At 35.4% G+C, this 60,788-nt stretch overlaps 1 protein-coding gene across 2 annotated transcripts; it reads left to right on the forward strand.

Annotated features, from left to right (window-relative positions):
• The first annotated feature begins 10,729 nt into the window (after positions 1-10,729).
• LOC138320575 (contactin-like) lies at positions 10,730-27,369 on the forward strand. 2 transcript variants are annotated; one of them, XM_069263637.1, is made up of 23 exons: positions 10,730-10,884; positions 11,509-11,594; positions 11,804-11,958; positions 12,224-12,331; positions 12,484-12,819; positions 13,497-13,592; positions 13,990-14,223; positions 15,008-15,113; positions 15,471-15,655; positions 16,152-16,424; positions 16,864-17,157; positions 17,536-17,699; positions 17,822-17,948; positions 18,632-18,796; positions 21,148-21,288; positions 21,553-21,647; positions 23,110-23,208; positions 23,324-23,471; positions 23,720-23,841; positions 24,110-24,296; positions 24,590-24,705; positions 25,189-25,363; positions 25,768-27,369. In XM_069263637.1, exons 3-23 carry the CDS (start codon positions 11,838-11,840, stop codon positions 25,881-25,883), a joined length of 3,408 nt encoding a protein of 1,135 aa, XP_069119738.1. In that variant the 5' UTR covers positions 10,730-10,884; positions 11,509-11,594; positions 11,804-11,837; the 3' UTR covers positions 25,884-27,369. The 2 variants fall into 2 exon arrangements, with proteins under 2 accessions (XP_069119738.1, XP_069119739.1); XM_069263638.1 differs by lacking the exon at positions 12,224-12,331.
• Positions 27,370-60,788: the final 33,419 nt, after the last annotated feature.

Below are 60,788 nucleotides of genomic sequence, written 5' to 3' on the forward strand. Positions count from 1 at the left end.
AGGTACAGACGGTATAAAGCTAGTATATTAATAATCCGAAATAAACAGGCCAAAATAGATTCAAAGTAAAATAAAAAATCATTTCTATGGAATATATATTCAGCCACTATAGGGCCTTCTTCAGTCCAAAATAACACTAACGCAACGTGTTCGTCTATATGTTTGTTTGTTTACCTAAAATAACTCATTTAACATAGTGAGATAACTATATACAACCTTTCAATTACGTCTGACTGGGAAATGAACTTACTTTGAAATTGCTTGAAATAGTTGGTAAGGGTATGTTGAGTGCTTGCGTATGCTGAAAAGTACTGTTTGGATGTCTTGATATCAGCATCACTGCGAGAACATTATACAATTGTTTATTATCTACTGTAAAAAGCACATATTTTGGCGGTTATCTTTTCGCGCGCGAAATGCTGCGTTGAAACTATGGTTAGAAGAGGTACCCGGGTCAGGTGCCTATAGGTACAATCGGCTGTTCTCTGGTCTTCTGATATTGAGCAGGGATGACTTAGTACTGCATGTAGGTAAGGGACGATGAGACAGACGAGGCAAAGTTTGGTGTACATGGTATACATCTGCAAGTAGAAAGTAGATCATTTAATCTAAATGTCCAAATACATTTCGATGTTTGCTTCATTTACAAAGCATTCCAATGACTTTCTATCACATGTTCTAAACCTAGTGTCTGATTACGTTTTAACATTTTGAAATGGAACAAAACAACCATTACTTAATTTGCTAGTTCTATTCTATTTGCAAAATAACTGAAGTAAATATATTAAAAATGTAATCGGATTACATTAAAATGAAGAAAATCACGGAAAGCCAACCTGCTGTTTGAAGATGCAGACTTTTTGTGACGAATGTTCCTACACTTGTGGCCTTGTAATAATGTTGCGTTATCCGTACGAGCATGTTACAGTGTGTACCACCCTTTTATAGATAATATATATATTGGTACTTCCTGGTCTGTACCTCCAGTTATATATAACTACGCATAGCCGCACTGTGGAGCCTGTAATACAGCGTACCTCTATCTAAACTTACGCCTTATAACTTACTAAAGGGAACACCATGATACACGCAATGCCACTTATATTTTGCATAAGATTGGTACGAAAGTGAAAGTAGTCACGTTACGTGCATATCGTAATAATTTTGTACGCATATTATCACATATTTTGTATCATTACCACAATGCTTTGAATTGAGCTTAAACTTAATAAAACTAAATTAAGAAGCTGTCTATAATTTATTTTGTGTGACAAACGCTACAGTGTACGTGTAAGATAACAATGTGATAATATGCCACTGCAAGGTGCCAATCGTCTTGTATTAGAAAACAAAGAAATTCATTAGGTATATAAGGTAAATGTAAGCTATGCACACACCGATCAAAATATTCCGAATAATAAAGTACACTGAATACAAAAAAGATGTATCACTATACCAGTTGAGCTGCATTACAATGTTAATCAAGAAAAGGTTGTATAAAAATAAAGGGATTTACTTTCTGTCGAACGCTTGAACTTGGTATTTTGGTACATTTGCATAAAGGATATCTGCGATTCAAAATTAAATCATTGCATCTGCTTAAAATCTAACTAGAAATTCTTTTCTCTTGTATCTATGGGTGCAGTACTGGTTTATCATGTACAGTATACTAATTTCGGCTGAGACTACATTACAATAGACGGCGGGATATTAAAAGGTTTTATTTTTTTTTTTTTCTTAAATTGCAATAAAAGCACGTTCGGACATTTTGGAGGAAACATTTTATTTCATATGTGGATATAATATGAAAAAGATAGACATTATTCTTATCCTTGGTATCACAATCCCAATAATGTTGTGTACCAAAAAAAAACCTTTGACATAATCTTGGGTTTTTGGTTTACAACATTTTGTAATTCCTCGTTTAGAACCAATCATTTATCTTTTTATGTCTGATCGAGGTCACTAATTTCCTCACTACATTTGGAAGTATCTTTAAGACATGCGCAAAAATTACCAAAAAAAAATGGAAAAAAAAGGTTTTTTGGGGGGTATTTTAATGATTACGATGTCCCTAATGGTGTGTGTTGTGGATTGCGAATAATTTTTTTAACCGTGCAGGGCGTTTAAAGCGTCATCTTTAGCAGACTCACTATCGTTTACAAAACAAAATTTTACAAATGGAAAGTAATTCCAAAAAATTTTTTTTTTGCTTCTGGCATTCGATATAACTTTACACTAACGATATAGAAAATGCTTACTATGGAAACATTCGGGAACTGTTTTTATGTTTCTTGAGGATCAAATGACAATAGCAATAAAAGAAATCATATAACAATTCGGAACTGTTTTAACCAACTTACTTGAAATGAAAAATATCACTTACATAGCAAACTGAAGATCTCCTTTGACATTCGGAAAGATTAATATTAAGCTTCTTGAATACATTTTCACTAGCAATGAAGTCTCCTATGATCATAATCTGTTTATGCGGAACTGTTTTTAAGCTCTCTTGAATATTACTAACACTAGCATTGAAGTCACTCCTTTTTGATATTCGGAATGTTATAAAAGCTTCGTTTGAATACTTACACAACCAATAAAGACTCCTATGGACATACTTCGGAACTGTTTTAAACAGCGTTCTTGATATAACCTTCACCACTAACTACTACCAATAAGACTATTTCAACTATCGATCATTCCGAAGAAAACTGATAATTAAGCTTTCTTGAATACTATACTCCTGAGCAATGTAGGCTCATTTGACCTTCGGAACGATTATAAGCTTACATTGAATACCTACTTACACTACCCAATAAAAGATCCCTATGACATTCGCGGAAAGATTATAAGCTTCTTGATTGCTACTTACACTTTTACCAACTTTTAAAGACTCCTATAACATTCGGAACTGTTTATAAGTTTCGTGTATACTTACACTAACCAATAAAGACTCCTATATCATTCGGTAACTGTTATACACTTGTTTCTTAAAACCAAAAAAAAAACACAAACATATACTTACACTACCAATAAAAAAGACTCCTATTAACATTCGGAACGTGTTATATGAAGTTTCTTGCTCATTAGAGGCTCTGTACACGGTACCAATAAAGACTCCTATAACATTCGGAACTGTTATAAGTTTTCTTGTATACCTATACACTTCACTTACCAATAAAAAGACTTCCTATTAATCATTCGGGAACTGTTACACCGTTTTCTTGTATACTTACACTTACCAATAAAGACTCCTATAACATTCAGAACTGTTATAAGTTTCTACTACACTCAAATAAAAGACTCCTATAACCATTCGAACTGTTTATAACTTGTATACCCTACCAATAAAGACTCCTATAACATTCGGAACTGGTTATAAGTTTCTATTGTATACTTACACTACCAATAAAGACTCCTATAACATTCTGAACTGTTATAAGTTTCTTGTATACTTACACTACCAATAAAGAACATTCCTATAACATTTCGGAACTTGTTATAAGTTTCTTGTATACTTACACTACCAGTAAAGACTTCCTATCAACTATAACATTCGGAACTTGTTATAAAAGCAGGCTACCAATGAAAAACTACTAATCGTAGGAAAGGTTCAATTACATGTAATAAAAGACATCCATCATTTCACAAAACACTGTATTTTACCATGAATTGCGTAGGTTCGCGCGAAAGAAATCAATCTTAATTTAGAAACACTACACTTATTTAAAGATTAATACTGAAAAGTGAGGAATAATATACACAATCATCGCATGACTGTTACTAATGTGCCTGTATATCAAGCATATGAGAGGAACCGGATGTTGGCGTAGATATGACTGCGACAGTCTACACTGAATAAACATCGCTAATGTGTAGAAAACTACAGAAAAAATGTCATATATATGTTAAAGATCAGTGCCAAAAATAAACTATAATCTTCAAAGTTAGCTGTACAGTTTTTCACTAATAGACGTTGTAACAACAAGGCGTGTGAATAGTTTTCCAATTACACTTATTAGGTGATTCTTGCGCTAAGAGGCAAAAAAAGCAATGATTAAAGTAAATAATCTAGAAGCACTCACCAGCGTATGTCGCTAGACCTTAATAAATAAACCACTAAACTCCGTCAGCTATCCATGTGTTCTGCTTAAGGCGGGGATGTCATCAAGGGACGTTTTGTTAATATAAAACCACTGAAAATATATTTGTCATTAAAGGATATGTATTGGTCGTACCTAACATTGTAACAAGAGTTAAATCAATGTATATCATCACTCCACTCTTCCACATGATTTTTGAAAAAAAGTTATATTAAAGACATTTTCTTTAGTTATTTTTAAAACAGGAATAAGCTATATAGTTGAACTAATATAAATATCAAATGGATGTTGTTGTAGTTACCATGGATGATCCGTTATATATGGTTTTAAAACTAATATTATAATAATCTTTCCTACGTGGATTATGAAGGATAGGGATATTCTACCTGAGGGTCACAAAATGTTGTAAACCCCAAGGCTTGCCATATCAACGTATGAAAGAGTATTTTTCTCTCATACTCGACGTTTTATTTCAATTTTACCACCATTCTTTCCTGGCATTTTGAAATAAATTAGAAAAAAAATATCGCGACTATAAGTCCATACATGCAAAAATTTCGCGTGATATTTTTAACTAACAATTTCCATTGTTTTTACCTTTTAAAGTAACACACAGCCTAGTTTCTCGAAAAAAACTAAACTTGAACCAAAAAATAGTAAATTTTTGTAGACACTGATCTCGACGTCATAAGGCTTTGTTGAAAATGGTAGCCATGCAATACAGCCTCCAGGCGTCATGAGTTGTATTGCCCTGGACCAGCCAGTATTACACGTGTAGGTATGAGAGAAATATCTTTATTAAATGTCTTGTTAGATATCGACTTCATGTTATTGTCCGATTAAAAGACGTAAGACGGTGAAATTGAAAGATAAAACACATGCATTTTACATTTTAAAGCAAACGTTCGCCTTTTGTACGGAAACAATGTCCAGGTCACAGAAAAAGATGTTATTGTTTTGTGTATGTTTTTTTATTATCAAACCTGGCATATAGATGTTATTCTACTTCCTATTTGTAGGTTTTTTAAAACCCAAAAACAGTTTAGAAGAGACACTAAGGAAATAAAAACCACGTGGACAATAATATTTAATGAAAATACTGCAACAATTCCGGAACACACAATGCATATAAATATATTTTAAAAATACAACAGTAAAACAGTTTAGATTATAAACATATTATTGACAATCTAATGACTCACAGATAAAATGAGGACCTGTTGATTTGATAAATAAAGGAATGAATAATCTCCGTCATTACACAAAATGGCTGTACCGTTTAAAGGATCCCGATTGTGATTTACAACATTAAAGCAGAAGGCAGCCACTCTGTTATTTCTCGAGTACCCCATAAACATGGGAAATACTACAGAACGGCAGTTTATTGCACCATAAAACAATAAATGCTACACACACGTTTATTTCCGGCGTCTGGGGAAAACGATGTCCAATTTACCACTATTATCAAACGCTGAAATGATTTGAAACTGTTCGAGATTTGGTCTGTGAGGTAAGGTGTGTGTTCTAAATAATGCTAAATAGAATAATCATTACATTTCAATTACATTAAGATAATGCTAGTTATACGTACAGAAGTAATCTTGCAGATTTATAATACTACAATTAATTCAATGTAAGTAGTACAGTGAGTTCCACATACAGTACGTTTTCTTTTTCTCCGCTAAAAGTCGATACTTCCGGAAATTTGATAGATTACATGATAATATAATATTAATGTTTGCTGGGATTTTAATCTTTTCAGGTTATGGGGAAATATGTGGAATTCACAGTATTTTATCGATATTCAATATAACGTACACATACATATATATTTGTATCTTATAAGATATGATTCGTTTTATCAGATTTAATTGTTTTAACCCATGTTTTATATACCTGTATAGGTGTGAAGCATGTTGTCAGTCCTTATTGTACTGACTTGTCTTATCCAGCTGTCTACACAGGACTTATCGCTGTACGTATTAACCCTTACCAATCACTAAACGATGATTACAGTCAATTAGATAAAGGAAAAACATCGTCATATTAGTGTAAGGTCTGGTATGTATAGTTTGTATTGACGTCCTTTCTCCGTTTCTAATCGAATTATTTTGCCCAGTTACTAGAGCTGTTTTAACCGGTTGGGGTTATGACAAAGTGTTACATGTTTTTTCACCGTTTGGGGTTATGACAAAGTGTTACATGTTTTTTTTCACTATTTGGGGTTATGACAAAGTGTAACATATGTTTTCACTGGCAGTGTAATGGACATTAAACTAATTGATGACAAATATGGACTTATTGAAGAACTTCGTTGTTAAATGTAACACGTAGCTTTTATTCTTATCTGTCTTTGATAAAATAGACTTTATTTGTGACATTTTTGTGTGTGTGTAGCATCCATTGGCAGTTCTAGCATTTCCTATGGTATGGCCCTAAATGACCGTTGTCGATGGGCCGTAAAACTCAAACAAATTTATGGCATGCGTTTAGATATGAAAGCAAAGGAAAGGAGAACGAACTTGTAATATGAGTTTATTTGTATCTTGTCAACCTGACTGACAGTACAGCTGAATCAGGGATATACCTCTGGCTTCCTATTGCGGTAATTACGATATAGATGTTTGTGCACTCAAACTGACATCATATTTCCATATGTAAGCTCGGTTATTTGTAAATATTCGTGAGTCACTCCAGAGAAATAACATCCGCGTCTCTGTCCGACGGCTTCATAATTTACATGAATGCTACGACAATAAACACGAGTTGAGTAACCGGACGTATTCACTTTCTATCGGATCCATACACAAGGATTGGTGTAGGTTGATAATCTGAAATTACATGTATATATAAAACTCAAAAGTGTGCATACCGTTCGAGGGTCGTTTAGATATTTTTTCCTTTGTATTAAAAACTTTAAAAAATGCTAAAGCCCATCTATGAAAATGACAAAGATATGTAGTAATATATAGATCTATATTTGAAGTCTATTAATCGAATATTACTATCTTGTCGTGACCATAAATATATAAACCTCGTCATTTCCTTATATATTTTCACATTATAGCATGGGGCGAGATCTTACAAAATATATTGTGGTTCACTTGAGCTTGTGTAGCAACTATTAAGGGTTCATAAACAAGCTAAAATGGAATAAAAAAGGAAGTCTGTCTGCTGCCACATTTACTATAAAGTCCAGGACTAAATGGGAATATGCCATCAAAGGAAGTAAATGTAATGTCTAACAAAAGGCGCTTAACGGTCATCTGACTACCTCAGCAATAATCATAAAGGAATTTAGATATGGTGTAACAGTAGCCATCTTCGATTTGGGATCTATCATATGACATGTTACAACACTTTGTCAAGTTCATATCAAGAATGTTTTCAAGCAAGTGTCAGCAAAATCGCACCGGCAGAACTTGAGAAGTTCAAAATGTGTTTTTAAGATGGCGGCTGTGGCGGCCATATTGAATTTCGGATCCGGCCCGAAAAATAATAACACTTTGTTGGGACTAAGTCAGGATCATTTCTGGAATTTTCAGCAAAATCGCAATGATAGAACTTGACAAGAAATTCAAAGTATGTTTTCAAGCTGGCGGCAGTGGCGACCATTTTATATTTCGGATCGACCCAAAAATAACAATATTTTTAGGACCATGTAAATCGCACCGGTAGAACAAAAGTTCTCAAAATGTGTTTTCAAGATGTTGACTGTTGAGGCCATCTTAGATTTTGGTTTGATCCGAAAATGTGAAATGCTTATGCAAGGCGCACGGAAGACGACGGCGGCCGAAGCATGATGACTATAGGTCATCCTAACCCTTCGGGTCAGACGACCAAATAAAAATCCAATACACGGAAAGTCCACGAAAATTAATAATTTATCATACTAATTGTTTTTAATATGCTTTCGTTTGTAAAGTTTCGTTTCGTATTTTTAGACATTTTGAATGTAAAGATGCAATTGTTAATGTTCGTATTACCAAAATATTTGTTACATATGCTGTTTATTTGATTTATGAAACTTTGACAATACTGTTTGTTGTAATGAATTAGACAACCTTCCGGCTAAAACACGATGTATTATATCCAGTTGAAAAAAATACTTTTTCAAATCATTTTTCTCGATCTTGATCTTTTCATAAGTTATTCAATGGGGACAACCTACGATGGCCGACAAGAGCCTGACAAAAAGATATTAATAACTGTAACGCTTTTTATCATGGTACAGTTTTTTTCACATCTTTTTATACCACGATTATGGTACAAAAACATGTGAAAGTGCGGTACAGAAAGATTATAAACATCTCGAGAAAATTTAGATTACATTCATATGTATATGTACCAATAGCCGAAATGAGCCGGCAAAGAGGTGTGAAAGCTATTTTCTTTTCACATGTTTGTGTACCACTGATGGTACAAAAAGATGTGAAAGTATGGTACATAAACATGTGAAACGATTTACCTTTCATATCTTTCTGTACCATCGGTGGTACAAAAACATGTGAAAACGTGGTACAAAACATATGAAAGGGTCTGAGCTTTCACATCTTTATGGTCCCATCTGTGGTACAAAAACATGTGAAACTGTGGTACACAAAGATGTGAAAGGAGCATTGGTATGTTTTTATCAAATACCATAATGTTGTTATCAAACACCATGACCAAAGCTGACCCCGAATAGCAGCGGTTTTGATTAGGGCGTCCACAACAAGCGTAAAATGTTGTTAAGCACATCTGAGGACAAACAGAAACAAAACTATATTGCTATTTTTCGGGTGTAACTTAGGGCCTATGATTGTTAAATAAAACCTGTAAGATGTGGGCATTCCTATTGTATAGATAAATAAATGAAACATGGTTTCCAACATTAAAGTATTTGTTAAATTGTTTTATGGTATTTTCCCGTGAAGCTGTATACAATCTAACTGTTGACAACTTTATCGGGAAGTCATTTGTCAAACTCGGTAACCTTTGAGTCTCTCGCCTTTTACATGTTTTTGTACCATGGCTGTTTTTCGACCGCTATTTTGGTACAGAAAGATATAAAAGTGACCACTCACATAAATACTGCTTTTCACATCTTTGAGTACCATGCTTTCATATGTTTTTGTACCATTCATGGTATACAAACATGTGAAAAAACTGTACCATGATTAAAAAGCGTTACAGTTTTTTTTTCATATCTTTTTGCTAGGCTCTTGTCGGCCATCGTAAAAATAACGACAGCGAACAAGGAAAAGAAAGTTGTCGATGTGATGTTTACCCATACTATACACATCCATTCGGAACCAGACGACAGGATGATATAATAAAGAAATTTACCAAGCTGCGGTGTTATATTGTAATAAGTAATAAACATATATGGAGAACTTCGTCCCATGAACATTCAAAACAATGGAATTAGTGAAGCATGTACGCAGTTAGATTTACTACAAAGTGTTGGTTAGTAGTGTGATACATGAGAGAACGAATACTCGTTTACTGTTGTAGAGGTTGCTATTTAACCTCAAATGGTATACCGATGTTAGATTATACTTACCAGTATATGTATATTCAGGATGATCACTTGAGACGGTTCCAATTACTGTACTTTGACTTAATACAAATCTACCCTAGGGTTGTCTTAAACGTAGCTTGTATACTTTACATGGTGTAACTAAATGTCCGTGATATTTATTATAGCGCTAAAGACATACTTAAGTGTAACGGCGCACAAAATGTTAAATGTACTGAGGATATTACGTAACGGATACATTGTGATTCACAGCTTGCTCCAAGGTGAACTAAACAATATACAAATATACTGTAAGCACTGACAATATCGTTTATGTGTGATTGCCTGAAGAGGTTCAAGTGAGGATATGTGTGTAAGTCAGGATGTTTTAATGCATCCACCATCTTGCCAGAATTTAAAAAAAAATGTATGAAATGGCCATTGGATGGTGATATTTCCTATATACATGGAAGATATATTTGAAAAACAAATATAATGTCATACCAAATATGGTATAGTATACGTATCAAACAAAGAATATACTTATAGGATATTAAAGAAAGTGGGAATATATGAAGAGAGAAGGGATATATTGACACAATCAGACGACTTTTGTTTCGATTCAGCAGAACGATCACATCTTTAATGTAACTTGATATCCTGCATGTACATTAAAGGCTATTTTGGGAGGAGTCCTAGATAACAAATACAATCATATTATACCGGTAAATGTTACGTCGCATTTCCTGAATAATGTGCACCATATAGCGACATTTATAACTGTAGTAGGAGCGAATACAAGCAAGGGGTTCAGACCCGGGATCTTTCAAACACTAGCCAGATGCTATACCTACCTGGTGGCCGGCGATCAACACAATCTAGCCCCGATACGGTATTCCCTTTTTAATAATGCACTTGGATCTACACACAATCGTTTATAGAAGACAGTATAAACTGAAAATGGTGTGGGGTTTTTTTATCCGCGTTGTAAGGAAATTGTCAATTATAACGCGAGAGCTTAAGTTGATGTAATATTGTTCCATTCTGGTAAACCAATAAGATGTGCTATCTTTTTGTTTTTTCATATCTATATATATTTTCATGACTATATTTTAACTAAAATTGTATACCATCCTTTACCATTGTTAACGTCGAGGTGTCATGTGGTAACTTTATGTTCCAGATTGTCCTGAGCCTTGGGTAGCCTTTGAAACTCAATGTTACCTATTTGTATTTTATCCCTACCAGACGTACGATGGAGCGAAGCAGGCGTGTGGGGTAGGTATTGTTTTACATGATTTAGACATACATTTCTGTACATTGCAATGCAGGTATTTTATATGCAATGGGATTGATAACGAATTTTCCAACTTATATGATTCCTTCTCCCTATACGGGTTCTACTATAGCCAATTTCCTGGGTATCACTAAAGAAAATAAAATAATTAGCAGCGTCCAACAGGAATCTAATTCATAACCAAAAAACACAACTATAGGGAATGAGTTTTATTATCATGTAGAGAGCTATTATTTAATTTTTTAATTAAAAACTGCCTTTGCTTTTAAAAACCAACATTTTATTCCCCCAGACATGTAAACATGTGAAGACTGCCAATGTTTGGCTTTGGGGTCAGCCCTAGAGAGCTATTATGGTTTTGATAAGCAATATACTTTATATATCTTATGTATATACAAAATATTACATCTTGGTCAACAATAACAGAAGGAATAAATATATTTTAGGTTCAGATTTGGTATACATAGATAAGACTGATTTAACTAATGAATGAGGGGCGGGAAGGAGGTATTAAGAAGTAAACCTTAATAGATGATAACAAATCAAAGGGCATTATAAATTTTAAATGTCATCCTGTCTAAGAATAATATCTGACTTTTATAAAGGTCGACGGCGCCTCCCTACTCAGTGTTAACACAATCCAAGAGCACAACTTCATCAGCAATTGGCTAGACGTCAACGATGTCGGCGCGTAAGTACTCATAACACGTCACTGGGCAGTAAATAATTCCAAACATGCGAAAAAATATTGCAAAAAGTTCAAATTAGGATCTTAAACGCTTTCGAAATCCTAATACAATATTGGCCTGACTTGATAATTTCTTACACATATACCCTGAAAGCAGTCGTCAAATGAGTGTTCATTACAGCTGATTTAAATATTTTCTTGTGCATGCGCAGCTACCGTTGGTTTACAAGCGGGATTGTGTATGACATGGCCACAGGAGACTTACAATGGAAGGGGGACGGGACAAGGATACAACAGGCGGACCAGTACTGGCTTAATGTCCAGGAAATGTTCAAACCTGGTCTCCACATCGTATACACGTACGCGGGTAAGTACTGTGCTGAAATATGCAAGCAACATGGAAGAGGTTTTCTGGCTAATTGGTCATAAAGTAATTAACAAATATGTCAATATTATAGGTAGTGTGGAATAGTGATTTACAAGTAGTTACCAACATTCTAGCTTAACAGGCGCATACTCTTACTTTCGTAGAAGTTAATTTGTAGTAATTTTTCTTATCTACTTATTAAGCACCTTAAGAGAAATACCAATTGCTACTTTGCTTTATATAAATACTTTCCCCTTGACTACAGTAACTGGATACCTTTGGGGCCGCGAAGCGGAATCGTCACAAATTCCATACATTTGCGAAATCAGTATGAACGAAGCCTACCGGATAACACAGACTCATCGGGATTATGGTAATATACGACTCAAAGTCATTATATATATTGCGTTAACGTTATTATTCTCCACATCATTAACACATATTCATGCGTATTTGTATTACAATATGTTTTAGGTGCATCCCAACAGTTGACCATTTCACCATGAATTCATGTTTTAATTGCAGACTACGGAACAGCGTTCAGGGACCCTGCACTGGCTCCTCGAGGCCCAGACATGATTATCCAGCCAGTCAGTTTAGTAGCAGTTAGTACAGCTGCCAGTGCAAGTTTTGAGTGCGTTGCCACCGGGAATCCTGCACCTACATACACTATTGTTTTCATTGACAACGAAAACAACCGAACTGTAATATCACCGGAAGCTGACTCGAGGTACACAGTAACTAATGGAAAGGTAACCATACAGTATCCGGATGAGAGAAACGATTCTGGAACGTACCAATGCATCGCCGAGAATAGTTTCGGGGCTATTTTAGGAAACACAATGCATTTCACATTTGGGAGTAAGTGTAATTTTGAGCATGTTAAGATATTAGTTTTAACTTTATATCAACACAGAAATCACAACCACTTTTTTTAGATTATATAAAAAACATGTGAAATGGTCAACGTATAAGCAAACATAATTAAAATGAAACAAATCACAAAATGTAAATAATGAATCGTATCAAGCGAATGAAGCCAATAACGACAATTTGCGTTTTAACACATAGAGTGAAACTTCTGTCAAATACACATATAGTATACTTCTCTTCTGTATAGCTTTTACCTTGTTATCTATAATTACAAAGAGAAGTAAGTGGTGTCTTTGTACATATCTGAAACAGATTTTCTCTATCGTAAAGTTGGAGGAGGAATAATATTGTACATTATCTTTCTATTTCGTTAAATATGTTTAATTGTGACATATACTAATACAATGTTTGGTGAATTAGTATACCGTGGCTTTGCCTGGTTACTAACCGGTTTTGTATGACAATGTAGTAAAAAATCAAAATATAATTACCACAGATTGCTCAGTTTTTGTCAGTTCTCCATGCTTAAATCCACTAGTATATCTGCTATTTAAGACAGTGCATTGTTTAATTCACAGTTATATCAAAGTGAATGTTTGATAATTGTGCAGCAAAGATTTGTCTTTATATGAAATTAAGTATTTTGTCTACTTATTTGATTGAAGGTCTCGGAAGTTTCTCTAATGTTGACAGAGAGCCTGTTACCGCCTTTTCTCATGAGAGTGCCCAAATAAACTGTGTACCGCCAATCCACAAACCAGGTAACTTTAGCTGACACCACATGTTTTTCAGAATGTCATAGTTCACGTTTTTCACTACACTGTGTTTTGTCATATAAAATAGATCTAGCTCGTTGATATTTAAATGCTATATTCGTCAGAGGGTATTGGAAATAATTTGTAAGGCATTTCAAATACATAAACAGACAGTGATAAAGACAGGGTAGGAAGATACAGTAGACAAGTTGCTCTTTATTGTCCATACTATTACAAATTATAATATTAACACAACCTCCTTTTATACAGCCATTCTTAGGTTTGCACGTCAAGAATTTGGAGGATCTTCACTTACGACGGTCATTTATATTTAAAAACGAAACAATTAACACATAAACCAAACCACATATAATACACTGTCCTTTACGTTACCTCTGTACAGCTGTGACGTACCAGTGGCTGAGGTGGAGGACAGGGTCCTACGTCCGCCCAGATCTCACCCCTTACATCTTCATCTCACGGAACGGCAAGCTGTATTTCTCGGTCGTGTCTAAGGAGGACGAGGACGAATACTTCTGTATCGTAGAGCTGACTTCCAATAACGGAGCCGCCATCGGTACGAATCAGCCGCCGAGTAGAACAAGCCGTCCAATCCTGCTCAATGTCATACAACAAGGTAAGGATCTCACTGACAAATTCACAAAACGTTTGCTAGGAACTCAGACAATGGAAAGCTATGACTTTAACTAAGCTCAAATGGAATTTTATATATAGGAAAATGTTTTAGCAAATTATTTTTTTTAAATCCACACACACAATGGAGCAGAAAAAGGTTAACGTGACGCTACCCAAATTGAAACACTTTTGAAATATGTGATACAGGATTTTCAGTTTACATTTTTTATGATGTCTATACATTTTTTAATCAAACTTTATTTAGAAGGTGTTCAATTTTGGGTAACCGGGCATGCTTCAAGCTCTCTATTTCAAATTATATGCACTGCTGATAAGTAGATAACTCATGAAATTAAAACTGAAGGCATCTATTTGTGGAAAGTTAAAGAGAACAATCTGAATCCACGCACAAATAGAAAATTTTCACTATTATCTTCAAAAAGTGTTCCAATTTGGGTAGCGTCACGTTAAAGCATAGTGGCATACCAACCTGATATTCCATGACTTCCCTTTCATAACAAAAATGTGCCAATCTTTAGATCGATAAAAACATTAAAACGTAGTAGAATGTCAAAGTAGTGAAATCATTAATTATGTGATAGACCGATTAAGGAAGAAGTATTGATACTTATCATATGGCACAATGGTATAACAAAAATGATATAAAAGATGCGGTCCTTAACTTTCCGTGAATTATCAAACTATTACTAGAAATGATTATGAATCTAAAGAATTGTACTGTACTGTTAATTTATGGCCTTATACCATATTGTTATCTATAACAGTGGAGACACTTTGGGGTCCGGAGATTGGTAATGACTTTCCTGCTGTCTTTCCCGCTCGACCAGTGAGAGGACAGAACGTTTACCTGGAGTGTCTAGCCTACGGCAGGTGAGAACATTGAAAATAAACACATGTGAGTTCAATCTACTGAATCACTGCTGCTTCATGGAATGAGTAAAATCATTTTAATCTTAAGAATTAAATCTTATGATGATGCAATGTTATAATAATGTCATGATAATGCATTCATAGTCTACATATACATGTACATTTACACAATAACGAAAGCGAAAACATAAAATCGACTAAAAGAATAAATTGATACATGTAATAAGATTAAAGATGTTCGGTTGGGTAGTATTTTTTCTTTTTGCTTCATCAGGCCCACGCGCAAGAACAATAAGAAAATTGATGATACAGATTTCTAAAACGATATTATATATGTAAAATTTGGTGACATTCTAGCATGACGATCGAGTACTCCTGGACTCGGCAGTTACTTCCCCTACCAACTACAGTTAAGTCATTAGATCATAACCGAGTCTTGATGATAGAGGGCGCACAAATCGAGGACAGCGGCACCTACACGTGTCATGCATCTAGAGGCTCTAGTGTTAGGGTGTCCAAATCCCTAACTATCAATATTGAAGGTTAGTCACGCTGAAAATGATCTCAAACATAATTTCAAAGATATGTTTAAGCATACACAGAAGTCTAATGGTATATTTATATGGCTCTGTCGCCATTGGTATGAATATGGCCCTATCGCCATAGGTATGAATAGTTATTAAACATTTTTAAATAACAATCTGCTCTTAGTTTCTAGGGAGTTGATGGTTACAAGACGACTCAAAATAATGGATAGATATGTTTTATATCTTAATAAAGCGAATTAAAAAAATCATTAACGTTTTGCTATAAATAATCCAATTTTGCAATTATTAGATATTTATACCTGCTGTTCAACAAGCAAAATGAAAGGAATGAAATGGAAAATTGACAAACATACTGGGAAAGCGCAGTGTAGAATCATTGTTGATGAGTGTTATTTAGGTGACGTTCATAGCGAAAAATAAGGTAGATTCATATATAGTATAATATAATTTTAAGACATCTAAGTATATCGTCGAACTTTACTTTACACAGCGAAGCCATTCTTCAGCTTCCCCCTAGGTGACCAACACGTAGACATAGGGAGCCAACTGACGTGGCGATGTGAGGCCAAGGCACTACCAACACCGACGTACGCCTGGTACAAAAATGGTGTCAGGATCACGAGTGTCCCAGGAGAGATAACGATCGCCAAAAATGTCATGTTGATAAACAACCTGGACCCTGTGAAACATAACGGGATGTACCAGTGTTCAGCAACAAACGTGTACGGAGAGGTGTTCACTGAGGGACAGTTACGGGTGCTTGGTAAGGCGAAATAAAAAAGCATTGACAGCGTGAAATAGAATGAATGCCCCTCAGTTTATTATTGGTTTAAGAAAGTTTTAACAAATGAACTGATGGCATATATGAGCATATTCATATATGCGATAAACGATCGGATTTGTCCCAGGAAATTGTCACCACAAATGTTGAAGGGATCCAAATGAAATATAGTATATTCTAATTGCGACACTGACAGACGGGACATAACCTTGATTAAAAGTTCATATGTTTATTATTCATTATAAAAATTCGATATCTAGATCTAATATACTTTAAAGACCAGTCTTCAATTATGTTTTAATTAGATATTGAACTTTGAAGGCGTGACATAATTTATGGGACACCCTTTACAACTACTGTACTTAAGAATTAATCGGGAGAGGTATTATTAAACAAAAATTATTTGCCATGTTGAAATTAGCGTTCCCGCCATCATTCGTGAAAAAACCAGTGGAGGAGAGAATGTTTGCAGCAATAGGCGGAAATGCTACTATAATATGTGATCCGGAGGCTGCGCCGTTTCCGACATTTACATGGCGGAAAAATGGTGTCGACCTCGGCCTGAACCATGGCGACACGACGTCACGTGTCCGGATGTTACAGAACGGCAACCTGTTCATACAGAATGTGGGACAAGGTGACGCAGGGGCTTACATGTGTTCAGCAGAAAATACCTACGGGTCTGCTTCTAGCGCCGGAGTATTGGACGTTACATGTGAGTTACAGGCTAGTGTAATGTAAGGAAAATCAATTTTGCATTAAATTGGTGCTATCTAAAGCATGAAAATGAAATGAGTAACATTTATACAAAAATGATTACTTATTAGACAATGCAATCAGTTGAAATTGATGAATAGAATTTTATAATGTAAGAATGTTAAAATATTCATGTAGTTGTAATTGATTATTACAGAAGAAAGTTTATAGTAATTTCTATTGGTGTACTTTTCAGCATAAATTAAAAACCATACATATTGTTTCCAATTATTTTACTTGTAAAACAAAATCTCTTATTGTCAGTCTTTGCTTCATTTTAGGTAATTTAGGAACTACTTACTCCATTTTTAACATTTTTGTTGATTACATATTCCAGCAAGCACGGTGATCAATATTGCACCACAGCCAACATCAGTGCACGTGAACAACACGGCTTTCCTCACGTGTACAGCCTCTGCATCAACTGATATAGAATTCGTTCAGACATGGAACTATAATGGAAAGTCAATTGATCTTAAGGACAACCTACACTATTCATTGGTACCAGCTTTATAGCATACCTGCATATCAAATTCGCTAATCTGAAATTATAATCACACGTGGCATAAGATTTTGATATATGTTATATAACCAATAGTGTACACTACTTAATTTACTTGAAGGGAACATCACAAAATGTTCAGGGTCTATACGTACGGCTAGCTCAACTCAAGCATGCGGGGGACTATGAATGTGTCGTCATGACAACCATGGACATATCACGTGCTACCGCTCGGCTGACAGTTTTAGGTAAAGAAAATATTGTTAATGATTTTTGATTGTTCAAGAAAAAGTATACAGTGGCGTCATCAACATTTGAAACTAACTATATCCATTCACTGTTGACAAAGAAGTTATGGAGGATAAATAAGGTAAACGTTGTCAATAATTAATATTAGATAAAACTAGTAGACATCATAAAATCTGACGGAATATTGTACGTAATAAAACGCCTGATTCATCAATTTGAATCTTAAACAAACAAGAACAGTGTATCCAAATAACGAATCAGACTTACCTCAGATATAAAACGTGACATTGTACAAATGAGTATTGTTTCGATCTTTCTTTACACGTTTTATATCAATCCCATCCATGTTAAACGATTGATTAAGATGGTATTGTCATCAATGATTTTCAGATAATGTAAAAGGGTATGCCTGTGTTCCGTATCTTACCTGTCGTCTTGCAATTTAACTTAACATGATCTATGCAATTAAAATTTGAAATGAGCACAAGATGGTATATAAAAAATGCATGATTTCTGACAATGTTTCTTGTAAAGATGAACAAATGTAAATGAAATATCATATTTTGTGATGACTTACATTCGATACATATGCAAGACTTACAGAGGTCTCCGGCCTCTTCACTCCTTTCTTAATGAGACCTTCTCAGGATGTATATATGAAATGGAAGCTTATTGTTTCTAGGCCCTCCAGGACCACCCGCCGGCGTGTATGCTGACCCTACGACTATTACCACAACTTCCATGAGGATTAAATGGAGTGTAGGAGCTTTGAACGGCCTTCCTATTGACTTTTATATGATAGAAGGAAAAACAGAAAAGGAACACACTTGGACAGTTATAATACCATGTAGGTAAAATGTTATCTCGTAATGATACCATGTAGGTGAAATGCTATCTCGTAATAATACCATGTAGGTAAAGTGTTATCTCGTAATAATACCATGTAGGTAAAGTGTTATCTCGTTATAATACCACGTAGGTTAAGTGTTATCTCGTAATAATACCATATGGGTTAAATATTATCTCGTAATAATACCAAGTGGGTAAAATGCTATCTCGTAATAATACCATATAGGTAAAATGTTATCTCGTTATAATACCATGTAGGTAAAGTGTTATCTCGTAATAATACCACGTAGGTAAAATGCTATCTCGTAATAATACCATTTAGGTAAAATGTTGTCTCGTAATAATACCATGTAGGTAAAATGCTATCTCGTAATAATACCACGTAGGTAAAGTGTTAGCTCGTTATAATACCATGTAGGTAAAATGCTATCTCGAAATAAAACGATGTAGGTAAAGTGTTATCTCGTAATAATACCATGTAGGTAAAATGTTATCTCGTAATAATATCATATAGGTAAAGTGTTAGCTCGTTATAATACCACGTAGGTTAAGTGTTATCTCGCTATATTTACAGTTTGCACTGACATGAACTCAATAACCATGCTTTCTAGTATTATCATTATCATTGTATAATGATAGCACAACACGTGCGGCGATTCTATTGTTACGGGAATAGTCGATGGCGTAGCAACGTGGGGTCATGACTCCATTTTTGGTGGGACCATATGAATGATGGGATTCCAATCAGCTCTTCGCCGGGGTTGCGTAATTATCATTATACCATCATAACCTCAAAAAAAAATAAAAAAAATCTATTCCTTATATAATACTATGTAGGTAAAGTGTAATCTCATAAAAATATCAGGTAAGTAATTATAAAGTATTATCTGGTTATAAAACCTTTCGGATAAGTGTTATATCGTTATAATACCATGTAGGTAAAGTATTATTTTGTAATGATACCATGAAGGTAAAGTATCATCTCGTAATAATACCACGTAGGTAAAGTATTATTTTGTAATGATACCATGAAGGTAAAGTATCATCTCGTAATAATACCACGTAGGTAAAGTATTATTATGTAATGATACTATGAAGGTAAAATGTTATCTCGTAATAATACCATGTAGGTAAATTGTTATCTCGTTATAATAGCATATTAGTAAAATGTTGTCTCGTAATAATACCTTGTATGTAAAGTGTTATTTCGTTATGATATTATGTAGGTATAGTGTTGTCTCGTAATCATACTATGTAGGTAAAGTATTATCGCGTAAAAATACCATATAGGTAAGTGTTCTCGTTATAATACCTTTTAGGTAACGTATTATCTCGTAATGTTATCATGTAGGTAAAGTGTTATCTCGTAATAATTCCATATAGGTAAAGTGTTCTCGTTATAATACCATGTTGGTAAAATGTTATCTTATGATGATACCATGTAGATAAAGTGTTGTCTCGTAATAATACTATGTAGGTAAAATGTTGTCTCGTAATGATTTGTTTGTTTGTTTGATTAATTAACGTCCTATTAACAGCTTTGGTCATGTAAGGACGGCCTCCCATGTATACAGTGTGTTGCGTGTATGTTGTTCGAGGTGCGTGTTTTGGGAGACTGCGGAATATTCATGTTATGTCTTCTTGTATGGTGGAACTGTTGCGCTTTTTATAGTGCTATATCACTGAAGCATGCCGCCGAAGACACCAAGAAACACACCCCACACGAACACATTATACTGACAACGGGCGAACCAGTCGTCTCACTCCCGGCATGTTGAGCGCTAAGCAGGAGCAAAAACAAGGGACAGAACCAAGAGCCTTCCTAATAGGGGCGAACGCTCAACTTAAGGCCAAAAGTGAGGTTAGGAAGGATAAAGTTGGTTAGGAAGAAGAGAAAAGATAATATCCTGAATTTAGTCGCCTTTTATGATCATGCAATAGGGGCAACAGGTACAATTCTAACGCCCTACCTGCAGGGCCATGTAGGTAAAATGTTGTCTCGTAATAATACCATGTAGGTAAAGTGTTATCTCATAATGATACCATATAGGTAAAGTATAATCTCAAAATTAAAAAACTGGCCAGTGTTAAACAAAGATTTTACACAGCTATAGTGAGAAACATCATCCTGGGCACTGAAATATCATATGGCGCGAGTGCGCAGCTATATATATATATATAAGTGTCAAAATATATTCCAAAATGGAGCAAAATATATATAATTCATCACCAGAAGCATTTTTACTGAATAAACCTTCGACAAGTTGTTACGGTCTTTATGTAAAAAGTATAAGCTTTCCATGTCTTTCCTATGGCTGCTGATTTTTCTTATTCTTTATCACGTGACAGTTATTAGTGACGTCGATACCATCGTACCTACCAGTGACAAACACAACGTTGATGTCCCAGGTCTGAAGTCCGGCGTGGGATACATGTTTCGTGTGTCCGCAGCCAACTCGCTAGGGATCGGGCAGCCCAGCAAACCGTCAGGTTGGTACTCTAGCACTGAGGGTCATGGCCAATTAGCTAACTTAAAACTTAATCGATATATCATATTATTATACAGCACCATTTAAACGAAAGTGATATTTTAATGTATGCTATTACTATTTCTCGTCCGCTCAACACATATACATATATACAGGTGAGACGGTCACTAAGTACCAGAACTATTGATAGGATATAAACCAATCCAACTGAAACGACAGATAAATCTATCAGATAAATTGCATTGGATATATTTTTCCTCCTCAGATATATTCCAAACGCTACCGGCCGCTCCATCGGTCGCCCCAAAAGAAGTGGGAGGAGGAGGGGGAAGTGTAGGGGACCTCACGCTCACCTGGATGGTAAGCATTTCTGAACCGTGATGTTATTTACTGTTGTTGACCGATTGTTGTGTTCTTTCTCTGACTTATACAAATGCTTTCAATTCTGCCTTAGAACTTAAAAGCCTTTTGTTATAAAAACATCATTTATCGTTGTCAAACATGCGCTAATGCTTTACGCAATATTTATCAGTATTTGACAATGATGGATATATTCCATTAACCCATTAGTAATATTGATGAATTTAGAGAGATCTTGATGTGTCTGTGTATGATGTAGGTGATACTCTCTAATGCATTATAACTGATTTACAATTTTTAATCGCTAACATGTGCCTTTTAGACTCCCGTGTGTGGTTACTACGATGGCCCATATCAGCTGATATGGCAACTGTTTTACTAAACTGTAGATGTACATACATTTGTGGTGGTTGTTATGGCAACGGCTTATAGAATAAACAACAATTACCAACATGTTTTGTTATTTCACTCATTTGGCAACTGCTTTACTAAAGAACTGTCTTGTCATCCTTACGCATAGCCCATGTCAGCTGTATTGGCGAATGTCTGGCTTTTGAGACAATTAACATTCCTCACCGATATCAAGCCGAGTTTGACGCTGTACAGATTAAATAACCTTTGAAACAAAACGATATTTTACGACACTTTTCTTGGTAGAATCATTGGTAGGTGACGAAGATAAAGGGTTTATACACTGAAGCAATCTGTGTCTAATATTGACGATGGAATGAAGGTAGTCTTTTAGACTTGTGAAGTACATCAATAGAGGGTAAATTAAAGTTTAATACTCATGTTTATACATCTTTGATAATATGAGGTACTGTGTGGAAATTTTGGTTTTCCCTAGGTAGGGACAAATATTAAATGAGAGATTTAGGTGAGTTGAATACCTGCATTAAATACGGCTCCTAGACTGGCTACCAGTCCCTAGAATATTGAAAACAAATCACTGAAATGTGGCTCTATTGTTTTTGTCTTTACTACATGTCAAACTAGGGGGAGATAATCTAGTGAAGAGAAACTCTACTGAGAAAAACTTATCAGCAAATTAGAGTCTGGTGGCCAGTCTACTACCTTCCCTTCAAGCTATCGTTTCGGTGTCCCCCTAGGGCAGTAGCCCCTCCCCCATTCGGCTCTGATAATTATAAATGTACTTTAATTACCGAAATAATTGTTACCACTATGAGTATGTTATTTGTATATAAATGTAATCGCCTTTGTCTTGGTATGTGTCGTAAAATCTCGTTTTGTTTTCAAAGATCATTTAATCAGCAAACCTGTACAGCGTCAAATTCAGCTTGATATTGGTGAGAAATGTTAATTGTTTCAAAAACCAGACACTCGCCGATACAGCTGACATGAGACATATCAGCTGACAACACAGTTACTCTAGTAAAGCAGTTGCCAAGCGAGTAACATAAAACATGTTGGCTTCGTTAGTACTCTAATGTCCTCCTTGCAGCCCCTGACAGAGGAGGAGTGGGGTGGTTCTGTGGTGTCATACATCGTCTACTGGCGCCGCCTGGGGAGTGTAGGTGATTCGGCATGGGCGAGGCCAAAGGTAAGTTATTCCTACAGAAATTGTTTCTTACATTCGCTCATTCTTTTTTTTTGCAGATAATGTTAAATATAAACTAAAATGAATCATGTTTATTATATTCGTATTCCTTTTTCAGTATGATATTCCTGCTGATGTAGGGAAATATGTTCAAACCGTTGGACAGGAGCTCTATTATACACAGTATGAGGTTAAAGTTCAGGCAGTCAACAGTTTTGGAAAGGGGCCGAACTCTACCATCGCTATAGTATATTCAGCTGAGGATTGTAAGTAATTCTCACAGAAACATGAGGTTGTGTCTTATAACCAATACTGTTATCTACTGCATTAGTTTTAATTTTGAAAATGGAATTTTATCAATTTCAAATTCTTACCTTCATCAGAAATATATTGCAAAAGGAAATGTACATCGATAGCTGTCAATGAGACTCGCTATGTGTGATGTCCATGAAGCATATGATATTGATAGAAGAAAATACATTAAACCAAACCTTTAGAGCATGTTTCTATACAGTGCCTATTGCCGTGACGACAAACGTGAGAGCTTGGCGGGAAAACTGCACATCAATCCTAGTGATGTGGGACCCCATTCCGGATGAAAGGGAGATAATGCGAGGCAGATTGATGGGATACCAGGTACAGATGAACTGTTATTATTGTTATTATATAACTGTTGTTATTTTCTATTGTAAACGATTAGTTTCACTTCATAAAGATTTCTTCACTTTTGATATTCCTGTTGTTGTAAACTGCACTTTATTTTACAAAATGTACAATTGAATAAATGAATTAGTCTATAACGCATTCTGTGTACCTTCAATACAATTTATACGTTTTGTTTAGTAAAATTGTCTGCAATCCTATTTCGGTTGAATCTTGACCTGCTTACTGAACTGTATTGTAGGTGAATTATTTTGAGAGGAATGATTCAGAGCCAATCATTAATTCGATCAGCTGGCGGACGTCCGACCCCCAGGGGCTCGTGATAGGTCTTCTACCTTATACGTGGTACACCTTTGATGTCCAGGTCCTCAACACGGCGGGGATGGGGCAGATCAGTGAAAAGTTCCATCAACGGACCTACCAAAACGGTGAGTCATCAAACGATTAATCAGGAAGGTAACTAATGTATATGTTCTCTAGAATTGAATCCACTCATATGCATGGCATCAAATTATAAAATAAGGGTGGTATCTAAATTGAGAATGTTGAGAATAAAATGACTGCAAAATAACTAATACTATTAGGGGGCTAATAGCATAGCACATAGTACTGAAAATTATGTATATAAAGTTATATTCTTTGTTAATAAAAATATTAACTGTTTATCCATATAATGATTTTGATTGATGCCAGACTAACCAGATACTGATACCTTTTACAGCTCCTATACTTTACCCTACCGAGGTGTACGTACATTCACACGGAGTGAACAGTGTGCTGGTGAAATGGCGGGGGGTATCGACTGGAGTGTATGAGGAACCTCTCCAGGGATTTAAGGTACCATATCTCCAGATGCTTAATCTGAAGTGGGATAATTTATATGTACATGTAAATATAACTAAATTTTATTTAGCATAGTAAAGTTCTGTACTTTTTCCACTTTTAATCTTCTATATTATATGTTTTATGCTAATTAGAGTTGACAATGCAAGTTATAAAGTATTTATCTCAATTACATACTTTTGAATTTAGATTGTCAGCTTTAAGAAAAGAAAAGAATATTTTTTCTTTTTATTTTAGTTTTTAATGCAACAAACTTGATATCTCACTGTTGATATTGAGGAAGTTCTGAAAAAGTTGTATCATTGACCTTATGTCGGACAAATGCACGACGGTACTCTCCTGGCTTCGAAACTCATTTGAGGCTACAAATGTATATAAATGAATTCCTATGAATTGTGACGTTTTATAATATACCATAATGTTCGAAGACCATTTTCGGATTTAATTGTTTTAATGTGTTCGTCGTATTATACCCAGATAAGGTACTGGTTGAGTAATGATGACATACGGACCGCTAAAGATGTCGTCGTGGGGAAAGTAGACGAAGCCGTTATTTACGGGTTGGAGAAAAATAATCTCTACAAGTTAAGAGTACTTGGTTACAGTCAAGGAGGAGATGGTAATCTGGGTGACACCATTTATTTCACTCTTGGTAAGTTATATATTAATTACCGTGCAACATATAATCCTAAAATCCAATCTCGTTCCCCGCTAAAACCATTCGCAATTGAAACTCAAAACCGGAAAATTCGCGATATGGCGGTAGAAGACTATTTATAACTTATTGTTTGAATGATGACAACTTTTGAGAATACATCCCCGACTGTTTCGGTTATATGGTGTCATTTAAGCCTTGTTAAAATAGAGGGTAAGAATGTAAATGTAAAAAAAAAAACACACACACACAAATCCTAAGCATTTATCATGACTTTTGTCAGGAGACTATGTGAGGTGTCACTGCTGACTACCCCGGTCTGGTGAATATAATTTATGTTTCTGCTGTAGGTGGGATGGTGTACGTAGGCTTGGTCACTATTATCTATGTTTCTGTTGTAGGTGGGATGGTGTACGTAGATCCGTCAGTGTCTGAGATCAGAGCTTCTTCTCAACAAATAAAATCATTCTTCCTAGTTCTGGTACTAAACGTCGTATTGACGTTAGTGATGATATGATGTAATGTGTTTCCACGGTAAAAAACAAGTATCATTTCAACCAAAATCATATGTAATACAACATCTATGTGATGTATGTGGTAGTATGTTTTATACCTGTCAGCTTTTGTGATATTAACATGTTAGTGTTACGTCCGTGACGTGCGACATGGTTCTATTTATAATGTTAAATGATGTGTAAAACACGAGTAGATAAAATGAAAATTAACTGCTGTGTCAACTCTAGTGATATTTTAATTAAATTAGTTTAATGAAATAATGATATGTCGCATTGAAACTTAATCAAAGATTCCCGCGCGCCGAAGAATAGTTTGAAACATTTGTCGCGTTGCTATTGATATCATAATGGTATAGTTTGTGGAAAAGACGTATGACACGTTCTATTACAGCGCAGAAGGCAAAACAACAAACGGATGTTGTGTGATTTTACATGTATATGTTAGGAGTATAAACAAGAAGTGTCTATCGACTAAAGCACTTATATGATACGTTATTATGATACTACCAAACTTGTGTCATAAACTGTGACATTGTCCAATAATTGAGGAGATATAGATGACCGTAAGTGAATGCACAATATAAAGCTGATCAAGTAGTATTATGTCAGTGAATCATTCAAATAAAATCTGTGATAATTAATTATTTTTTGGTTCCATTTTCATCATATTAAACAATACAAGACAGCAAAAAACATTAACTTGCTCATATGTACACACACACATACATATAGATAGATATATATATATATCCCATAACTATGCATGTTTTACAATGGAAAACCAATTTGATAAATTCCATAGCAGTTGGTTATCGTTCATGTTTACACACTCCAATGTGTAAACACTTATGGCGCCTCTGATTGGTCAACTCCAAGACTTCGGGTTACTTTTCACAGCGCATTTTATTTTTAAATATCATCGTATTTAAAGTTTAATAGATGGCAGTTTATTCAAAGTATAAAATGTATTTGCTCTCTATTTAGGCACTATGTTTTATGGCGGAAAGATATCACTACATATTGTATCTTGATAAGTTTTCATGAATGAAGACGTGGAAATGGTCATCATGGTATAAATACAGAGTTAAAGTTATGGGATAAATAAACTGTCGTTAGTTAATTTTTTTAAAGGACCCCCGTTAAAGCTCGAGCTCGTGTCTTGTCAAAATTTTAAAATTAAGTAACTCGAGTTTGATAAGCACGAAAAACAACAGTCACTTGTTGGGAACCTCTTATATATATATGAGAAAAAAATCATATTGCAATTCCTCGCTCTCGAAGCTACCGCTGTTCTTCAGGGGATGTTTAATGATGATGGTGGTAAGGCAACAACATTCACTCTGTCGTAATGTTTAAATGAATCAGATAGAAGAAAGTCGCTAACACCTCATGAGAGTATTTTGGCTTAATTAAATGTATCAGATTTGGAAAGCAATGAATGCAGATCAAACCATAAAAATGATGTTGAAATAAAATATGGTGAAATGAGTTGTATGTTTCTTTTTCGTATAATTATTTTATGTTTACACGAATGTAATGTTTCAGGTAGTCGCGATACGAATGGAATCGCAATATTTGCTTGTCGATTCGATCTTTCGATACAGTCTTGCTGTTTCGGTTCGGTACGATGTAGTTTACTCTTACACTTGAATCAGTAAAATTCTCTCTGATTGGTTGGTTATGAGGATCCCGGCCAATCAGCGTACGTGTTACTAACCGTAACAGTGGTAGTTAAGCCTAATCAAGATGGAACCTAAACTTATGAATGTTCCTAAAAATACCGTTTTAAAGTATGGGAGCACTTTTGCTCCGCTGCCGATAAAGACAAAAAAGGGTACGTGTAAACTATGCTATACATATGTTTCATGTAAGGCCGAAACAACTTCTAATAAGAAGACGCATTCGACAAGAAGACACAATGTAGGTGAACTTGACGAGAAAATAACCAAGCAGACAAGACCGGTACCACCTATAAAATCTGGAACGCAAATACAAAGTCAGCCGGAATTAACAGAAAGCATTAATAACAAACTGGTATTTAGCAACAAAAGACACATTAGTATCACGAAAACTGTAGGGGAATTCATATGTAGTGACTTAAGGCCGTAGAGTACGGTTCCAGATGCAGGATTTCGGCATATGCTTAACATGATAGAACCACGGTATCAGATACCAAGCCCTACTTATTTCAGCAACACTATCATTCATGAACTTCAAAAATCGAGATTAAAGCAGGCATCTTCCATAGCTACCACTACAGACGCATTGACTTCTTTCCCAGAGGTCCCATCTGACAGTCGCCTGGTATCTGCAAAGAAATCCAGGTAAGTTAATATATGAGTATGAATATAAAATAATGTGTTAAAAAATAAAACAAATATGAATATTCTGCAGGAAACATTGAAAAATCAATATCAGCTATACACAAGTTATTAAGAATATACAGAGTAACATGATATGAACACAAATATCATAATATTGACATCCACAGAAAGCTACTCCATTGAGAATAAACAGATCCTTCAGACGAGTCTAATGCATCAAAGAGCTCCAGTCCCCAGGATGATGTGAAAACAGCACCCAGTCTACCTGCCCTAAGTTTGACCACTGAAAGCGAAAGGTATGAGGAACAACCTGCAAAGAAAATCAAAGTAGGGGATCAAAGACAATCTAGTATCCTTGGTGAATTGTTTGGGGATGTTGTTATCACTTAAGTTGTGCAGTCACCAAATGTAAATGGCCAAATTTAAACTGAACTTACTAATCATAAAGAATGTCCACCTCTATAGTCAAATCCCCTGAGTTGGTGGAAGGGTGTGACAGGGAAATATCCTTGTTTATCAGTACTAGCCAGGAAGATATTAGGGATACCTGCAACAAGTGGAGCCCGGGAAAGAGTGTTCAACACTGCTAGAAACTTTGTTAGTGCCCAGAGAGCACGTCTCACATGTAACCAAGTGGACATGCTCATTTTTACAAAAAAAAAGAACATCAAAATTCCAGAGGATTTAGTGTAAATTAAAATATGTTGTATTTTTCATATCCATGGATTATATATGTACTGGAACTGAGACTGCTACTATCTGCTAGAAAGATAGTCTCTGAAGTCTAAATTGATTTTATGTTGACTAGAAACTTTAGTAAGCTAAAGTAAGTAAGTAAGTGAAATTTTCTGTTACTGCTGCAACTGCCAATTAAGTTATGGTTTAGTTTAGTTTTGTTTTGTTTTACCTCTCTGATCTCTAGACATGGTCTTTTCAGTTTTTGATGTTTTATTGTTATTAAACATTACAGATGGTCACTTTTTCATTTGCCTTGTCTGTTTTTAGGTTTAAAGTTCCATTATCTGTTCTTGGTTAAATCCAAATATAAAAAATACTTAGAAATGCATGACAAAATTAGACCGAAAATATCATATCGCAAATAATCGAATCGAGAAGCATGTATCAAGATACGTATTTTATCGGAGAACTGGTGTATCGTTGCAGACCTAGTTTCAGAGAAACCATTACCTGCTTCTCTCTCAATATGACTCCTGATCTTTTCATATCCATATTTCAGGGAAACCATTACCTGCTTCTCTCTCAATATGACTCCTGATCTTTTCATATTCATATAAATACAATTATTAGATATAACTTCGAGTTACTCCCCTTTCATCAGTCTTCTACTGGATCTGTATCCACATCCAGCACGAAATATTAATGGTGACATCAATACTTTTGATTAATTTTATACTCTATTTGATATAATGAAGTATGTTTAAATGTACCATTATAATGGTTTTTCAAGGGATTTTTTTCCCCGAATCAATACACAACGTCAATGTCTCTATTGTGACGTCACGATAACGTCGGGGTTTCGCGCCATTCTCGGATTTTTTTTTCATAGTGGTATGCAAAAAAAATATTGGCCAATCAGAAAGCCAGATTTGGTATGAAAACAAAGAAAAATTAATTATATCCATATAGATACAATAATTAGATATAACTTCGAGTTACTCCCCTTTCATCAATCTTCTACTGGATCTGTATCAATGACAACTACTTTTTACGTTTTACATACACATCCAGAACAAAATATTAATTGGATCCCTATAATTTTGGCAATGAAGTTCCTTGTATCACATTATTTAATTCATGCACCCGCACTTTGGGATTCACTTGCAACTATTTTTATAATCCAAGAAATATAATAATGATAATATTAATCCTTCCGCATATTTTACACCATTGTATACATACGGTAGTGGAATAGTGCCACTTTGTAAAAAGTATTCCATTATTGTGCTGAAAAGCCTCTTATGATCTTTTCGGCAAATGAATATAAAATGACATCGCCCATGATTTCACCTACCTTTCGCAAAAGCAAACATGAGATGATCTATAAAGCTAAGCTTCATTTCAAACTTTTGTTCGATTGCACATACTAATGGACAGAGTAACAATATATGAACACAAAAAGGGACTGCGTTTATGTACAGTATATGACTGTCTTCAGCGCTTGACACGCCTCAGACAAGTTAAGCTTCAGACTGATATCCCTTACACAGATAATGAGGTTATTCGGCTCATAAGATCAGTTAATTGCACCATTAGAACTGTCATTCATATATAAACATGGATACTTTTGAATGTACAGGATGGAATGTGATTGCTATGGTTTATATAACGTGTATCCTCAAATCAACTATAACCTCATTGAATTATTTGTGCTTTCATTACAGATTAAGATATCGAACAAAATTTTCTCAAATTTTTAAACTTTAAAACACCAATAATTGTTTTTGCTTACGTTTAGAGTGTCATACACTAGCTTAGATAGTTTGCTATAAAATTTTGAAATACGAAGACTTTGTAAACGTTTTAAATGTGCATTGTATCATGTTTAATTAAATGTTCTCAAACCATTTATTACAGAAAAATAGTAATACCTGACCAGTTTATCTTACTTCTGCAAATAGCAATACGTAAATTGGTATTATAAAGTTCAATAAAAAACTCTTCCCTCCTGCACGATATCCCCGACCTAATCCATAATGTTATTTGCCAAAGTTTATGATATGCAAAAATATTGCTCAATGCAATCTAATACGTAACGTTTTATTATGGCACTAGATAAATCTTATTCTTACATAAGATACATTTTACCAAACTAGGTGACTGTAACCTATTTTTTGACACTTATGTGTTATATTTAATATAATGATTAATTTTTAACATAAAATACATTTTAATTCAGGACAAGAAGCCCGAGGGCCATAACGGTCACCTGAGTTTGATTACAGACTGAATAAAAATGTGTTTGTTTGTGTGATTGTTTTACATCATATTAACAGCCATGCCATTTAAGAACGGCCTCCCATGTATGCAGTGTGTAGCGTGTGTGAAGTGTGAGGTGCGTGTTTTTGGAGACTGTAGTATGTTAGTGTCTTCTTGTATAGAGAAACTGTTTCCCTTTTTATAGTGCTATATCACTGGAGCATGCCGCCGAAGACACCAAGCAACACGCACCACATGGTAACATTATACTGAAAACTGGCAAACCAGTCGTCCCACTCCCTGTTTGCTGAGCGCTACGCAGGAGTAGAAACTACCACTATTATAGACTTTGGGTGTGTCTCAGCCAGGGGACACAACCCAGGACCTTCCTCACAAGGGCGAACGCTCATCTCGAGGGCAAAAGTGAGGCGAGTTCCAAGGGAGGCATTTGGAAACATAAAGTCAGTTAGGAAGAAGAGAAAAGATAAGATCCTTATTTTAGACGCCTTTTACGATCATGCAATCGGGGCAGCAGGTACAATTCTAACACCCTAACTGCAGGGTCAAAAAGTATTATCCTGGGCGTCGGCCAGGACCATTATGGATATGATGTTAAAATGCTATCTCAGGCTAATAATTCTAACCTGGTTTGTCTCATTTCCTATGAAAACTAAGCAAAACATGTTCATAAATGTGTTTTTCCTACATAAATTATATCAGCTCCCCTTGGAAAAAAACTTGATCCTAGGGCAATGAAATTCACAATTTTTGTAAAGGGCGTTAAACCTTTCAATCTATGAAGAGTATCTGTTCCCATCATATCTGTGAATTCAGGAGACGATTTTTGAATTTTAGCCATTTCGACCAAGTTTTGCACCGCCCTTCTGGCACCTAGGGGTCGAGCAGGACAAATATGAATATGATGTTAAAATGCTCTCCCAGTGTGACTCATTTCCTATAAAAACTACACAAATAGTGTTCATAAATATGTTTTCCTATATAAACTATAGTAAACTTGACCCCTCCCTATCAGCCAACGTGTGACCCCAGGGTCATATAGTTCACAGTTTTTGTAAAGGACCATATGACCTTTCCATTAATGAAGAGTACCTTATTTTACCATATCCAGAATATCTCAAGAAGACTTACCCCCTTTGGCGCCCGCCCCTAAGGCGTTTGGGGTAAGTTATGGAAATTTTGTTAATATGATTCAATGGTCATCCTATAGGGATAATTCTGACAACATTTGAATGATTTCATATTGCAAATTACCTTTAAATAATGCTCAAAATGTGTTTTCTGTGACCCCAGGTTCATATAATTCAAAATTTGTAAAGAACCTTAAGACCTTTCTATCTATGAAGAGTATTTGATTCTATCATATTTGTGAGAAGAGAAAATTATTTTTGAAACTTTAGTCAATTTTACCCCTTTTGGCCACTACCACAGCCCCCTGGGGGCGAGGGTCATATAATTTACAATTTGTATTGGTCATATGCCTTGGAAGATTTGTGCAAAATTTCATTGACATTGCTTCAGCGGCTTTGGAGGAGTCGAAAATGTCAATTGACATAACAGGATTAGAATAGGGCACATGAGAAAATCATTCAAAATATCATTTGGTTCCAACTAAAGTAGCCAGAACAGAAAATTGACCGTCTTGTTGAGGGCCCAAATTGACACTTCGCCTTTAGTCGCATTTTAATATAAGAAATAGGGGCAGCAGGTACAATTTGAAAACCCTAACTGCAGAGCCCCCATTACCGCTTAATTCAATATATTCCACAGTATTAACCACAAGAAAAGACAGTATACAGGAAACGCTAAAGGGGTTGTGAAATGTTCGACCATATTTGTTTGGGTTATCTCTCCTTCGCCATTCAGTTAAATAAGCAAATATTGGCTTCACAGAATGATGTATTGTAAAAATTGACTATATAATGATATGCACTTAAAAGAAATTATTAGATGAAGGACAATGAATTCAAACTTTTTTTCCATTTATATAGAAATGACTGATGATGAAAATGATGGATAAAGGAAATGTGTTCAACATAAACACTAATAGAAAATGAGAGAAAATTAGATGGTTTAGTGATCTTTTTTTGTGATTGTTTTCGAGCGGTTTTATACATTGTTATAGGGCTTTTTCACAATACATACGCCAAACTTAGTCAAAGTGTTGTTTTCCTGATAGATATAACAGAACTGACAACACCAAAGTCTTCTTTACAATAACACCAGTTACCATTAATATACTAGAATCCTCGATAGATATGTTTCTTACAAAACGTTCCGATATAGAACTGATTCCTTTTTATTATTTATCAATCAAAAGGACTAATAGGATCTTCCCCTACCTTGAGGGTAGAACAGGACAACCTCTGCCCGAGGAGGAGATTCACGACGGTCTAGGCCGAGGGTTATAGTGCTGTGAATCTCCCCTGGGGGTAGATATTTCCCTGTCTACTTTTCTAGGTAATGATTATTTTTCTGCACCTGAAATTTCTCTAAAAATGCTAAAAACTACAAATACGCGATTAAAAAGAAAAACAAGAATAATCAATTAAACTTGTGGCAAACAAGAATCTAATTCATTTAGAAATATTCAATCATAGAATTACATGTATTATACATAATGTATAAAAACCATTAAAATAAGTCGTCTTACCGGGTATACATTAACAAAGTATGCGAAGATAGATGGAATTCAGATTTCGATGAAAATTAGGCCAAAGTTCAGTTCGCATTCGAATGTGCTATAAATTGTCCAGATGGACTGCACATATTAATTTTTATTTGCATTTGACGTTTTACATCTTCCAGTTTATTACGCGAATATGTTCTACGCGTTCAGGCTGTATTGCCATGGGTAAGACAGAAGTATCTAACCCTCACCGGAAGTGCAGATATTTGTCCGATGGGATAGAAAATTGGATTTCTGTAACTCCTGTTTTATTAAGGAGCCAGTGTTCTTAATTTGTTACAGTGTTTCTGTTTACCTCTACCCCTTATTTAAAAAAAACAACATCTGAAACGTTTAACAGAAATGGCCATGGTCTTTTTATCTATTTATTTCATATTGTTAAAGTTTCGTAATCTATTCCTTGTAAACCTGTTTTAATAGGTAATGTGTATATCATATGTCCCTCTGGAATTAATTTAAATACTTCAGTTCATAAATCCAAACTGTTGTTATCACATGAAATGTAAAAACAAAGAAAATAAAAGAAACAACAACACACAAACATATACATGTAACAAATACATAAAAACTTACATGCTTAATGATGTCAGCATAGTAAGCGTACAACATGTGCATAGTATAAATGAATAAGATATATAAGATATGTCGACGCACTGCCTCATATATGTTGATGTAGACGCTCTGTTAGATGCATGTTGATGTCGACGCACTGTTTCATGCATGTAGATGTCGACACTATATGTCATGTATGTTGACGTCGACGCACTGTTTCATGTATGTTGATGTAGACGCTCTGTTTCATGTATGTTGACGACGACGCACTCTTTCATGCATGTTAGCGTCGACGCACTGTTTCATGCACGTTGATGTCAATGCACTGTTTCATGTATGTTGATGTCGACGGACTGTTTCACGCATGTTGATGTCGACGGACTGTTTCATTCATGTTGATGTCGACGGACTGTTTCATGCATATTGATGTCGACGGACTGTTTCATCCATGTTGATGTCGACGGATTGTTTCACGCATGTTGATGTCGACGGATTGTTGAATGTATGTTGATGTCGACGAACTGTTTCACGCATGTTGATGTCGACGGACTGTTTCATTCATGTTGATGTCGACGGATTGTTTCATGCATGTTGATGTCGACGGACTGTTTCATGCATATTGATGTCGACGGATTGTTTCATGCATATTGATGTCGACGGACTGTTTCATACATGTTGATGTCGACGGATTGTTTCATGCATGTTGATGTCGACGGACTGTTTCATGCATATTGATGTCGACGGACTGTTTCATACATGGTGATGTCGACGAACTGTTTCATTCATCTCCCTATTCCACCTTAAATAATTACAATCGCCACATATCGTTATTACATGATACTTGAGGAGAGAATTGATACAGTGCAGAGCAGGTTATAAAAGATAAGTGAAGTGTAACTATGAAGTATGACAAACAGGTAAAACGATGGTGACGCACATACATCACGCGAACATTGTAAGTACGGACATTTTATATCACGTTTGAAGACACACGTTAGTTGTGATATTTTTCCCTTAACACATCTCATATCAAACGGAAAGTTCCTGCTTTCCCATTCTGATTGGATGCGGCTAGTTCAGCCGACTTATGGAAACGCGCTTTCTATATGCAAACCACACAGAACAGAAGTGATGGCAAAGAAGATCAAGGCACGCCATGCCTGTCAAGTTGCTCTCCAAACAGATATTAAAGATAAATGCATGCGTAGTTTGTTTTACAAAGTAAAAAAAATATGCAAAACTATACTTTGATCTAGTGACAAAAGTCACACACTAGAACATGAATCACAAAACCGTATAAACAAAAATCTCACAAATATGGTAAATTTTGGTATTTTGAATAAATCGCAAAAAAACCCTTTTTAAAGGGCGCTGCCATTTTTTTAACCTATTGGTTGCTCCTTAGTAAATGGATAGGGCGTAACAACGTTATCAGCGGCGATCCAGCAGGTGGCGCGGGGAGGAAACATAAGAATATCGTACAGACTATCCTTGGCTAGCAAAGTTGATATGGATGAAGGACTTGCAAGTGGACAGAGGAACTGCCGAAGAAAATGAAAGTCTGGACTACATTTGACGAATTGGTAAAGATGTCATTGATCACCCCGATGGAGAATATCTTAACGGAGATATAGGAATACATGAATACCATACAGGCGTAGGTCGCATATCTTACTGGGGTTTTTCAACATAATACACACCTCAAATAGTTGTCAATGTAAAAATCCAGCAATACCATTTTCTTTACAGTAGATAGCAAACTATGCATAAAGTATGAAATGTCTCTACAGTAAAGCATTAGATGTTAATTGTTTTTCCGCTCAATCTATAATTTGATATTATGTCCTATCCCTCTCACTCTTTACTTATGACATAGGCCAGCTTTTGTTTTTCGTTATTATTACAGGTCAAGGTAATTTAAGGACAGCCTCCCATGTGTGCAATGTGTTGCAATGTATGAATGTCTGTATGTTTTGGGAGGCTGTAGTAGTGTTGTGAGAGCGGAAATCCTTAGTATAGTGTTATATCACTGAAATATGCCGACCACGACACCGATTAACATACCCATCTGGTCACAGTATACTGACAGCGAACAAGCACACCCACCTGGCCACAGTATAAAGACACCGAACAAGCACACCAACTTGGTCACAGTATACTGACACCGAACAGCACACCCACCTGATCACAGTGTATAGAACCCGGACAAACACATCCACCTGGTCACAGTATATAGAACCCAGACAAGCACACCCACCTGGTCACAGTATATAGAACCCAGACAAGCCCACCGACCTGGTCACAGTTTACAGAAAACAGGCAAATATCGCATTTAACACTCGATACAAGTCACTGTCCTGTTGTTTTGTCCATCTTGCCTCAGTGGAGAATATAAGTAATATATTGGTTTTTTTTTATTTATATGAAGTGTCATTTAACAGTTTCTACATGTATGTTTATGTTAAATGGGGATAACCTGTAAAGAGTGACTAAACCGTACAATGATAAATTTTGTATTCAGAAACTACACAAAGATGGTTGAATTGTGTACATTGAATTATTCATTGATGTGACATTTCCTATCTGTATAGGTATAAATAAATATACAATTGAAGTACCAAGGTCAATCTGAAGGTTTAACAAAGAGTTTTTTAAAGTACACATGGCAGTGATGTGTTGTACAATTTAGTATTTTACGATTTAAAGAACTGTCCTAAAGAGATTTAATCCGAGACATAAAATTACATACAAAGGAACAGATAGTCCGTCTCTAAGACCCAATACTGAACTGAAGATCATATACCAGATGTCCAATATTATCCAATACCTAGAAAATAGGTTTATGGAATTAAACTGCATTCATTAATATCTTTGATAAACACGGTTTTCTTATTATTTTCTTTTCAGCTGTTTTTTTTTTTTTTTTTACAAAATTAAATTTTTTATTCAATAGTACGATGACCCGTTTGAGCCTGTCAAATTACAACTACCTGATTATATAAATTGTACATTTATAAATTGACAAAGTGTACATGACCATTTACTCTTAAGTAGTTGTACATTTATAAATTGACAAAGTGTACATGACCATTTACGGTGGGCAGGGCAAGGTATCGGCGTGAGTTATTGGGTGACTGGTGAATGGGGAATGTTAGATTCCAGTCTTGACCTTTGGTTCAGCTTTCATTAATATTGCAGCGATAACGTGACAAACAATTAAGCGCAGACCACGTCCCCTCATTGTTTTCCGTATACAGACAATTATATTTGCTGAAGTCATGTTTTCAAGACAGTATCTAAGTTGCATTTGTATGTTTATAGATAAAATTTGAAGACCAAATCCTATATATAACTGACTGCATTTACAGGGAATGTCAAACTGATGATAGCCTGCGTTTTATTGTTTGTCACGTTATCGCTGCAATTTGAATCAAGGCTAAACCATATCTAAAATCCCCATTCACCAGTAGTCTCTCAATATCTCACGCCGATACCTTGCCCTGCCCACCGTAAATGGTCATGTACACTTTGTCAATTTATAAATGTACAACTTCTAAAGAGTAAATAGTCATGTACACTTTGTCAATTTATAAATGTACAACTTTTTCAATAACGTAGTTGTAATTTGACAGGCTCAAACGGGCCATCGTACAATAGACATATAAATAACATTATATTGCTTTCACAGAAGGACTTGCATACAAATTTCCATATTTAAATAGATTATTCTAATCTTGAACACAAACTTTCACCGCTTTCACATTATTTACAGATTGGTTTGATTGTCGAAATCTCCAACAGTGATGTCATTGCCTTTCTGGAAGTCACTGATCAAACTTGTAAACATTCAAATCAAAACACAGAAAAACTTGCCATTTTATCAACCATCACAAGATAATATAAATGTTTTGATTTCAGATTAATGTTGGTCGGGAAGTGAATTGTTGTAATGCAAATGTTGCTCTTTATCTTTTTGAAATGTGATATTTCACAATGACAATTTTCAATTAAATTGGAATCTTTAATTAAAGTGGAAATCGTTTGAGAAAAATAAAGAAGACAGTAAAATCGATGCAAACTAGCAAACACGGCCCTCGGCTCTCGTGACACATTCAAGTGGGGACAATCTTATCGCAGCTCCTCTTACACTGTGTTCACTTATTGTCCCTGTCAAGGGCTCCCTGACTGCAAGTCAATCAACAGTCTTCTCAACAACGCTCAATTGTCGTCTTTATCTCAACAACGCTTTGATTGTCATCTATATCTCAACAACGCTTCATTGTCTTCCGGAAGTCTGAAGAGGGCTAGGTGCTGCGATTACACAATTAAGTAGTCCCTGTCATCTCGACGCTTGAAACGTGATACCGGGAAGCCTGCGTGACGCTTGAATGTCTCACATCCGGTCGGAAGTAGTTAGAAATCGTCAGAAGTTAAATTGATAGTTTTCTGCAAATGGCGTCATTCAAAATAAGTCATGGAACTTTGATGCCCTCGACATTTGATGTAAATACGCAACGTGTGATTGTCGGTGTTATGTTTGTTAAAGACTTTCTTTATCAGGTGTATTTGCAATTATATACCTTCGAGTTTTCCTTTATACATTTTTTTTATTTCGAAATGGCGTATTACTTTCCAAGCTTTGGTCTACTTTACATACATGTCGTAAACTAGTAATAATGTTTAGAAAGAGGTTGATATGATTGTTCCCAGTGCGGACCAATACATGAGACTATGATTTATATTTCAGTTTCCTTTGATATGTATTTCTCAAAATACTGTTTATTTATTGTTTATTCCTTTAAAAAATCCTTTTATTCATATAAGAATACATAACTTATTAAGGAAGACATATAGATCAACTGACTATGCTAAATTTAACATATGTGGTCATTTGGAGCTAAATTCCTGTCCATATTCGTTGTTTAGAAGACCAACTAATATTTAAACTCCGCTGGTATCAGTAATTTGTTAACTGAACTGCTATCAATTGGAATGGTCTATGAAGGATCTATTGCTACACCATCCAACACATCACTATTATAACTAAAACTACAAATACGCGATTAAAAAGAAAAATAAGAATAATCAATAAAACTTGTGGCAAACAAGAATCTAATTCATTTAGAAATATTCAATCATAGAATAATAGTTTTTAATATGTTCAGTAACACTAGTCGCAAACAACAAAACGAATTGTTTTGGTTAATGAGTCTTACATTATTTTATCATTATATTGACTTAACTGATGCGTTTCTGAATCGTCAATATCGAAGATTTTAAGACAGAAAAAAATCACAGATTTTAAGAAGGTAAATGTTTTTGTTAAGACAATACCGAGCATGTAAAGTGTATGGATCAAACAAGAAAATCACAATATCAAATTCATAGGATATGATCTTATAGATATGGACATCATCACCAATTCAAAAGTGAACATTTTTATCTATAATGCATGACATAGAAAACTACTTCAATGAAGAAGTCAGTTCGAAGCTTTAAGCTGTTTATGAAATAGCATTGCGTAAAATATCATTTGCTTATTTAATGTTATTTAGTTAGGTCACCTCTTTTTTTAGTTGTGTACTAGAAGATGGAAATAAGTACATTTGGGTTATGAGGGATATACTCGAGGACAATAATATGACTGTGGGATTGCTTAGGGACGTCTTGGTTCTCATTACATTACGTACCTGTCGAAATTACTATTACCATTATCAACTGCAAAAAATATCATTCATTCAGACCACGTTTATATATTTATATGTTGGACTTACTAAATGAAAAGGGTAAAAAAGTCCAAATAAACTCATTTTGATCACTCACAACAGAATAGTGCAGGAAAATCTCCCTGACATACTTTCATTTCTCTTGTATGGGTACCAACATCTTAAGCCGTGACAAATATTTTATTTATGGTCAGATTCTGTAAACATGGATACTTTTAGAATGCTTAATGTCGCGATTTGCCTGCATAAACTTTCGCGCTTTTTTTTTTGATAGATACAGTGTCAAACTTTATGTAAAATTCCGTACATGTAAAAGATATTACGCGTGGGGAAAATTTTCGCGATCAAGCGACATTCGTGTACTTTTCGTAAATTCGCCCCTCGCGTAAAGTTCCACGTTTACAGCAATATAATAATTAAATGGAAACGAGAATGAGTTGTTTTATATGCCTCAAGAAATAATCTAGAAGCGCAAATATCGTCGCCAGAAAACATAGGGGAACACAAATACAAGGGACAATCATTCAATTAAGAAGTTTTGTTTTTATATGTTTTGGAAAATTTGATTTTTATACCAATCGTTTAGTTCTTTCCATTCCTAATTCCTTGACCCTGTGATACGCTATTCTTTGTCGATACATGGATTCTTATATTTTTTGAATCGACAAACTCGATAAGGTAGATCTGTATAGACTTGACCTAGCTTAATTTTTGCAAGTAGAATTATAACCTTGTTTCCATGTACAAGTTAAAGATCTTGTGTGTCATTTAAATATCTACTGTTTTTCGATAAACTGCTAGCAAATAGGCACCGAAGTATCACTGGCCTTGACCTAAGGATCTGTAAAGTCCAAATTGGTTGTAGTTCTTTCCGACTTAACGACTTCACTACCTAACGGAAACTACATTTAAGGGATTTGTTGCTATAAAACAACTACCTGTCACTCTGTTACAATCACACGTGACACTATAAATACCCAGATGCTGTTAAAGACGCTAACCTTATAGAAAACAAACAGATAGGTTGGAATAATGGCGACCGTATCATCCATTCATATCAAAAAGGTGTAACCTATATATTATATCCGAGGCTTGTCTTTGCTTATTCAGACTATAAATGTACCTTTAAATCGCCTCGTATATTTCTATCTTCATTGAAATACAAAAACATTAATGTTGTTAAATTGATAGTCACTTATACTCGATCTTTTAAATTGATGTATCACGTTTCAGAGATTTTGCCAATTTAGGTCAGATCTACAATACATTGCCCTATTTGTTGATTCCTGTTTATACATTCAGTTTACGATATATGCTAAGAGTGTCTGTGATTGTGATCGAAGGATTCAGGGTTAGCAATACGCTTTTATATCCGATTATCTGAATAGATCTTCTTAGCTTTACGCTTCAGCGAACATTCATTCACGAAATAAAAGCCTTTAGAGCATTTAACATGACCAGGTGTAACTACCCTATACATGTGAGATACAAGTGTAATAATATATGATCTTCCCTAGGTTTTGATGAATAGGTCTGTCCAATTCAACACTCCAAACTTATAAGCACTCTGTTCAAAGAAAATTGATATCAACTAGATATTACTTGCTCTAAGATATTGAGATTTGTAGTTTATAAAATATGTGATAGTTTAATTGTAATAATTTTGATATTTTTTCATGTATTGTGATAGCCAAATACACACGAAATGATTTGATTAATGCCTTTAAGGTCTCAATGTGATGGAATATATACATATATCATAATTATACACAAACCTAATTTTAAATATTCGAAATGTAATTATCTTTTTGTTTTTATTATAAAGGTGTTATTTTTCTATTAGATTAACTTGCATGTTTGATTCTCTGAATGTCAATTTAACTTTTGCAGGTAATATCAGACAGACCTAAAGCATCACTTGTGTACTTTATGAGTTATTCGATAAGATCCGACCCGAATAATTGCTACTTGGAGATTTTCTCTTAAAATCATATTTTTATTCCATTACATTGAACAATTTGTTTAACTACTTTTTAACATACGCAATTACAAATAGATGTTATTTTAATTGATTGTACCTATAAGATTAATGTTAAACGCGAGATATTGAATGCATAAGTGGCCGCGGTGACCGAGTGGTTAAGATGTCCCGACATATTACCACAAGCCCTCCACCTCTGGGATGCGGGTTCGAATCCCATGTGGGGCAGTTGCCAGGTACTGACCGCTGACCGGTGGTTTTTCTCCGGGTACTCCGGCTTTCCTCCACCAACAAACCTGGCACGTCCTTACATGACCCTGGCTGTTAATAGGACGTAAAACTAAACAAACCGAATGCATAAGTCATGACTGTGTCAGCTATTCCCGTTTTTAAACTTCAATTCGTATGTTCATTTTCGACCTTGTTTTAATTTTTGTACCAGTTTATAGCACATGTCCTTGGATGACCTTCATTATGCTGATTGATCTTTCAGGCTTAAACAATTACTTTACTTAATATGTATTTAGCGTCATTATCATGTATACATAGCAATAAGCATGTTATTTCTATAGTTCCTTTAGAAGACATAATAACGCAATCGTATGATTTGCAATATTTGTAATTTTGAAGTAATTGTTACTTTATCGTCATCTGTCAAAGTAAATCATCATTTTATTATATTCAATTTCATTAGTCAGGATTGGTGAAAATCTAACATGTCTGTCAATTTAAGTTTGCGGGCTGTTATTAAAATCCACTGAAATATTGTCTTGATATTCAAGTCAATTAGTCATGCTGGAGTCTGGCGATAGACGTCGGCCACAGTTCCATGTTTAAAAATACTTATGAGTCACTTCTGAATAGAGGAAACTTCTGAAAACATGTTAAATTTGAGTTTATGAACTAAAACAATTCATTTATTGCCCTCTTTGGTCTTGTATTATAATGATAGATCATCTGTTTTGACATGTATAGAAACATTAACCACCCTAATATCAAATCTTTCGTTTCATTACAATTTTAGACTTCTAACAATATTTATACCCTAAAACCTTCCGTATGAAAATTTGAAGAAATGTTTTGAAGTAGCTTCTTAATTAGTCTTAAAAACAAATAACATAATCTGGTATAAACATTTTGTCATTCGGGAAACGACGTATAAATTAGCAAATATCTCAAATGATGAATAAAATCAGTGAAGGTTAAAATGGTTTCCCAGTATTGCTTACTGATAAAGATAAACTGGATGAATGTAAATTTTCTATGAATCAGTACTGATGATAGCATACACAAAGAAAGGCGAATAAAATAAGATTGTATGTATCATCTATAGTAAACCCGCGTTCATAAAACTTGTTTCTCTTTCAAAACATGTCAACTCTAATGAATGGAGATCTATATATACCTATATACGTACATGAATGAATTGCTCCTGCATGTTAAACACCTAACACTTCTCTACTAATGGCTATATATGTCAACCGTTGCTTGAGGGACGTAGAGATAAATTGATAGGCTGTAATAGATTAAATTAAACGTATCTTATTGATAGACAGCTGTCCTTCTTTTCATATTCATTGATACTGATTGATTGTATTTATCCGGAAACTTGTACCAGAAATCGGCTTTCGTACTTAACACTATTGTAATGCACGGACAATCAAATTTTACCTGTGATGTGTCTCAAACATAATTACATTAAGACACTATAGTTCAGCTGTAACTAACATGGAAATTATCAAGGACATTTACTAGAACAAACCGAAACTACACCAGTAGCTAATCCATCAAAATACCATCATCTGGTGTTGATATTACATTCTCAAGGATACAGTACCTTTTGGTCAGTTTTTACAAACCACGTCGACGCAGTATCGATTAGGCCTATTAATATATAGATAATTTACTGACGGTATGCAATATATTGACAATGTTTGAATAATTTGGGAGACTGCGGTATATCCATATTTCCTTGTAATAGTTACACTGAGCAGCACACTAAAAACCAATCACGTTATACTGACTACAGGCAAACTATTCGTCCCACTCCTTTTAAACTGATCTTTGTTATAGACACAAACAGTTACTTACCTATCTTGAAGCTACAAATACAATAACAGTAATTTCAATATATGTATTCAACAAACGCAAGACTTTGCAAATGCAATACTTACTATTCTGAAAAACTCTCAATGGAATCGAACGGAACTATTTGTGTCTACGGGGCCTTGTTTTGATGAACATTACTAGTATACAAATATGCTAAGTACATAGCTATACTGTATATTATCACCACATTTGTAGGAAAATGATATCGAATAAAGATGCCATGGGTATAAAGACTCGGACTTGTATGTAAGATAATGCATTTCCTTGATTACATTTATTACAATAGTAACATTCTGTATGTCATCTTACCTGTGATAAAGGTGTAATACATAAAAAGTATGCGGGTGCCATCCTATGATAGTGGAAGATTGCACTATATCAGTCTTTTAGTTCCCATTTCTCGTTTGATAGCAGAGATTATATTCAACTCAACACAATAACCTTACTGAAGCGCAATAGAAGTCCATTTGTATACCATTTGTTAAGACATAATTAAGTATAATCAACCAAACAGTGAAGCAAGCTGGTCTTCACTTTCACTTTATGTCGAGAGGCAAAACAGAGGCAAAGTCTCAAATGAATCTGACATGTGATACAGTTTCAATGTACACATTGGTAAGAAAAGCTTAGATAGAAAAAAAACGGGAAAACAATCCGCAATTTTGTCAATGTTTTGGATCGTTGAGGTAACAAATACGACCAAACCACTTAACAAATTTTAGAAATAGATGTTATCGCTAATTCAGTCGCCCTCGGGAAACAGGACTTGCCGCGGGTAAGAAAGCGTCATGTACCCCAACTGCCAGGGCAATAGCTTATTTATTATACCGAAAACAAAGTTTTTCTCGCGCCAGAATACAAGTCTAACGCAATGGCAAGAATTTAAGTTGTTTTCCCAAACACTGTTGGGTTAACGTTACAGTTGTTAAATCATAAGTTAGACCTACCGTATCTTTCAGCCCAAATCAACTCTCTTTAGCATGTTACAACATATGAGCATTACATCGAGTGTTATTGTGTTATCTGTATCTTTTATCATAAGAATATTATTAATTACCTCGGTTAAACGCAGACGGAAGCGTCGTCTGCCATCCATTTTGTTTGTTATCGGAATACCTCGGAGAGTTTCGACAAACGAACGAAACGTACGAGGGGCTCCGCATGGTAGAAACATGAGTTTTGAACATGACGTTCAGTGGTTTGTTTGTTTGTTTGATCAATTAACGTCCTATTAACAGCTATGGTCATTTAAGGACGGCCTACCATGCATGCGGTGTGTTGCGTGTATGTTGTGCGAGGTGCTTGTTTTGGGAGACTGCGGTATATTCATGTTGTGTCTTCTTGTATAGTAGAATTGTTGCCTTTTTATAGTGCTATATCACTGAAGCATGACGTCGAAGACACCAAGCAACAGACCCTTCCCGGTCACATAATACTGACAACGGGTGAACCAGTCGTCCCACTCCCTGTAAGCTGAGTGCTAAGCAGAAGCAGAAACTACCACTTTTAAAGACTTTGGTGTGTCTCGGCCAGGGGACAGAACCCAGAGCCTTCCTCACAGGGGCGAACGCTCAACTCAAGGCCAAAAGTGAGGCGGTGGCAAGGGAGGCATTAGGAAAGATAAAGTCAGTTAGGAAGACGAGAAAAGATGAGATCCTAAATTTAGTCGCCTTTTACGATCATGCAATAGGGGCAGCAGGTACAATTCGAACGCCCTACCTGCAGGGCAAAGGGTAGCTACTGTTGTAGCGGAAAAGATATCACCTTCTGACTGACTTTTCCGCTACTGCAAGGTCCCTCTGTAAAGGTGTGGGAAACCAAATCAGGTACGACCGACCATCGATTATGTCTTGTCAAAAATTATTCCGTTCAAACACGGCTTTGACACATACCTGGATGCTAGTAGGGGATGTTTTTCTAGCTGTAGACGTCAAGGTTTTAACTTTATCACAATTATTTAATCAGATAGATGCATTTGAATCCAATATTGACAATTTCTCGGCTAAAAATCGACCGACATTTTGTAAACTATCGCCGCGCATGCGCCATCCTCAAGAGTGAAGCTTGTATAAAGTGCGAGGTTCGTGTTCTGGGAGACTGCAGTATGTTCGTGTTGTGTTTTCTTGTATAGCGGAACTGTTGCCCTTTTTATAGTTCTATATCACTGAAGCATGTCGCCGAAGACACCAAGCAACAGATCACATGCGGTCGCATTATACTGACAACGGGCGAACCAGTAGCCATACTCCCTGTATGTTGAACGCTAAGCAGGAGCAGAAACTACCACTTTTATAGACTTTAGTGTGTCTCGGCTCCGGGATAGAACCCAGAGTCTTTCTCACACGGGCGAGCTCTACAAAAGGCCAAAAGTGAGGCGGTTCCAAGGGAGGCATTAGGAAAGATAAAGTCAGTAAGGAGGAACAGAAAAGATAAGATCCTAAATTTAGTCGCCTTTTACGATCATGCGATAGGGGCAGCAGGTACAATCCAAAAGCCCTACCTGCAGGAGGTATAATAATAAAGGTTAACATCTACATGCGTATTACATTGAACATACTTATAAGTTGTATTTAATTTGAATAAAACATTTGGTATCAATTTCTCTAATCAAATTAAATTATAACACCTTTTCATTTTGGCTTTGTGTAGTAGATTTAACGTCATATTTGACAGCCAGGACAGACTCTCTTGTGTGCAATATGTCGCGGTATGTCTGTATGTGTTGGAGACAGCAGTACATTTGTGTTATATCTCGTTGTAATAGTGATCGTTTGCTCCGTTATAACTTATATTCACTGAAACGATCATACCACGGGAAGTCCCTTTAAAATGACAGTATTTCAGATAAATACAAGTCTACGAGGTACCTAAAAAGATATCTTAAAGACATCATACAAGATATCTTACAGCTTCTAGATCATTTTAGTGAAAACATTCACAATCTGGGTACTGTCACAATTTGGGTACCCTCACCTTATAGTTTGGTTTGGTTTATTACATGTAAGTCCTATTAACAGCTAGGGTCACTAAAAGACGACCTCTAGCGCAGTTTGTTTCTTGCCTGTGTGATTTGGGAGACTGGTATATTCTTCTTGGATAGTGGAACCCTTGCCTTTTTGTGCTATATCATCGGAGCATGCCTCCGAAGATACCAAGTAACACACACCGCTCGGTCACATTAAATTATATTGATAACGGGCGAACCAGTCGTCCAATTCACTTAATGTTGAACGCTCAACAGGAGCGTATTAGTCATTCTACCACTTTTATAGACTATAGTCAAGGGACAGAACCCTCAATTAGAGGTCAAAAGTGAGGCGATGTCAGGAGAGACGTTAAGAAGAAAACAGTCAAAAATAAATCATTCTAAATTTAGTCGCCTTTACGAGCATGTAATATTGGCAGCTGATACAATGCTAATGCATTGAAAGGCAACAGCTTCAATAACAACAACACTGGTTTAAACTATTCCATATAATATTGAAGTATTGAGTTTGTTACTGACAATGATATTCAAATTAGTCGAACCAACGGGTGGTTTTACATTAAAACCAGAGTAAACCTAACTTAAAAAGAAAATGCTCATTGGCTCCATCTAATAATTATTTAAACAAATATAACTCCATCGACTTTATAACTTCATGTATATAGAGATTATTAAGCACACCATTATATATGTTCTGACCGGCGACTGACTCGACATCCTGACGTGTGAATACATTTGGGCGTTGTAATTTTACGATACTTTAGTATCTGAAGTTTAGATATGTAGCATTGTTAAACCCATAGAAATGACTATTTGTATACAATCATTAAAAACTTATAACTATTTTAATAGTACGGTGAATAAAATCTTAGGTAAGCAATGTAAAATCCAGGTGAAAAGTCTCCGACGATAATGGACTGGTAGTTCTTTTAAATTAGTACAAAGCAATAACGAATGCCATCGAATTTTGCCAACAGAGGTGATTGGCATTCTAAATCATCAGTAACATAATGAATACCTCATTTTTTATGGTAAGTACATTATGCTTACGTTTTATATACAACTACGTTGGCAAAGCAACGGCCTTTTATGTATGCGATTAGACTGGTCACCAGTTTCTAGAGTATTGAAAAAAATCTCTAGTAAAAAAAACTCTACTGAGAAAGTCTTATCAACAACTTAGGTCTGGTGGCCAGTCTAGTATGCGAAGTGTTGTCATTGTTGTTTGTTACGTGGTATTGTGGTAAGTCTGTTGACGTTTTTATCCTTGTCGGTATAAGAACGATCCATTACAGTTATAACATGTTATCTACACCTATTAGACTATTACGGTGTTATTGGGTAATAACTGTAACAATACGACGTAAACATAGTCTCTCAAAATTTGAATTTTTATGGCATGAATTTGAATCATCAGCATTATAAAATGATTCCTAAATAATAAATCTCATCATTAGACTGAAGGAAAGATTTTCAAATTTATTTTCAAAATGACGACTATAACAGCATACTCTACGAGTGAGTTTATCATATGAATGTATGCGTGGTTGCGTTCGTAAAAGTGGGAACGCAAGTAAGTTAAAATGAGTACGCTTTCGCAAGAAATGGCAATTAGGTATTATTTCGGATTAACAAAGTATACTGCAGATTTACTGTTTGAATGGTTTCAGTTTTATGTCGAGATTAAGGTTGATCTTAAATCATACTTCTTTGAGTATGCTTCAGTGATATAGCACTATAAAAGGGGCAACAGTTCCGCTATACAAGAAGACACAACATAAATATACCGCAGTCTACCAAAACACGCACCTCTTTCAACATACACGCAAAACACCGCATGGGAGGACGTCCTTACATAACCATAGCTGTTAATAGGACGTTAATTAATCAAACAAACATCTTTGAGAAAATACCCCCGTAACACCACACAGACAACAGTTGCTGGAGTTCTGAAGACACGAAGGAGGCCTATGGGAATGGTTTATAGTATCATTTATAGCACAACGCCATGAAATAATAATTGACAAATACTCCATTTGGAAATCATCACCAATCATCCAGATGCAGTCCGAGATTTAGATCCGTCTTTGCCAATTACGGATTTAGATAGACGGATATTCGGATCCGTCATTGCCAATTACGGGCAAAAATAGCGCTTCAAGTAGCCTTGTTTTGAAATTGTAACAACTGATTTTTATACGAGTTTTCAAAACAAACTTTAAAATAATAGTATTCAGCTCATAATAAATCAATTTCCTAACAGGCTAATGAGTCATAATTGTCTAGGGGACCGGGTCGCCCAGCAAACCGGCGGTGTAACTGACGTAAATGTGTTATCGCGTCATATCCGCCAACTATCTCCTCCTGAAGAGCAGATTGGAAATAAGGGACCACAAGTCACTTGGTTTATTCTACCATTATTTTGATGGGCAACGATGTTAAGGGTCGCTTATGGTCTTTTTATCATTACACTTCGGGACGGTACTTTTTGTAATTTTGATTAATTTAAAAGAACAAGCTAAAATCAATAGCGTGTGCGGACCAGGCCGATCTGGTGTTAGTCATTATTTAACTCCTTAGAACCGGCCTACGACGGGTTCGTTTTGACGGTATGAATCATCATTCAAAATCTATAAACTTTATACCACTCATTCTTTATCTCTACCGAACATTATATGATTTGTCAGTTTCTTTATTTAACCAAGGCTGATCGTCCCTAACTAAAACCTCAATGACCACATACGGGTACATCTGTATAACGACTTCCTCGTGTAACGTTATTTAAATAAAAGAAAACATCTTGATCGCCCTATTCTAATCACCTTACACTCTTAATAATGCGCGATATAGTATTTAATATCTTTAAATGCTTATATTTTTTCGTAATTGTCGATATTCTGGAAAAAAATGTCTATCGTAAAACATGTCATCTCGATTTGATCGAACCTACGACTCCAAATAATTCCACGAAAAAGACTTTTAGTAAATTTATGTATTTTGGTATAATCCCAGTTTATCTGGTCGCCTCCCTTTGTACCTCTGTTAAAAGATTCTCCTTGTTGAAACCATATTCTTATTTACCTGTAGTCAACAGGCATATCACTGTAAGGTTAAACAATAAAAAGGGTTCCGTATTATATGATAAGTTCACGTGCCTTGTTATTGCAAATAGTTACCTTTGTTGAGATGGCTGATGCAGTTGTATTCTTCGATGCAAGAGTATAAACTGACTAGATGTGATTTCGCTATGTTACCCGGCTTTATATCTGACTCTCTATCCACCTTATATGTTTCGTATCTGATGGAATTATAACAAGTTCACACAGAGTTTGTTGATACTTGATAGAACAGGAAGCTTGACCCACTGTTGGAAATTTTACACCATTGAACACAAATTTCATTTTTAAGTGGGATTTTATGAGAAAGTAATAGTGCAATATTACCGGCCTATAAAACTGTCAACAGTGAATTGATAGTGGCCTTACAAGCCTTTTATGACGAAAATGTTTATTTTCACCAGTCATGCTATTCGGCAGGTTAAAGCAGATGTTGCGATGTCGATACTTTCACTCTTACAAACATGTCCCAAGATTTAGATCACTGCCCTTCACACATTATGGCAGGTATCGCGTAACGATGAGAGAAGGATCTTTATCTTGTACAAGTACATTATGTCACATGTAAGAATGTAGACACTGTGAAATGACCTTCAGGCCGGAGTGCCTGTCCGGGTCTTCCGTATTTAGTTACTCTAAGTACATAGTTATGTAGACTAAGGTGGGAGTGTGCTGATTATGGAACTGACCACTCTATATATAAACATTCCCAAACGACCTCCCGCTGAACGATGCCATTCATCCGCCGATATATTTATAAGAATACGCTAATGTTTCTTACAACGTCTCTAACACGAGTAATACTCAGAATTCATTTTATACTTTGCTATATTTTTGTAATAAAAAAAACCAAACACCACACTTGTTGTGTATTATTAACCGTATCACAACCGAAGGAATTAAGTAAATATCATAATGAGGTACAGACGGTATAAAGCTAGTATATTAATAATCCGAAATAAACAGGCCAAAATAGATTCAAAGTAAAATAAAAAATCATTTCTATGGAATATATATTCAGCCACTATAGGGCCTTCTTCAGTCCAAAATAACACTAACGCAACGTGTTCGTCTATATGTTTGTTTGTTTACCTAAAATAACTCATTTAACATAGTGAGATAACTATATACAACCTTTCAATTACGTCTGACTGGGAAATGAACTTACTTTGAAATTGCTTGAAATAGTTGGTAAGGGTATGTTGAGTGCTTGCGTATGCTGAAAAGTACTGTTTGGATGTCTTGATATCAGCATCACTGCGAGAACATTATACAATTGTTTATCTACTGTAAAAGCACATATTTTGGCGGTTATCTTTTCGCGCGCGAAATGCTGCGTTGAACTATGGTTGCTCTAATTTCATATTCTGTATATCGTTATATAGCCCTGGTGTTGAAGATTGCGTGATTCCATTATAGTACAAATCTGTTCAATAATGCGTTTGTACTAAAATTTGATCAAAGTAAGTATGATTACAATAATACATGTATAAGACATACTAACAACACAAATATACATTGTCTTCACGAAGACACATGCCCTTCATGAACAACATGGTATACAAGGGACGTTTGAGTGAAATGCTTAGTAATATAACAGAATGAAGAGTTTTCCCTTTCATCTTAGTGACGGCACCTTGTATAGTTGTGCAGGATAATTTTGAAAAGGAATCGCTCTTTCCAAAGGAAGTGACCGTTTTTTGTTAAAAATGTGATTTATTTAGCAGCTAAATCTAGGTGGGTTAGAAGTTTTGTGTCTGTGAGCTTTCCACCCTTTACGTGTATAGTACAATATAAAGTATGGTTTTTGATCAAGACCCCCTAAAATCTTTCCCCTGAAGGTTCCCAAATCATAGGAAAGAAAGTCAAATTGGAAAGAGAGGAAAATTAACATCCAAAATTTAGTCGCCTTTATGATTTAAAGCTTACTTGCAAGTCAGACAAGTAGGTTTAGTCGTATCATAAAGGGCGGGTTACTATTTGTCTTCTTTTTTTATTTTTTACTCCTTGAGCTTTTCTCTGGGGGCACAGAAGGTGTTAGGAAGACGACAGTCAGTTTTACAGGAAAGATAAACGAATATCCCAAATTCAGTCGCATCCTAAATTTATGCTATAAAGGCAATAACTCTGCCTTTGGGCTAGACAGTTTGGACGTATTGCAAAAGGCAGCAAACGTTGAGATATTAATTTTACTTCTTCATATTTTCTTATTTCTATTGTTTCAGACTTTCACGCTGTCCCAAGCTTTCCTCAGAGAGCGCTCAAAGTGATAGAAAGAAGTGAGTTTGGAAGAGAGAGAAATTTGAATATCCCAAATTTAGTCGACTTCATGGGCGCAACTTAGGACTAGGCTGTCATAATTTTCAACCCTGCAGGTAGGATCGTAAACGGTGGCTAGATTTAGGATGTTATCTAACGCCTCCCTTAACACCGCCTCACTTTTTGCCGCCTTCTGTTGAGCGCTCGCCCCTGTGAGGTGGGCTCTTGGTCATGTCCCCTGGCCGAGACACACCAAAGTACATACAAGTGGTAGTTTCTGCTCCTGCTTAGCGCTCAGCATTAAGGGAGTGGGACGACTGGTTCGCCCGTGTTCAGTATAATGTAAAAGGGTGGGGTAAGTTGCTTGGTGTCTCCATTGGCATACTTTAATAATATAGCAATATAAAAAGAGCAAGAGAGTTCAAATATACAAGACATGAATATACCGCAGTGCTGTATACTTGTAATTATTGTATTCCGGATTTATAGTCCTTTCCGGTCTGAATACTAGTCGCGCCAAAAATTGTAACTCTCCTATGTGAAGGTTATAAAATCAGTTCTGCATTGAAAACAAAACAGACTCATAGTTGTCTCTGCCAAGAGGGTACACAACACGTACTTCATACACACAACACACCACATACATGGGAGGCCGTCCTTATATGACCCTGGCTGTTAATAGGACATAAATTTATCAAATATACAAACATTTTTTTTTGTTTTATCTTTTTGCATATTTACTTAAATATTTGTAAAATATCTCCTTCATCGTACTCCGTCCGCCGTGTGTAAACTTTTAATTTAAATTCTGAATTCTTGTTTATTTTTTAATTTGATGAGGTTTGCTGTTACAGTGCTAGTTGTAAGTGGCAGTACTGTTCTCTAGGTAAGGCGTGCTAATTTTATCTACTATCCCTATTACATGATTGAAACGCTGCTAAATTTGGCATCTTATTATCCCCCGCGAAACGCGTTTGTGGGGGATTTCCCTCCGTCCGTCCGATATTCATCTCAAAAACGAGCCTCTTGAAACATTCTGTATACATCAACATCAGACAAGTGCCCTAGTTGTGCCTTTTGCTATTGCGGACCTTCCATTTTGGGGACATTTTTTACGTTACCAAAATACCAAAATACTGTTTCCTTTTATTTCCGGACTAAATCTAAAACCATTTAAAGCAGCTCCTTGAAACTTTCTGTATATATCAGACAAGTGTCCTAGTTTTGTCATTTGCTATTGCGGGTTTTCCGTGGTAGGTATTTTTCTGTTACAATGGAAACTTAGTCAAAAATAACAAATTATTGTTTCTTTTGTTTCCGGGCTATAAGTTCAAAACCGTTCAACGCAACTCTATGAAACTTTCCGTTTTTATCAGAAAAGTGCCCTAGTTGTGCCTTTTACTGTAGCGGACCTGTAATTTTTCGATTATTTTCCTGTTACTATGGCAGGGGCGTAGCTAGAGTCTTTTACATGTGCAAGCCCAGGCGAGGGGTCTGGGGGCCGCCTAGGCCCCCAGCGGGTCCAGGGCAGCGCCCTGGTTAGGGGGTTCAGGGGGGCGAAGCCCCCCGACGGAAAATGGTTTTAAGGAATTGTTTAGCTCCGAAAATGATATTTGATAATGCTTGGTATTGCTAAACTATATTTATTAAAATCAAATGTATAGGACTGTTTTCTACCTGTACCTGATAATTATGCGTTAATGTTTAGTATTTAAAAAGTGTATGAAAATCTCATGATAAGTCCTGCATGTATCTTGAGTGACTCTAATGGGATTTGAGGATAGATTGACGAAACTTTCTTACGTTATCGATTTTTTTTATATGTGTAAAAATCGAATTATACCGTGATATATGTGAAAAAATGAATGAATATAAAAACAGCGCCTCATATTGTAAGGCATAAAAGCCGCACTGATAGAAAAAAAATAGTATTTTGTCTTTTTAAAGTCTATCTTGACGGGAAGTTTTATTTCTCTATATCGCTCCAACAAGAGTATGTGTCAGTATATTGTGCATTTACTCTGGGTTGGAATTTTGGAACAATAATCCCATAATATCTAGATAAGGTGGCCTTGACTAAATAGAATCTAGTCCGCTAAGCCTGCCTATATTATAAGTTGTTGTTGTTTTTTGCCTAATATATAGACTTTATATTTGGCAAAAAATAAATAAAAAGCCTAATAATATTAGCAGGTTTTAGCGGAGTATCTAAGTAGAATCTACTCTGTGTCACTATAATTTGCGAGGTGTCACTTTCGATATTTCATCTGTCGTCCTTTGACTTTGCGTGTCTTTCGTTTTAAGCTTGAAAAAGCCACCTTGTGTCTTAGAATGTTCATATTAACGCATAACGTATATTTCAGTATTATCAATTTTAGATAAATCATCTACGTTTAGGTTATTTTAACTTTGATTTTAATTTACATTCAAGACTTTGACGGATAGACATAGATGTTTTAACTTTACAAGACAATGAATAACTTATACTAGGATTTTTTATGTGCAAGCCCGGGCTTTTTTTTATAGAGCAAGCTACGCCCCTGTATGGAAACTCAGTCAAAAATACCACATTACAGTTGTTTTTTGCTCTTCCTTCTGTTATGCTTTTTTCAGTTTTACAATACTCGCATACATTTAAAGTATTGCTTGAATAATTATTACTTTGACCTTGATGTATTTGGGTATTTCTACCAACTGTTGGGCGCGGGGGATAATACCACGCTTTACGCTTTTTACTCTTCCAAAGCTTTCAACTCTGTGGAATGGTGCTCTCGACCCTGTGGGACTGGTTTGCCTGTTTTACGTGAAATATGTGCGGGTAAGGTGTGTTGTTGGCTGCAGTGAGATATCAATATAAAGAGAGCTCCACTTTTCAAGGTGACATAACACGAATATAAAGCAGCCTCCAAAATGACCATGACGTTAACTTAAGCCTGATCACTTAAGCAACAACTATTCTGAGAAGGCAAGGATATGTTTGGAACCTAAAGGCCACCAGGACGTGATGCGTTTTTCCAGTTTGACATCAGTGACCAATTTTCAAAGGAAAATAATAGATATAAAAATATCTATTGTTGGTAATTTACTCTAAAACCTAGTATTTTAACTCGTTGATACATTTTTGCACGTAAATAAAGGAATAAGTATATTCATTTTTATGAGTTTGATATACCATTTTTAGACATTCGTGTTTAGTATTGAGACCCAAAATCCCTTAAACAAGGTGTTGTATACTGGTATTTTATACACACAGCCACGCCCATCAGCTATTCGCTCAACCGAACACATAGTCGCGTGTATCTTTAGAATTTATTCTACAATACACCTTTATAATCAGTTATTCTAAATTCAATTGATTGTTGAAGAAATACACAGCAAAAACATAAATATTATCACAGTTTCAGCAGCAAATCAAGGATTCCATGTTTAACATAGTTTAGAAATATTCATAATAAGAATATATATACACGCGTAAAATTGATTTCAAAATATCTTTTGGTCACTAAATGTTATCGTTATTTCATGAAAAATCCGGAAAAGATTATAATGAAATTATTAATATTATTAATATCTCGTAGCGCTTTACTCGCATTAATATAAAAATAACAATTGGTCCCAGTGAAAAGTCACTTTCTCGTGATAGACTTTTGTGTTTCCAGGCCTCCCTTGGATCCTAACTGTGTCAATGACATTTTAAAACCGACCTGAAAACAATATTCCTGACAGGTGATCATATTAGATATCACCTTATTAAATAATTAGTCGATTTTGTGTTAGTTTTATTTAAATTGCACTATTCACACCGATCGGTTACAGAAAAACGTTGAAAGATTTTAGACAAAATGGTTTATTATCGATGTTTCAGAACATATTAGATTAAATACCACACTGTTTAGGTGACAATGAAGATTATTCTTATATATTTGCTATCCGTTTGGTCCTCAGGTTTTTATATTATTATTATTTATTATTCACAATAACACGACTGGTAGGCTTTTGTTATAAAGTGTGCCAACATAAGTTTGTTTTCGCTTATCAATATATCTGAACGTTATGAACATATATTATGCAAAAGCTCCCCTTCTCCGTATTGTGTAGATTTAAGATTTCGAAATGGTAAATGATGCTTGGCCCATGGAATTTGACGAAGCTTATTAGCGTTCATGGATAATTTCTCGCATGTTTATCATATGATGAAATGGCGGATTGAAAGATAAATATGCAGCTTCCTATTGATACTGCATTTTATTCAATGGTAAACGCTAATATTCCTCTGATTTCTTATTTATTGCCTCTGTTCCAGGTTTTTAAGCTGAATTGCATATCTGTAATTATTTTGCTCATATTAATTTGAATTTGAGTCGGGATTACGATGATAAGACATTATCATTATTATGTTGACATTTTTTATTTTGTATCGTGTATTGTTTACTGCTAGGTAAAAGTAGTGAGAGTAAACAATATCCCGTTATGTGTGTCATCATCATTCCGCTTAACAAAACCGACAAAAAGCGACCTAGGAGCGTATGAGGGACGGTCAGTGTCGGCTTAAAATCATTAGAGGGGTTTATACTAATAAGCCGCTAAAACTACCGAGTCACGCTGACCAGCGTTCCCCACTTGCCAGAGAATAGACTGGACAGTGTCCTGCTGAACGCGACGCGCGACCAACGTCCGCAGACCATGTCCAGTTCGACCCCCACTGTTGGAGTTATGAGTACTTTTCCTTTATCACGGTGTTAAAACCGTCAATAATATAAATGGTTCATAGGACAGGTATAATGTGTTTGTAAGACGTACTTCTGAAGCAGTTAAGCGAGAAGGCGAATGTATATTTACTGTCAATACAGGGTTATTTCTTAGATGTCTTTAGAAGCGAACCTATTGCTATCAGTATACACTAGAACAATTGGTATTTATGAATTTTAAAAGAATTTCGTCTTTTTTACGAATGCAAGCATATTCTAATCAATACATACCTGTATACCTTCATGTAATTTGACGATATATGTGATATTTTCAGCTTACTATTAGAGTAATTGCCATGAAAGTCAAATCTAACATCTCAATTTTATAACAAGAGTGACATGGAACGCGGACATACACGTTATATTTTAAATGTTATCGCTCAGAAGTATTAGATTATCTAGAAATAAGTGCTTACATAGAAATATTTCGTGTAAATTGAATGCAAGGCATTTGAAATCTTATGTTTTACCATAGTACATAAGGGCGATAACTCCAATATAAAAATAATACTAAAATGCACGCAATATACTGTGCAAACGATTTCGAAAATGCAACATCCATGAACCTGACAATCTGTTGGTATATGACTTTTAGAGGTGAATACCATACATATTATAGCTATTAGTAAATTCCTAAGTGGAATTTAGACATTTGATTCCAGAAACGATCGTGTAAATAGAACATATAACCTTTCGTTTTTATTACTTATCCAGAATTAAGGCCTACTGTCGATGTAAACACGAACGTGACGTATTGATACACACCGACATGATCACACGAGGACTCCGCCTTATGTAGATAGGTGCTCGAGCTGACTGCCCCCGCATGTTGTCCGGGACTTGTATGTCCGCATTCCGTGTCGAATGTTATGTTCCGTCATTAAACTTTGTAATAAGATGTCACTACGCCCACCAAGGTACGCGGAAACTTTTGAAATCATAAGTTATTAATTACAGGAAACACATGCAGTTCACCTGAATCATGTTAAACATTGTAGTGTCCTAACCTTTACACTTGGACTAACATTGTACTTACAGTAAGAACTGCCTCCTCCTCTCCGTTCAGTGTACCGTGTGCAGCCAACGTTAATGTTTTAGTAACATAGCGCTATTAAATGGACAAGTTTCCAATATTACTACAAATCACGAATATACCATTATCTCCCAAAAAAGGTAGGACGTTATGATTGTAGCTGATCCTACATTGCCATACCACATTTATGTTCTCATTTCTCTTCTTCCTAATGTCTCGTTTTACACCGCCTCACGTTTGACCCCCCTCCAGTTGAGTGCACGGTGGGACGACCGGTTTGCCCGTTGTAAGTAAGTGACAGGGATGGTAGGGTGTTCTGTGTCTCTGACGGCTTGCTACAGCCAGATAGCACTATAAAAAGGCTAAGATGCACCATAAGAAAGCGTTATGAACATGTTGCAGACTCCCAAAACACGAACGAAACATACATTATACAGTGGACACAAGGGACGCCACTAGCTGTTAATGGGACGTTAATCTAATCAAGCGACCAACTTAACGTATGTATTCTAGTCTACTGTGGTTGTTATTTAAATCAGTAGGTTCTTAGATCTTTCAGGCTATTTCTCTATAGTACGTATATTATAGTTCACATTCGTAAGTCCGACCTGTTCATACTCACATTGAGTTCGAATTTAGTCCTTGCATTCCGATGGCCTATTGTGTCTTGATTTCAGATATGATATACATATGTATAAGTTAAAGCAATAACATTTTGAATATAACGTGTGCGTCCGCGTTCCATGTCAATCTTGCTTAAAATTTACAATGGACTTAAAACGCCCACGGTGATACCAGCAATTAATTAAATACTGTATGAAACAATTATATTTTTCCTGCAGAATCTACCATATTGGTTATATATAGATATTCTAATCATTTATGTAAACAATGAAATGATTGCAATTATGTAATGTCGGTACTTATAGAGAATAGTGGCAAGACAAAGTTGTTATATTTAGGGAGTGGGGGTACATCAAGGGGATACCGGAATAGCGTAAGGTTAATTTGGTGGTGAATCTTAAGAGTATTGTAATGGAAAGAAAAAAGGGGTTGCGTCTACATAAAGGTAGTATATCTCTAGAGAATTGGGTTCCTTTAGAGCATGGATAGTTTTAGTAAGGTCTTGATAAAGCTAGCATATCCAGGGAATTGGGTTCCTTTAGAGCATGGATAGTTTTATTCAGGTATTGATATAGGTAGTATATCTAGGAAATTGGGTTCCTTTAGAGAATGGATAGTTTTAGTCAGGTGTTGGTAAAGGTATTATATCTCGAGAATTTGGTTCCTTTAGAGCAAGGATAGTTTTAGTCAGGTGTTGATAAAGATAGTATATCTAGAGAATTGTTTTTTTTAAAGCATGGATAGTTTGAGAGAGGTATCGAGTAAGGTAGTATATCTAGAGAATTGGTTTCCTTTAGAGCATGGATAGTTTTAGTCAGGTGTTGGTAAAGGTATTATTTCTAGAGATTTGGGTTCCTTTAGAGCATGGATAGTTTTATTCAGGTGTTGGTATAGGTAGTATATCTAGGGAATTGGGTTTTTTTAGAGCATGGATAGTTTTAGTCAGGTGTTGGTAAAGGTATTATATCTAGAGAATTTGGTTCCTTTAAAGCATGGATAGCTTTAGTAAGGTCTTGATAAAGGTAGTAAATCTAGAGAATTGGGTTCCTTTAAAGCATGGATAGTTTGAGTGAGGTATCGATAAAGGTAGTATATCTAGAGAATTGGGTTCCATTGGAGCATGGATAGTTTTAGTCAGATGTTGGTATAGGTAGTATATCTAGAGAATTGGGTTTAGTCAGGAGTTGGTTATAAGTAGTATATATCTAGAGAATTGGGTTTCTATTACAGCATAGATAGTTTTAGTCAGGTGTTGTAAAGGTAGTAAATCTAGGGAATTGGGTTCCATTGGAGCATGAATAGTTTAGTCAGGTGTTGGTATAGGTAGTATATCTAGAGAATTGGGTTCCTTTAGAGCATGGATAGTTTTAGTCAGGTGTTGGTAAAGGTAGTATATCTAGAGAATTGGGTTCCTTTAGAGCATGGAAAATTTTAGCCAGGTGTTGGTATAGGTAGTATATCTAGGGAATTGGGTTCCTTTACAGCATGAATAGTTTTAGTCATGTGTTGGTATAGGTAGTATATCTAGGGAATTTGGTTCCTTTAGAGCATGGATAGTTTAAGTCAGGTGGTGGTATATGTAGTATATTTAGAGAATTGGGTTCCTTTAGAGCAAGGATAGATTTAGTCAGGTGTTGGTATAGGTAGTATATCTAGGGAATTGGGTTCCTTTAGAGCATAGAAAGTTTAAGTTAGGTCTTGATAAAGGTAGTATATCTATGGAACTGGGTTCCTTTAGAGCATGGATAGTTTAAGTCAGGTGTTGGTATAGGTAGTATATCTAGATAATATGGTTCCTTTAGAGC

This window comes from Argopecten irradians, chromosome 4 (genome assembly GCF_041381155.1).
Source record: "Argopecten irradians isolate NY chromosome 4, Ai_NY, whole genome shotgun sequence".
NCBI classification, from domain to species: domain Eukaryota; kingdom Metazoa; phylum Mollusca; class Bivalvia; order Pectinida; family Pectinidae; genus Argopecten; species Argopecten irradians.

What these genes read in the sequence shown, in the direction of transcription:
- LOC138320575 (XM_069263637.1), top strand. Translation starts at nt 11,838, where the DNA reads ATGGCCACAGGAGACTTACAATGGAAGGGGGACGGGACAAGGATACAA. An exon ending in GGGACAGTTACGGGTGCTTG is followed by an intron (nt 16,425 to 16,863) that starts GTAAGGCGAAAT and finishes TGTTGAAATTAG; the next exon opens with CGTTCCCGCCATCATTCGTG. An exon ending in CGCTCGGCTGACAGTTTTAG is followed by an intron (nt 17,949 to 18,631) that starts GTAAAGAAAATA and finishes TATTGTTTCTAG; the next exon opens with GCCCTCCAGGACCACCCGCC.